This window comes from Helianthus annuus, chromosome 8 (assembly GCF_002127325.2).
Source record: "Helianthus annuus cultivar XRQ/B chromosome 8, HanXRQr2.0-SUNRISE, whole genome shotgun sequence".
Taxonomy (NCBI): Eukaryota; Viridiplantae; Streptophyta; class Magnoliopsida; order Asterales; family Asteraceae; genus Helianthus; species Helianthus annuus.
In genome coordinates this window covers 653,557-725,645 of record NC_035440.2, presented here as the reverse complement: position 1 = coordinate 725,645, position 72,089 = coordinate 653,557, and the positions used below count along the sequence as shown (strand labels likewise).

The window sequence follows — 72,089 nt, the reverse complement described above, 5'->3', positions numbered from 1 at the left end:
AAAATAGTTCTCAAGTGTTGTTTGTGTTCCGCCTCTGTCCGTGAGTATATGAAAATGTCACCAATGAATACTCGGTTCATTAAATCCATGAATACGGCGGGAGCATTTGTTAGGCCGAAAGGCATAACAAGGAACTCGTAATGCCCATAGCGAGTCCTAAACGCAGTTTTAGGAATGCCTTCCTCTTAAACTCTCAGCCGATGATATCCGGATTTTAAATCAATCTTGGAATAAAAGTTGGAACCTTGTAATTAATCGAACAAATCGTCGATCCTCGGTAAGGAATACCGATTCTTTGATAGTTAGTTGGTTTAGTCCTCTATAGTCGGTGCATATTCGAAGGGTTCCATCCTTCTTTTTGACGATCAGCACCAGAGCTCCCCAAGGTGAGAAACTCAGTCTAATGAATCCTATGTCAAGCAGTTCCTAATGATGCGCAGATAACTCCTGCATCTCTAAGGGTGCCGGTAGATATAGAGCTTTCGCCATAGGTGCAGCTCTTGGCACTGGATCGATGAGGAATTCAACTTATCGTTGTGGAGGTAGTCCCGTCAAGTCTTCTGGAAAGACTTTGGGATATTCCCTTACCACAGGTATGTCCTCCACCTTGCGCTCCTCGGCCTTCTTGTCAACCACATGGGCAAGAAAGGCGATGCACCCTTTTCTCAGGCTCTTCCGAGCCTTCATGTAATTAATAACTCATAGTGGCATGTCTTGACTCTCCCTGTGCACTAAAAGATGTTCTCTCATCAGAAAGGGGATGCGAATAATCTTCTCGTGACATATGATTTCGGTTCGATTATTGGCTAACTAGTCTATGTTAAAAACTATGTCGTAACAACCCAATTGAATGCGTAAAATGGTCAATGTAAATTTTCTGTACTCCAAGTTCGAGTGTGCATCCTTAAATGTCTTCTCCCGACTCAACTAATCTACCGTTGGCAATCCTATGGAATGACGGGGGCGTCTAGTTTACTTGACTCTTGGTCAAGTATATTTTGAATTCTAGGGGAATGAAACTAATATCGACACCGGTATCAAACAAAATGGGTGAAATGGGTCGGTTGGTAGGAAACGTATCGATGACCCATAATGACTTCACATGACTCCACTAATTCCCCATTAACTATCTTGATAGAGCCAGACATGTCTAACCTACATGACTCTAATTCGTGTATATGCTTAATATCTAAAGATACTAAGTTAGGCTGACGTTGGTATCCAAAGGATTGAATCATGTTGGTTGTAGAGTAGAGCATACCCCTAGACTTGCTTACTCACTAGCTTGATTCATCCTTAACCATCCATGCTCGCAGTGACCTCCTTGCCACAGTAAAAACCACCTCGTTCATTCTTAAATATAGGTAACTCATTAGTTTCTGGTTTGTGCCAAGTCTCACCACACTGCTACTCTTGTCACTTTTGCAAGTGCCCTCATGATGAATGTTTCACCTATCTCATTCCGAATTTTGACAAGTTATTAGCATACTTCTTAATGTGAGCATTGATTATGGCAGTAATCGCCTTCGCTTTGCTTGTCACGGGATTTCTCTTTCTCTTAACACCCTCCTTGGGCAGTCCCCCATCCCCACCACATCCTTGGTGAGACTAACTGAGAGAGTTACTTGAAAATAAATCTAGGTAGGGTTAGATGATGTGATCATGATTCAGATCTCAGGGCTCAATCCCAAATGTAGCGCTCAGTGCGTTTGGATTCGAGTGTTATCCAATATGCAATCAATCCTTGACAGATTGTAGAGGCGTCGGGGTAACTAACAACATTAGCTCTAATCATGATCGAGTTCTAGAGCTCGGTTCCCAAACTTGGAATTTTTCCACTAGCGAGCAATACTTTTCTCGCTTAAGATTCTTGAGTTCTTCCCACAATAACCTCTTTGTTGTATTACTCCCTATAGTTTGCACTTGGAGATTCCACCAAGTTAACGCCTCATTCAACAGGAGGCTATTCGTTTACCAAAACGTTTACTTAGGAGTACATTTATTAGCAAGGTTAACTGACTTCCTTGTCTTTATCTAGCGGATAGAACTCGCCGCACCTTCCGTATCAATGAGGTCTCGCGGCTTATAATCCGGAAAAGCCTTAGGATTGAAATATGGTGTGATTGCATCTCCAAGTGTGGCATTGCCACTCATTCTCGTCCCATCGGGATTTGAACTACTTGAACTATCGGTACCATCAGTACCAGCACTAGTGTCGACTCGACAACCTCATGTTGTTCCATATGACCTCTAGTTCAACTTTAATAGTAGGGCGCTGATTAACTGACCCTCTTCTAGGCGTAGATTTTCTTGTTAACGCCACGTTGTTTCCGATACATAGTATCTTTGGGTCTAGGATTTTATTTGGACAGATATAGCCTATCGTGCGCCTAAGAATTAAGAATGTGCTTGGTCATGGAAACCTAAAGACCGCATTGTTCATGTATGTTTGAACAATGGTAACATGAATAAACGCAACCCAAAATGCATAGTACCTCTTGCGTGTATTGACCATATGCCTATGTGGGAAAAGAGGTAAAACGGTCGTCTCCATCCATACAACATGTATTCTCTACTTCATGGACCTTGATCGTCCCTAGTATCCTTCGTCGCGCTACCCGTGTAACGAATACATTGATATCCCTTGAGCTCCACAAGTTCCAACAAAATTGTTTTAATTTCCGTAGATGTCGAATAAAATACAATGAGGGGGGTTGTAGCATGGCTCATGCCATATCATCCCTTGGAATAAGACAAATGTCAAACGACGGAGTTTAATGTAATCATTTCTAATAATTAAGATAAGGTGTCATAGACACCAAGGAACCAACCCATGTTCAAGAATTTCGAGAATGTTGAGGAAAATCCTCCATGAGTGGTTAACAAGCTTTGTTTGTTCTCGATGACTAGTATCGAACGACTCGTGTTATAGATCAAATGTTAAGTATGAAAAATACGTGTGGTCTTCCTGCATCATAGAGTGTTATAGTAACCATTCCGGTTAGCGTTCTACTAGATAGAAACTTGAACAACTTAAGAATTTCGAATGGATAGTGATCGCTAGCTTGACCCACAGAGCCCACCAGGATTCCCCATGCACTACAAGTTGTTATTACGTGGGCCCCCGTAATAATAAATTATCTTGCATGGTCACCCTTGCATTCTCTCGTTCAAGCAGACGATCAGTCAGAGAGAGGACACTATTGTCTTTATACCTTCAGCATAAAAGGGACCGTCGTGATAGTCCACATGCTAACACCCGTAGTCATTATTCGTGAAAGGGCACAACGTTAGACGGAATAGAAATATAGAGAATCCGCGACAATAGCAACTGGAGGGGCACCTTTAAGATGAGTACTTCATCTTCCATGTCTGGACGAGAGTGTCATCAATCACGATTAGTATGAGCCTCAGGGGCCTCGTCCCACTAGTAGAGTTGTTGTCTAAGGCTGCCACCTCCTCCTCGTCGCCACTACTGAAGCCAGACTTGTAACCATCCGAGGGAGAACAACCATCTTCCACGGGATCAATGCTTTAGGGTCTCGCTTAGGGACCACGTCCGCCATAAGTTTCGTAATAGACGCGAGGTCATCATTCTCATCGCGTGAGTCAAGTGTAATAGTAGAATTCATAGTCGAGGGTATTTTCGTTCATGGCAAAATATTCCGTACAACACATATGTATAGATATATACAATCACTAAATCTCATGCTATTTTTGTTCTCATGTTTCACATGTACTTCCTAATGTTTCGAGTCTATTCCTTATAGACAAACCATGTATTGATCCATATCCGTTACTTATGATTGAGCTCGCGTGATAGATCCTCATGTTATCGTGACACAATGAAAACCTTTTGTCATTTTGTCATACTTTTGAAATCATTTTTGTAATGTTATCAAATTTGTTTTCATGTGAGAGCCCATAGTGATTGTAGACCAAACTTTAATAAAAGTTTTTCCCCGGTTCACTACAATCGGAGCTCTGATACCAATCTGTCACACCCTGCTAGTTGCGGAAGCGTGTTGTGTGTGACGTAAGAAAGGTAATCATTGCATCCAATCATGTATCACCGGCTCAAGACTTGTTTCCTGAAATACATGTAGTTTTAAAAAGTCAACAAAAGTTGAGCGAGTTCATGCGTTTTGTATGAGTTCCAATAAACTTGTAAACATTTGAGAGATTCCTTTGAAAACAAGTATGTAAAGCGTCTATGAATAGATCAATTAATGTTTTGCAAGGACATTAATATATGTGAAAACATAGGGAGTACCCAACCCAAGTGGGCTATTATTAGTGTCGAATCCCCTCGACTGTGTCGAATCACCTCGACTGTGTCAAATCACCTTGACTGTGTCAAATCCCCTTGACCGTTGTCGAATCACCTCGACTGGGACACAAAAGCACTCTAAGTAGTCATAAATGGACCATGAGTGGGGCTCGGCCGTACCCGTTAGATCTAACCTTTGTCCATGTTTCTTATGAGAGTTATTGGCATTTCAGTTTCAGCCTATGCTCACATGATCTAATAGTTCATTTCATAGCCAAATCATACCATTGAAACATATGTAACATGTATTTCACCCCCGAGAGTTATAAATCTGAAAACAGTTAAGAGAAAAGGGGGACATGAACTCACAAGTTTGCGTTCCGTGTACTATGATATCGAAGTGAGCGTCCGTACGTGTCAATAACCTACATGTGTACTAATCTCGTTAGACACTAGGTCTTTCGAACCTCGTACAAGTTGTTCATCTTGAATTCTTTATTATGTTCTCGTTTGTCATCTTTGGAACAACTTTGTATTTTAGAGCGTTGATAGTTTACTCGCTCGATTGTTATGTGTATTCATGTATTCTATACGTATTGAATTATATGCGAACGGCTTCGAACCTATGTCATTGGGCTTTTCCCACGTTTCATTGTTATTGGGCCTAGCCCTAGTTTTCTAGTTACTGGGCCTAGCCCTAGTTTTTAATGTCATTGGGCCTAGCCCTAGTTTTCTTGTTATTGGGCCTAGCCCTAGTTTTTAATGTCATTGGGCCTAGCCCTAGTTTTATTAATTTGGGTCTAGCCCAAATCTAATCCTAGTGAGTCCATTAAATATACTCTTGCAATTTTTACCAAAAATTCACCAAGCATGTAACTTAATAAGTTCGTTTTTCACATGAAAAATACTTGGTAATTTTTATAGTTTTCGACTTTCCGGATTCTTGTTTTAGACCACTTAGTTATGCGTTCGCTTTAGTGTCTAAAAATATGTTATTTTTTGACTCGACATTGTAGTAATTTGTTTATGATGTCGATGCGCCCAAATTGTCGTCATCAAGCGTTATGTATTTCCATTTCGGCCATTTTATTTAATTGTCCGATTTGATTTTTCTAGCATTTCTTGGACCATGTAGGAACATGTACGTGTATTTATTTTGATCACCCTATAGGTATCTAATACATACACATACATAGCACACATTGTAAACACTTAGCAAGTTTCCGAAAATATATAATTTTTCTTACCAAAAATTATATTTACACATTGTTATATTTTACCCATTTATTTTTGTAAAAATAAGTTTAAGTTCATAAGAACTTCTTGAATATTTAAACTTTAAATATTCCCATCAAAGTTTCCATAATGACGTTTAAGACCACTAATCGCGTTTAACATTGTTAATCACCCTTTAATCCCTCTTTAACCGTGATTTTATTTTTAGAAAAATTCGCCATAGTTTCCCCTAAAACTATGACGTTTTCCCACGTTATAAAAACGCGTTTAAATCACCAATCAATTTCCAAATCACCCTTAATTCATCAAACTTACACTTTTCATTATCTAACCTCAACACTTCATGAGCTTGTATATATATACACTTTTCATTATTTAACCTCAACACTTCATGAGCTTATGTATATAAGCTTTTCCATGTAGCAAACATTAAGACTTTTTAGTATGAACCTTTATGACAATTATTTTGTATAACTCATCTTAAAAAAAACAAGTTTACTAATCTTCTAAAATTAGGTTTTAAGTTCATTTAAACCCTTATTTCTCCAAGTATTCCAAAGATTATATACATGGCTCAAGAACATGATGATCTTTTATAATTTAAACATATTCATGTTTAAATCATATTTTTAAGTTCAACATAACAAGATTATCATGCTTATAAATTACTACAACATATAAGCACTAAGATCATCATAACATCATGTTTCATACAACTAGTCTTAACATAGTCAACATAAATAACAAGGTTACACTAACTAGTTGCACTAATCTACACAAATCAACACATAATATGGTTATATTTAGTGTTTATTAGCTTTGAGGTTAGGGTTTTTGGTGTGATTTTTATTAATCTTTTTGATGATCAACTTGTACTTCTATAATGTATATATAATAATGAACTTAAATAGAGTATTTAGGAGACTTACAACTTTGCACAAGCCAAATAAGAAGATTAGAAGAAGATTAAGCTCCAAGAAAGCTCCTATTGTAGCTACATGCTTGTTAGTTCCTTAGATGATCTTGTTATGGCCTTAAAGTGTTTGGAATATATTTGTTTATGAGTTGAAAATGGTAGATTTAGTGGGGTGCTTGTTGGCTGCCGAAAATGAAAGAGAACAAGGGGGGTTTTGCTTGTTGAATGTTGGGTGAAAAGGTGATGAGAATGAGACTTGTAATATGGTTAAAATAATGGGATATGCAAGACTTTCAACAACAACTACAATCACAACCATACCCTATATCTTCCAAATCTTCAAGCAAAAATCAAGTGGGTGTGGGGCCCCCTTTGTTGAACGTAAATGCCATGGGGGGAGGTTTTTAGTTTTTTTTTTTTAAGTAATGTTAACTAGATAGATTTTTATAAATTTGCTAGATATTTTAGCCATTGGTTTAATTAGGGTAATTATGGTATTAGTGGTAGTTTAAGCTTTCAATAAGTCCAACTAATTTATTATCTTAATCGGTATTAATTTTGGATGGCAAAAATGCCACTAGTTCACTCGTCGGTTCGATACCGGGTGGTATATGGAAGGTATAATATAATACCGGGAACTATGGTTTTAATTCACCATTTTGGGTACTTGCGACGTCAAAATATGGTTAACTAGTTCGCTAGACTAGTGTAAGTTGTATTTTGATACCTTAAATTCTTTCCGTTTAGGCGTCGGCTAGTTAACGACACTTTTGTGTCGTACCGACAAGACTTCGTCGTAAGTTGGTAGTCCACCTCAAGCGAAGCATGAGGTGATTCCGAGTCCCAAAATAGGCTTAACCAGTTCACTAGTTTCTTCGTTTGGTTGTTTTGTGGCGAAAATACCGCTTCCAAGTTTTTTTGGGTCAATAACGTACTAGTTATATGTATAGCGATATGTATAATTTTGGACCCTACAATGACATTCCCTATTTGTTTTAGTGTATATGTCATCAATTACCATCATTCCGAAGTTCCAGAAATGCTTAATTATAGTTTCGAACGAGTTAAAAATGTCATATTTTTAGCGAAACGGACGTTTTAGTATTTTGGGCGTTGTACCGGAAAGTCATAGATTTTTGCTATATATGTTTTCTCATTAGTTTTTTTTTTCTAATGTAAATGGACTCAGTTATGTTATCTGTGTGTCGTTTTTCATTGTTTCGTTCTGTTTTCACGGTTTTGCTGGCATGAATAGTGTGACCGTGAATAGTGCGCGTAACACTTTCTACCAACACTTTTAGGACATTGTTTGATTAGTTTCGCAATACGACGAAAACCAACATATGTTTTAGCATTGTTTTCCTGTCCTAACAGTGTTATCTGTTTTACGACATAGTTACGTAATTAAATTACGCTAAATGCATGAGATTATGTAAATAAAATAGTGATTAGTTTGTACGGAATTATCGGTTATTTGCCAGTTGTCACATTACACGGGTTGAATAAATGTAATTTAATTTAATATATTAAGTAATAAAAAGGTAAATATATTTATAAAAAAAAAACCCGTGTAGTAGGTTGAATAAAACCATATATTACACATGTTGTAAAATATATAATTCAATCGGTTAAGAATAGGAGGAAGCGGAAAAAATAATGATTTGATATTGTGATTTAAAAGGAGAGAGGAGCAAACATATTATTATTTAATATGAGAGTAAGACGTTCTATTACTTTGAAATCTCATATATGACCTTTAACTTCATATATTATATTTACTCTTTTCTAGCTTAATTTAGTTAGCTTAAATATTATATATATATATGAAGAATACTATTGTGTATAAAAAATAGAAAAATAAAAACAAAAAAAGGGTAAAAATAAATTTAAGCTTAAAATGTGTTATATAAAAATATGAAAATAGAAAAATAAAAACAAAAAAAAGGGTAAAAATAAATTTAAGCTTAAAATGTGTTATATAAAAATATGAACATATAAGAAAACTTAAAAGTAAAAAAAAAAGTGTAAAGTGACTATTTATTAGATTGTTTTTAATAAATTGGGTATTTTTGATATTTTAACTATTTGTAAGGACATATATGATATTTTTGGTTTTTGTAAGTGTATATATGATATTTTTCATTTTTTGCTGGGAATATATGAAAATTTTCAAGTTTGTAAGGGTATATATGAAATTAATCCTATTATAATTAATAAAAGGTAATGATAAATTAAAAGATTAAAGATTAACCGATTAAGTGATAATTAAATAAATAAGCATTAGGGATTTTTAATCTACCTTGATAGTTTTGATTGAACATGCATGATAAATTCATAAGTTATCATTAATAACATTGAATTTCATCAATAACATTGAATTTCATGGGATAAACCTCCTAAAATTATAAAATAAAAAACAAAGTCACCAAAATTCACAACAACAAAACTTGGGAAAAGTTGAATTAAAGGAATATTGGATTTTAATAATCTCAACTATTCGCCGTTAGCCGCTAACAGTTTCAATTTCAAAAAAATCACCACTAGCTGTCCCAACTATTAACATATTGGCTTCCAATGGACCCTGACTAACAGAACCCTAATGTTGTTAGTCTCCGATCGCCAGAAAAATGTTTTTAGCTAGAAAAAGGTTCCTAAAGGTTCGATCTAAGGTTACAAAAAGTTTTGGGATGAAAATGTTGAGTTTTCCAGCCAAAAACTTGAGTTTTCAAGACAAAAAGAAGTTTTCCGACGATGAAAGAATTTACGGCGACCTCATAATTGGGGCTTTTAGTAGAAAAATGTTCCTAAAATAAGTAATAAGGTTACAAACAGGTTTGGGACAAAAAAATGAGTTTTTCGGCCAAAAGGAGTTTTTTGGCCAAAAACGTTTTTCTAGCGACCGGAGATTAACGGCGTTAGGGTTCTGTTAGTCAGGGTCCATTGGAGGCCAATATGTTAATAGTTGGGACTGTCAGTGGTTATTTTTTAAGTTAGTACTGGTGGCAGCCAACGACGAATAGTTTTTATTATTGAAATCCAATATTCCCTAAAGAAAGATGCAACTATTTTGATTCTTTTTTTCTCACTTTTACTACTTTGTGTGCGTTACTTATTTAAAAGAAAAGTCTTGGTATCAATACATGCATCTCAACCCAATGGAAAAATGTCCCTATTTTATTTCTTTTATTACATAACCTTGTGTATTGTACGAGTTGAATAAATATAATTTTATATACCAAATAATAAAAAAGTTATATATTTAAAAACTCTATGTATTATATAGGTTGAATAAATGTAATTTTGTATATTAAATACTAAAAAAGTTATATCATTAAAAAAAACCTCGTGTATTGTATATGTTGAATACATCTAATTTTATATACCAAATAATAAAAATGTTATATCTTTAAAAACAATGTGTATTACAGGGATTGAATAAATGTAATTTTGTATAGCAAATAATAATAAAAATATATCTTTAAAAAAGCCTTGTGTATTACACAGGTTGAATAAATGTAATTTTATATATTAAATAATAAAAAAGTTATATCTTTAAGAATCACGTGTATTGTACGGGTTGAATAAATGAAATTTTATTTATCAAAAAAATTTAAAAAAAATACATCTTTAAAAACCCTGTGTCTTGCATGGTTTGAATAAATTTAATTTCATATACTAAATAATAAAAAAAATATATTTAAAAAAAACCCGTGTATTGCACGGGTTGATTAAATTTAATTTTATATACCAAATAATAAAATAGATAAATATAAATAGAAAACAAAACAGTAAAAGATAAAAAGATAAAATTATTACTTGTATTTTCATTTATAATTTTATATTAAAAATCTAAAACATTATTAGATGCAATGAGTTACTTATGCTTATTTTATTATAATTCAATTTTATTAATCCATATTATAAAGTAAAGACATGATAAAGATAAATGGTAAAAAATAGTAAAAGATAAAATTCATAGATTAAAATAATATATTTTTTATTTAAATCTTATTAACAAATTATTATCTATATATATTTGTTTAGGATAGAGTAAATAACGTTTTTGGGCCCTGTGGTTATATCACTTTAACTATATTACCCCAAAATAAGATTTTTTAGCATATCTGCCCCCATGGTCTCTATAACTAACCATTTTGGCCTCTAAGTCTAACCATTTTGGCCCACATGGTCTCTATAACTAACCATTTTGGCCCTCATGATCTCTAGACTTAGGGGCCAAAATGGTTAGTTATAGAGACCATGGGGGCAGATATGTTAAAAATTTTTATTTTGGGCTAATATAGTAAAAGTGATATAACCACAAGAGCCAAAAACGTAATTTACTCTTTAAGATATATTCTTTATTTGAATCTTATTAACAAATATTATCTATATCTATTTGTTTAGGGTAAAAGATAAAAAGATAAAATTTATGGATTAAAATAATATATTTTTTATTTAAATCTTATTAACAAATATTATCTATATCTATTTATTTAGGCGGGAAAAAATTGTGTAGATCATCTCATAGAGCGACATGTGTCCCCCATATAATTTACTTTATTATATGTATAGATAATAAAACAATATATCTTTAAAAACCTGATATCTTTAAAACCACGTGTATTACACGGGTTGAATAAATGTAATATTGTCTACCAAATAATAAATAATACATCTTTAAAAAACCTCATTTATTACACGGGTTGAATAAATGTAATTTTATATACCAAATAATTAACAAAATTACATCTTTAAAAATATGCGCATTATACGGTTTGAATAAATGTAATTTTCTGTACTAAATAATAAAAAATATATATCCTTAAAAAACCCCATGTATTGTACGAATTGAATAAATCTAATTTTATATATCAAATAATAAAAAAGTTATATCTTAAAAAACCTCATGTATTACATGGGTCGAGTAAATGTAATTTTGTATAGTGAAAATAAAAATAGTTAATATATTCATACAAAGTTTGGTTTTTGTGATAAAAATAGATTATTCCGTTGTTGCAAAATTTGTTGACGAAGTCTCAATAAATTTGACTCTTTATTTAAAACTACGTAAATGTATAAATGATAAATAATATTAGTTAATTTTATTTTAAGTTTCGTAAAATCTATTTGATACCAAACTAAACAAAACGTTCAAATATAATTAGTTCAAATAAATAATATTATAAAGAGTAAATACGATTTTGGCCCATGTGGTTATATCAATTTTACCATTTTGCCCCAAAAAAGAATATTTTAATATCTGAGCCCCCAACGTTTTTTCTCTAACCCTTTTGGCCTCTAAAAGTAAATGGATGAGGTTAGTGTTAGGGGCCAAAAGGGTTAGAAAAAAAGACGTTGGGTGCTCAGATGTTAAAAAATTTCTTTTTGGACTAAAAGGGTAAAAGTGATATAACCATAGGGGTCAAAATCGTAATTTACTCTATTATAAATGAGTAGGAGATTAAACTAAATAATTTTCTAACCCTTTTGGCCTCTAAAAGTAAATGGATGAGGTTAGTGTTAGGGGCCAAAAGGGTTAGAAAAAAAGACGTTGGGTGCTCAGATGTTAAAAAATTTCTTTTTGGACTAAAAGGGTAAAAGTGATATAACCATAGGGGTCAAAATCGTAATTTACTCTATTATAAATGAGTAGGAGATTAAACTAAATAATAATTATCCACAAGATATTAAACTAATAATATTTAGTAGGAGGGTTATCTATACTATAAGATATTAAATTAAATAATATTTAGTAGGAGAATTATTTATAATTAATTAGAAAAGATTAAATTAAAATAATAATTATCTATAAGTGGTGGTCTAATATGATGACAAGTGTCCCAAAAGTGGTTTCTTTTATTATATAGTATAGATTCGTTTACTTGGTTAAACTTAAACAAACAAACCTCGCATTTGTTCCATTCATTCACCAACCTACTAGAGATTCCAAGGTTAAAACGAAACTTGTATAATAAGATTTGACTATAAAAGTCAATTCAAATACATAGGTATGGGTAACCACACTGAAATTGTGCAATCTGATAAGAAACCCAAGTTTGACTTCTTGACACTTTTATATATACGCCCACACCCATTCATTTCATCATCTCTCATACTCTAATCAACTTTTTTACGGCAAATTATCTACACACCGATGGAAACAGATAAAACTTTAGCTTCTTCAGATGAATATATTAATCAACCGGTTGAAACAGTTAGCCGTGAATTCAACCACCAACTTCACCTGCAATCTGATGAACCTTCTCCTAATTCAAAGTTATTGCCAGAGGCTCATCAGAATATAACAGAAAACGAAGACGACGATAACGATAACGATGATGATGATGATTTTACATTTATGTTCGTAGGAGGCGATGCTGATTCGCCGATTGACGGTGAGAAAGTGTTGGAAAACGGTGAAACCCGGCCGGTGTTTCCATTATTTGATCAGAATTTGTTATTAGACGGTGACTATGAACTTGAAGAAGTAGATCGTTTGCCGATTCAGCCTCCGGTGGATAAGATTTTCGTTCCGTTGTCAGAAAATGACGAAAGCCAAGACGGGACCACCGGACCTTATTGCGTGTGGTCCAAGGAATCGGTTACCCTTAGTAAGAAGAGCAACTCTACAGGATTCTCCAAGCTATGGAGATTAAAAGACAAAGGCGGTCGGAGCAACAGCTACGGGCGTGATGCGTTCGTGTTTTTCAAAAATTCTGATAAGAAATCGACGACAACAGCAACAACAGGTTCTTCGTCTTCGGCTCCGGCCACAGGTGACGACGGGACATTTAAAGTCAACGTGGCCGGAGGGAAGGCAAAGCTTGTTAAGCAAGGAACAAAGGGTAAAAAGTCAACGGTATCGGCGCATGAGGCCTACTTGAAGAGTAGAGAAGAAGATCGCCGGCGGTCGTACTTACCTTACCGGCCGGAGTTGATGGGGTTTTTCACCAATGTAAACGGTGGTTTAACCAAGAATGTCCACCCCTATTAATTAAATTATCATAAATTACCCCCTTTGTTTGTAATTTGTAAATGGTTATTATTTTTTTTTATCGTTTAGAGTTTTGAAGAAAGTAGAACAAGTAGATAAGTTTTTTTTTTGTTGAATTATTTGGTTTGATTTGTTTTTTCGGGTCTTAGATTGTTTTGATTAGAACCGAAGTTTTATTTAAGGTTTCGGTTATTATTGTAAAAGTTGTATATAACGGAATAAGTGAATTGTCTTTTTATTTATTTTGAGTTTGTATGTGTATGCTTACTTACAAAACAACAGTTAGGGGCTGTTTGGTAGCCTCTTAATGACCATTCAGATGATACCTCTTAATGGTATAAAACCTCTGAAGGAATAAGAGGTAACCTCAAGTCTGAATGGTTAAGAGGTAACCTCTGAATGGTAAATCATTATATGTCACATTCTTCTACCTTCTCATTGGTAAAATTTTTAATGGTTCCATTAACAGGTAGCATCTTAATGACCATTCAGAGGCTACCAAACAGCACCTTATTGTTACGTAGATGTAGTTCAAAATCATACATCCTTTTGCATTTTCTCTCTCTTTTTATATATCGAGAGGAAGCGTGTAGGAGTATTGATATATGTTTGCTGTTGTTTCTTTATTATTATTTTATTTTTTAAATCAAAATGAATCAGCTTGATTACGAATGATTTTATTTTATTCAGCTAGTAATGAATCAAAGCTAATTATAATATTGATTAAGTCTGATTGTAATTTGTTTAGTTGTTTTATTTTTTGGTAGTAGTTTGATTTTAGTTAAATATGTTGCTTAGGTTGATATGGGGCCGGTAAGATTAGATAATTATTATAAAAATGAATAAAAGTAGCATAAAGTTGTTTTCTGTCGGATTTTAATTTCGGAAAAATTAAAGCTATTTTGGCTGTTTTCAAGATCTGCGAATTTTGAAAGTAGTTTAAATCTATAAAATGCCAAAATATCAAAAAACAATATTCACGTGACAAAAATTAATTTCTCACTTTTTCAATATGTGGTTTCTCTGAGACTAAATGGTATGGAGAGGATGGGCTTGGAGGGGATGAGCCGACACGTAGGCGCCACGTAGGCGCCACGTAGGAGTGGCTTGGAGAGGATGGACCTAGAGGGGTGGGGGATGAACCACTTTGTGTATATATATGTATGTATGTATAGGTATATGTGAGAGAAGAAAGGAGGAGAGAGGAGCAGCAAGCCCGGCTGTGGGCTGCCGGGTTAGACGAGCCGAGCCCCAGGGGGGCGGTGTGGGGGTCCGGCGCCGGGCCTAGCCGGGCATCAGCCGGCCCCCATACCTTCTAGTCTGATTGAAAAATTGTGTTCAAGACGAACAAGTAATATTTTTTTTGAACGACCAACATAAATTAATTTACTTGAACTAACAAGACGCCAGGCACCAAAATTCCAAAGAAGGGAAAGGTCATAAAATACACCAAATCAAGCAAAGCCCGTTCTTATATATAGGTATGGTATAACTAGAAGACACCATTGTCACAACCTTTTTTATCTATAGGTAAAAGAATAACGGCATTTTTTTCCTAAATCAACTGATAACAATTTTTTTCCATCGGTGAGTGTGGTGGGTAGTATTGATGAAGTGTGAAAGAGGAAATGGAATTGGGGGGGGGGGGGGGGTTGGAATGATATCGGTTATTTAGTGGGAGTGACGTTCATTGTGTAATGGGTGATCACATTCAATTAACCAACCAGACACTTATTTCATTCTTTGTCCTCCATACCTAACACTAACCCAAAAAGGTAAAATCTTTTACCTTTTTTTCTTTTGGAGTTGTAAACAAGCACAAATTGAATGCACATTCTTTTGGTTTCCTTTTATTTCAGCCCACTTTCTTTTGGACTTAAAAACAAGCCCAAATAGAATCATTCCACTTTCTCTGGTTTCCTTTTTTTTTCAAGCCCAAATATAATAGCTACATTCATTAAGAATTCGTAACATTACAATAACACTCTTTGCACTTTGCACACCATATTTATTCTCACTATTTCACAAAGCAAGCCACACTATATATATTAGAGGTGTGTAAAGAAAGCCATGACGCGGAAATTTATTTCAAACCTCAAGGAATCGGGTATATGACTACCTTTCCAGTAGCCCGGTGGCTCTCAAGGTAAGCATAAGCTTCATTAACTTTGTCAAACGGAAATGGGCTTTTAGGGTCAATTATCACTTTGATCTTTCCACTCTCCAGGTAAGGGTTTAGTTTTGTCAAAATGGATCCGTCAGATGTGAGAAGAAAGCTGAATCCTGGCGGTGAAATTGGCCCCGTTATAGACACTGCAACACCAGTTTCATTAACCGCCTTCAATGCTTTCTCCGGTTGTCCTACAACATTGAATCATCCGTGTACGCAATCAAGAAAAACACATATATCTTTTTTATAGCGTCAAAATTGTTGGATCGGCCTACAACACTTTTTATTCAGTAAATATTTTTCTAAAAATAATTAGTTTGTCAAATATGTTTAAAAATATACATTATTTCAATAATAATTGTAATTTTTTTGAATAAAATTTTCTAAGAATTAATTACTTTTAACATCAGAATTTGAACTAATAAGCAGTTTTTCAAATATGATCCTAAAAGTTATATCATTTTAGTAAAAATATGTTTATTATGGATAAAATGATTTGTGAGGTCTTTTGAATCTAAAGATATTTCCCCGAAATAGTAACATACTTTCAACTCAATATTATCATAAATGTCTACTTTCCTTTTCTACCAGATATAGCAACCTTGAGGTACATTGAGTTGGTTTTATTGGGTTAAAAAAAGATTTTGTGTGATTGTTTAAAGTAATTTGTTATTTTACGGTGATTATTAAAATATTTTACCATGCTATTATCGGTAAAATTGTGAGACTTTTGCTATATTAGGGTGTCCGGAGTGGGCTCGGCAAAGGGTTCGGCAAACCCCATTGCCGTACGGCGAACACCGCCGCCAACCCTTTGCCGAAGCGGTTTGTTTGTCGGTCGGTGATTGCATGTCGATGCGGGGAAGAGTGTATGTGAGAGAGAGAGAGAGAGGGTAGTGTGGGGTGGGGCCCATTCCAATCTCAACCAATCACACCTTTTTTTTTAAATAGTTTACCACTTCAACAAGTGTGTAAACCATTGCCAACATTTTTAAGCATAGTTTACCACTTTGACATAACACACTCTCATTGGTTGATTTTTTAGTTTAGCACTCTCAAGTGTTTAACCACTCCTTACCCCCTTAAGTAATAAACCCACTTCTTATCTAACTTTAAGGCCTTTAGGATAACACATTGAAGATGGGAAAAACCATGAAAATAGACAATATGGCCAACAAATCATCAAAATAGGCATTGACTGTCGGCTACGACTTAGCCAACGTTTTGAAGTCAATGTCTATTTTGATGATATGCATGGTCAAGTTGTCTTATCTTTAATGATTTTTCCATTAACTTTTCATGTGTAGCGATATTCTTACCAATTGCATCATACACAACATCATATTTATCTGGTAGATCTTCAAAGTTTTCTTTGGTGTAGTCGATTGCTACATCGGCTCCTAGACTCTTTAGCAACTCGAGTTTTCCTGTACTAGATGTGGCTGCTACTTTTGAAGCACCGTACACATGTTTTGCAAGCTGTATCAACAACTTATAGCTATGATTACCACCCAACTTATGGTTGTTAACTATATGATCAGTATATCTATATGCGATTATAAGAGATTAACACACCTGAATTATGAATGATCCAACTCCACCAGCACCATTTAAAACAAGGATTGTTTTACCTTCACTAAATTTAGCCCTTTCAAGACCTTCATAAGCGGTCTCAATTGCAAGAGGGAGAGCAGCAGCTTGTATAAAATCCAAGTTCTTCGGTTTCAAAGCTAACAATCTCTCCTCAACCGCTGTGTACTCAGCCAATGTTCCAAACTGTGTAGGCCCATCTAGACCCTTATCGTTAATATCACCGTATACTTCATCTCCTTCCTTCAGTCCTTTTACTTGGCTTCCAACCTTCACAACTACCCCAGCGACGTCAAATCCTGGAATAATCTGTTACAAAAGGTGAAAGGAATTACAAGTGTTGCCACCAGTGTAATGAATAGATCTCATTATAGGTTAAACTAGGTTATAATCCCGTGTATTACACGGGTTGAATAAATAAATTTTATATACCAAATAATAAAACAATATATCTTTAAAAACTTTCTTTATTGCACGGGTTGAATAAATATAATTTTATATATTAAAAAATAAAAAGTTATATCTATAAGAACAATGTTGTACGTGTTGAATAAATGTAATTTTATATACCGAATAAAAAAGATATATCTTTAAAACCACGTGTATTACACGAGTTGAATAAATGTAATATTGTTTACCAAATAATAAAATAATACATCTTTAAAAAACCTCATTTATTATACGGGTTGAATAAATATAATTTTATATACCAAATAATAAAAAAGTACATCTTTAAAAATATGCATATTACACGGTTTGAATAAATGTAATTTTCTGTACTAAATAATAAAAAAAATATATATCCTTAAAAAACTCTTGTATTGTACGAATTAAATAAATTTAATTTTATACATCGAATAATAAAAAGGAGTTAATTACATAGTTAGTCCCTGTGGTTTGCCCAAAATAACATACTTAGGTACTAATAGTTTAAAATCACCTTCTAGGGTATTAACTTTTCATTTTGTAACGTTTGGAGGTATTAACTTCCAGGGTATTAACATAGTTAGTCCCTGTGGTTTGCACAAAATAACATACTTAGGTACTAATAGAATGTGATTTTAAACCTACAAATAACGTTAATAGCTCCAAACGTTACAAAATGAAAAGCTAATACCCTAGAATGTGATTTTAAACTATTAGTACCTAAGTATGTTACTTTGTGCAAACCACATGGACTAACTATGTAATTAACTCTAATAAAAAGTTATATCTTAAAAAAAACTCATGTATTACATGGGTCGAGTAAATGTAATTTTGTATAGTGAAAATAAAAATATTTAATATATTAACACAAAGTTTGGTTTTCGTGATAAAAATATATTTTTCTGTTGTTGCAAATTTGTTAACGAATTCTCAATAAATTTAACCCTTTATTTAAAACTACGTAAATATATAAATGATAAATAATATTAGTTAATTTTATTTTAAGTTTCGTAAAACCTGTTTGATACCAAACTAAGCAACATGTTCAAATATATAGTTAAGATCAAATTATAAGTTTGAATTTGAAGTAAACAGATAAATATAAATTAATAATTAATTCAAATAAATAATAGAGTAAATTACGATTTTGGCCCCCGTCGTTATATCACTTTTACCCTTTTAGCCCAGAAAAGATTTTTTTTAAAAACTAAGCCCCTAACATCATTTTTTTTTACCTTTTTGGCCCCTAACGTCTTTTTTTTTTTCTAACTCTTTTGGCCCTTAACAACTAATGGATAGGGTTAGTGTTAGGGGCCATAAGTGTTAGAAAAGAAGACGTTAGGGACTTAGATGTCAAAAATAACATTTAATGGATGAGGTTAGTAGGTACACCACGATCCAATATGTGGATCGTGGCTACCCTAACGATTTAGGTAACTATGATACATACATACATATATTTAAGTGTGTGTTTATATAGAGTAGTTATCCCAATGGCTTTTGTTTAAAAAAAAGAAAAAGAAATTGATTTTCTATCCTCGTTTTCATTTTTTGTTTAGAACAACCATGATTTAATTATAAAAATAGTATTTTTCTTACTTATGTTTTAAATTATAACATGGTTATATTGTTCGATCATATTTAGTTTTAAACTATTGAATTTATAATTTACTCTAATTAATATTATAAATGAGAAGAAGATTAAACTAAATAATAATTATCATAAGATATTAAACTAAATAATATTTAGTAAAAGGGTTTATAATTAATTAGAAAAGATTAAATTAAAATAATAATTATCTATAAGAGATGTTCTAATATAATGACAAGTGTCCCCAAAGTGGTTTCTTTTATTATATAGTATAGATATGTTGGTATCCCAAGTATTTCAAGTCCCAAGTCTATTAATAAGTTAGTTATGGTAGTTATTTAACCAGCATACGAATGGGTGTCAGGGCCGCGACCGCTCAGGGCCCAAATTGATATAGGGCCCGAATTTTTTTTACTTATATATATTTAACAAAAAAATCTGTATGTTTTATATTCCTTTTCAAATGTTGTAAATAGTTTTTTAGATTATAGTTCATCGATCCATATATCACTAAAACCAATCTGTTGATCTTCAAAGATCCTACAAAATCCAGATGCGCTTCTAGAAATACAATTGTGCTTTGAAATAAAGTAATCAGAAAGAAATTAACTATCCATATATAGTTAATTAAAAATCTGATGAAAGAAATATGTTACCGACCGGCAAAGGAGAATCGATAGCTTTAAAGTAACCAAGCCTCCTTTTGTAATCAACAGGGTTAAGAGCAGCAGCAACCACCTTAACCAACACCTGATCATCTTTGATCTCAGGAACCGCCACATCAGTAGCCAGTTTCAGCACATCAACACTTCCATATTCATCATACTTCCATGCCTTCATCTTTTGTCAAGAAAAGAATTTTCTTTTCTGGGAAAAAAATGTAGTAGCTGTAGTAAATTTTGCCCTTGATTTGTGGGCAAATATATCACAATGATGTGGAGAATATAATAGTGGGCAAATATATCAAGTGGTCGTTAATTAATATCCGTAATCCATTATCACCTCTTTATTTTTATGTAAGTGGTCCCTTACAAAAGTCAATTAATATCCGTAATCCATTATCACCTCTTTATTTTTATGTAGTGGTACCATCCCCATAATTGACATATCTTGTGTAAGCCACTAAGCTGACTTTTTGGCAACGTGGCCCACTTGATAGAGATAAGTGGGAGGTCCCAGGTTCAAACCTGAGCAATGAAGGAATTTATGAATTTATTGGTGTAAAGTAAGAGAATAACATTTACCGTTAAAAAACGGTTTTGAAACATTAAGAATGTAAAAGGCAAAACGTTAGTGTATGATGCGTATATTGGGCTATAGTACTGATGAACTAGTTTTGTAATTCAGTCAAAGTTTAAAGAAAGGTTTGATCGTGAAATCCAAAAGTTACTAGTTCACTCAAAATGTAACAGATTTGATATTTTGTGTATTTTTCTTCTTTTTTTACTAGTTTATAACTAATTATAACTTTATTTTTATCTTTTATAAAGTTAATACATAATGTTTTATATTAAGTTATTGTTACCTTCTTTTCGATATAATTATATAAACTTTAAAAAAAATAACACGTATCAATAAATATTTTTTTTGGTTTAAAAAGATATCTAACTTTTTTTTTAACAACTAATTTTTTTAATTCTCTGTTGTCTGTGGAACTTGAACCCAAGATCTTCCCCTTCTCAACTTGAACCCAAGATATCTAACTATTATAATAAAAGAAACCAACTTTTGTACACGTGTCATTCATTAAACGTATCCTCAAATCTATATTTATCTAAATAAATAAATAATAAATTAATATTAAATGTTACCACACTTTAATAAAATATTATCCTCAAATCTAAATTGTTAATTTAATATATTTTTAAAACAAATACATCTCTTATCTACTTATCTTATATTAAATGCTATCCTAATTTTTTAAAAAAATAACTTTTTTTATTATTTGGTATACAAAATTATGTTTATTCAACTCGTGTAAAACGTAGGGTTTTTAAGTATATAATTTATTTTTATTATTTGGTAGATTTTTCAACTCGACTATACACGGGTTTTTTTAAAGATACTACATTTTTAGTATTTAATATACGAAATTAAATTTATTTAGGATATAATTTTTTTATTATTTGATAGATTTTTCAACCCGACTATACACGGGTTTTTTAAAGATACGACGTTTTTAGTATTTAGTAAACAAAATTACATGTATTTAATCTGTGTAATACACATGGTTTTTAAAGATATAACTCTTTTTTAGATCTATTCAACACGGGTAATATACAGGGTTTTTAAGAATGTAATTTTTTATTATTTGGTAGATTTATTTAACCCGATTATACACAGGTTTTTTAAGATACGACGTTTTTAGTATTTAGTATACAAAATTACATTTGTTTAATCTGTAATACCCTAACACATTTTAACCAAAAGAGACGCAGCGGAAAATACCGACTCAAAAATTCCTTCTTTCTTATCTATATTACATACTTGGAGATTCATTTCTAAAATGTCAAACACATTCTTGAAAAGATTTACAACCTTCATTCTTAATTAACGCATCAAATGTAATATATAAATACAAGTCATGTGACTGCTCTTCCCGTACAATCCTTGCTCTTTGACTCGATCTTCAACCTCTTAGACTTCATAATGATGTTAAGTCCGTGCAACCTGCAATCACCACATACATGCGCATCATTAATATTTGGTGACGTCATTCATAATCTAAACATACATAATTAAATGACCATGCCACATTCTTTCTACTCATGCTAATCCTTTCGATTATCATTCCAAGTACAATCTTGCATCCCAATCATTAATTCTTCATAAGGAAAACAATGGTATACCTGCATTTCATTTCATTCTCAAAGCACTTGATTAGTAACGTTAATACCCAAACGTATTGTAGCCATGCATACATGTATACGAGCCCTATTCTTTCGTGTACAATCAATCCCACTTCGTGCATACACACTCATACGTATATTTATACACACACACGCACACATACATTCATACAAGCTCTTACATACCACTTACATTCCCATATAATTTTTACTAACATATACTAGTCACAAACATCCATATAAATAAGTCTCATACGTACAAACTTACATGCATGTTCATTTCTCTTCATGCTTACCTATGGATTCCGTCACTAACATGTAGGCAAATCTATACACATGCATATCTCCAAGCTTATTTCTTTCCCACACATACTTTGAGTGAATGTTCTTGCTCATGAGTGAACATTCTTGCTGATAAATGAACATTTCAACTATTGAGTGAACATTCTTGCTGACGAGTGAACGTTTCAACTGTTGAGTGAACATTCTTGCTAATGAGTGAATGTTCCAACTGTTGAGTGAACATTCTTGCTGATGAGTGAACGTTCCAACTGTTGAGTGAACATTCTTGCTAATGAGTGAACGTTCCAACTGTTGAATGAACATTCTTGCTAATGAGTGAACGTTCCAACTGTTGAGTGAACATTCTTGTTGACCAGTGAACGTTCTAACTGTTGAGTGAACATTCTTGCTAATGAGTGAACATTCCAATTGTTGAGTGAACATTCTTGCTAATGAGTGAACATTCCAACTGTTGAGTGAACATTCTTGCTAATGAGTGAACGTTCCAACTGTTGAGTGAACATTCTTGCTGACCAGTGAACGTTCCAACTGTTGAGTGAACATTCTTGCTAATGAGTGAACGTTCCAACTGTTGAGTGAACATTTCAACTGTTGAGTGAACACTGGCCGTAGATTACGACAGCTTGCTGTTGCTTCCCCTTGTTTGTTTGGCCATAAGCTACGACTGATCTTCTGTAGCTTATGATGGATTCTTTCACTCTAAACCTTCTTCCTTTTTGATTTTAACAAGACAACCGTTAGATATCCAAACTTCCTTCTTCCACATTTTTCATGCTTCCAAGAAGTAACATGACCATAATTCAAGTCCCCATATCCTTTTACTACTTAACCCCGATCAAACCATCTACCGCATCACCCTATGTTTCTTTCTACATTTTGACCCGTTCGCTTCTACCGTGTAATTCCAAACATAGATGACCACCAACGACTTACCACCTTAACTTCATTTATAAATAAGAAGTGATTCCGGAAATCACTTACCTTATGTGTCCGTGATCCGCCTCCTTGCCTCATCTTGGCCCGTTAGCCTTTCGTGCTTGATTCCATCTCGACATGATCCCTATACTTTCATGTCATCGCAATCACATTCTTGTTAGCATACATGATTGTACATATTAACGATCATATCAAATACATATCACACATTTGACTTTCATTAGTCAATTCTAACAAGCATAAGGCATATTCCCACAATCATAATTCATCATGTCATCACATATAACACATATCGATATAAAACGTACCATTTGACATTCTATAACATTGTACAGTTGACTTTCAGAAGTCAACGGTTTATCATATGAACTTTCTACTTAACCTCATATATTCGTGTTATCATATTAGCCTATACTAATGACATCATATATATTTCAAACTCATAATGTAGTATCTTACAACCACATGATCACTAAATTATATACACCTATACATTCACAAACACGTACTTTCACATGCTAATGCTTTCATTATCTCACATTTGACAACCACATTCAAGGTTTGTCTATTTAACATAATCACAACATCATTATTTACTAGCAAGTTCATATGTTATATACTTAGTGCACATTCATTTCTAAATTACCAATAGGCAATTGGTCCAACACATGTTGTGCACCTCATCATTCAAGGATAGAGTACAAGTTCTAATGCATAATTGTACTCAATCATACCATCAACTACACCTTCTTATGAAATCCTTCTATAATACATCTTCTCATGCCTAATTATCATCAATTATGTCATTATCAAACTCTACACATGTTCATCCACTGTTTAACATATAATTTCACATACTAGCTTATAATAAGCATTTCATCAAACACTTGGTGTGCATACACCATTTAATGCACAATGTATAACTAATTTATGCACGATCTTCTAAGTTCATACATAATTCATCAAATCTTCTTACTAATCAACAAGTACCAATCACACATAGACATCAACATAACAAAATCTCTAGTTCATCCACTCATTCATATTAAACGATAAACCATCAAAACCCCAAGTTCTTGAACATGGGTTCTTCCAATAAAACTGCTAATTGAGATGATTAACTCATAATTGACACTAAATTAGTGCATGCATACACAAATCCAACCATCTAACATCCCAAATTTACCCAATTGGGGTTGATTCGTCAAAACCCACCAAGTACTCTAATCAAGAAGGTTTAAGGGGTGAATTAGATACTTACTTGATGCTTAGGAGGTGATGAACACCCCTAAATTCATAGATTATCCATGCTATTTCAGATTTCTCATCTCCTTCTTCTTCCTTTGGTTCACACAAGAACATACACATACACACACTATGTGTGTGTGTCGACATATACATCTGCCCCAAATGGGTTTCCATTTTCTTTTTATGTATTAATTAAAACACTTTTCAACTTGCCCTCTTTTTGCCCTTGAAGTTTTGTTTGTTATTTGTTACTCACAAAATTTCATTCCATACTATTTAACTAGCATATATAACTAAGTTAACTAACTTAGTTACCCCATATCACATTGTGTAAAATAAAACATGGTTGTAATTTAACATTCGGGTTTTGGGGCGTTACAAGTCTACCCCCCTTAAAAGGGGTTTCGTCCCCGAAACCTTGTTCATCTCCACTAAACCATAAATATCCTTTAGGTTTCGTATCCTTGCATAACGCTAATCCCTAGTAAACATCTTTACTAAAGACCCATTTATTCAATAAATTCAAGATGCATACTATGGAAAGAATGCATTCATGGTTCAATCTAAGGTTTTGTCCCCACCTTCAAAGATTAGGCAAAAATATACTTTCATGCATTTAATGATCATAATGAGTTTTCTTACATCTATGTTACTCATAAATCATGCTTAATACTTCATTCTTACGTTAGTCACACCGGCCCTCATCACGAGCTTACCACAATAGTTCATTATTAATATTCCCCTTTATTTCTTTCATAGCCACACGAGAAGTCGTAATGTGATCACACGTATATCATAACATTCAGCTAAGGCCTTGCTACATCAACATAACTGCTATTTCATACTTACTTTTTTTTGTACGTACCTCGAGAATTGAGCATCATCCTATGTTTGCTATAGTTATATGTACTATGTACACCTTTATGTTATATTCTGCATCACTTCATTCATGTCACACTTGTGCTACCATTAGTTCGTACGTTACGGGGTTATTCAACCCATAACATTCTATCTAACACCCACATCTTAAACCATTTACTAACCTTGTTGTTTTGGCACAATACCACGACCCGCAGAACGGATCGGCCATCTTCATCTTGAGTCCATACCATCCCCGGAGTGATCTCATTCATCCGTGTGGTGAGCTTCCGCTCGTGCACGTCCCTTCCCAGCTCTACTAGCTTTATCATACCAAGAGTTCTACCTCCCTCATCTATAAAATTAATGATTTGCACATTTCATTCAAATTCCGTCAAATATGGCATTGATCAAATCATCTTGTTTACATACTAGTCCGTTCTAGATTCTTTTAAAACATTAGTTCGTTTGACCCATTCATATTGGGTCAATACATGACCGTTCCTTACCATATCATTTTCATTCGTTTGACTCGTTCATAACGAGTCACTACATGACCATTCCTTAGCATATCATTTCCATTCGGTTATTCATTTTTTTCGGTGTTAATTCACCTATATTCTTCCACAAATCATTAACTTACTTGGCATACTACATTATATTTCATTACTTACGTAGTACTCTCACAATTTGAAAATAACTATTTTCCAACTTCTGTTTGGCTTTTCTAGGTCAAACTGCCACTAATTATTTTTTGTTTACCTATTTTGGAGTATGTCTTGTACTTACCTCCAGATCAAATATGCTTACAAAAACAACCTTTCATTGTTCTAGTTTTCTTGAAAAAGAAACTTTCATTCTCGTCTATACTTGAGCCATTCTTCCGGGTCTTAACCGCCATTCATCCTAACTCTCTCATGAGTTAATTTCCAATATGTGTATTTCGTAGCTTTATTCAATAATTCTTTCACACAATGCATATATATATTTATTACGACATCAACTTTCAACGGTTTTGTTCAGTTAGTATATCGAACCTTTCATGTTATTTTACTATTACTTGCTTTCTAACTAACCATATCATCTTCTTTTGACTTTTCAGAAACTCAACCCGTACGTATATTCTTATTCACGTTTTTATCATTTGGCTACAATCAAACCCAGGCGTGTTCATACATGTTTAATCCGTACTCACCTACGGGCTTATTTTTTTTCATCCATACATTTCATTCCCTCCTTTCATTCTTACTTGTTTGATTCGTACTTACTTACGAATTCAAAAATTTTCATTCTTTCCATTCATTCTTACTTGTTTAATCCGTACTTCACTTACGGATTCGAACATTTTCATTCTTACCATTCATTCTTATAAAGTACTTTCATTCTCTTGAAAGTCTTACTATTTCTTTCACCTACATATCCACCTACTACCCAATTCTAGAGGAGATACCTACGATAATTATCATGGTCTCACGAACGCCATATGCTTCTTGCGTACTGGCCAGGCACACAATCCACATACTAATTTCATTCCTTCATATAAGGGGGATAGAATTGTGATATACGAAGCTTTCAAAACCCTAATAAAATAAATGTCATAAGTAGTGCGACATATTATTATGTCGGATATTCAAATATCTAGGACGTTGGTTAACTTCTAGCCCTGAATTAATTAAGGAATAATAATAATAATAATAATAATAATAATAATAATAATAATAATAATAATAATAATAATAATGTGAATGTCTTAAAAATGATGATAGTAAAACATGCTAACAGTTGGTAGAACTCATTTATGGGGTGATTTTAGAGAACCGACAAAAAAAAGGAAATATTATATTATACTAAATTACAAACTAAATAAGGAATGAGTAAAGAAATCGAACTTTTTCAGTAATTATCAGTCAACCCTTTCCCAATTTCCGATCAAATTGACGCGTCCTATTTATTTCTAAGATTACATCGACGCATACTGCGGGATTTCGTATCCCTCCCAAACGGTAGACTATCATTATTAATCGACCTCATTCACATTGTTTCACTCCTTACGCAACCTTTCAAAAGCTACCCCATCCGCTATCTTCAATCCCTCTGTTCATCTTCAAGTGCGCAGACGAAGACACCACCGACCATTTGTTTGAACCGACTGAACTTGTTTGTTTTGCTAAACATGGGATTCGACGTTGTAGAAAACCGCTGAACACCTCTACACATTGATCAGGTCGGTAAGATTCTCTCTAAATTCCGTAGTCTCTCATATAGTAGCTCCATGGTTTGACCCGTGTTGTATTTTTCTAGCCGCCACTGCTCGGTTCTTTTGGTTGTCTACGTTTGTACCGACTGCATACCAATAAATCCGAGCCACCACTGCATACCATCGACTCGTCCTCTAAAGATCTCTGTTGAACCTACTTCACCGTACCGGCTGGCTTTTCCTTCGACATAAGGTATCGACCAACAACCTTTATCCTTTGAACACCTTCATGGCTATGTTTAATGAAATACAAATAAGATCATCAAAACATTAATCTTTGACTAACTAATTAAATTAATAAGTAAGAAGGTGAATAAAATAGTAACAGTAGATACTAACTAAACTTTCACACACTTACATGAACCTAGCTTTTTTTTTTCTCTGTCATTTTCTATGGTACTAAATTTTTGAATCTCTTTTACCGCCGAACACCGGTCCAAATCATACTAGTCTATATTATACAAAATTAAATTTGTTAATGTGCTACTTGCTTACTCTGTTCGTCTTTCGACATCTTAATGAAGAACATGATTAAAGATTGTAATAAAATCAAAGAAATAAACCTATTTTAAGTTAGGCTATGCTACGGTTGATGAATGGTTGATGAGCTAAGTTTTACTTTAATACACATTAGCCTTTCTACATCTACTGTAAACAAAATTCCTTGCCATAATAATTATTAAGTGTAGCAATTTGTTTATTTTATATATATATATATATATATATATATATATATATAGGGTAGGGATATGGTAAAAAGTGTCTAAAATGTAAGAAGGGTAAGAAGTGTTTTAAACCATTGGATATTTGATCTAATGGTTGAGATCAATAGGGTATAAAAATGTAAATTGTGTTTTAATTAGAGGGACCTTATGTAAAATTGAAGGGCAATAGTGTCTTTTTCAATGTTTGAAATATGGTAACCATATCATACACGACCAAAACCTCCTACATTCACTCCTTTTTCCTTAAATATAGGAATTAATGATTCACCTTAATTGTAGGAGGTCTTTGGTTTATTCGTCATACATTATCATAAAGAGAACTGTAATCAGATTCATGGCGTGGTGTTTTAAAACAACTGGATAAAATTGACTATGATTCAAGTCATGGTGTTTTATCTGGAGACATTTTTCATGGCGTGGTGTTTTAAACATCTATGATTCAAGTCATGGTGTTTTATCTGGAGACATTGTTCATGGCGTGGTGTTTTATCAAAACAAAACATTCCCAGATTTTAAAACACCATGACTATGATTTAAGTCATGGTGTTTTATCTGGAGACATTGTTCATGGCGTGGTGTTTTAAACATCTATGATTCAAGTCATAGATAAAACACCATGACTTGAATCATAGTCAATGTCTCCAGTTTTTTAAAACACCACGCCATGAACAATGTATGATTCAAGTCATAGATAAAACACCACGCCATGAACAATGTCTCCAGATAAAACACCATGACTTGAATCATAGTCAATGTCTCCAGTTTTTTATAACACCACGCCATGAACAATGTATGATTAAAAGATGTTGCGATTAAAAGATGATGAAGAATATAAAACAATCAGATGTATAACGTTTCCTAAAATTTCTCCTAATTCAAAATTCGATTCAAACCTTAAAAAACTCATCGGCAGTTTTTTTTTTTTTTTTTTTTTTTTTTTTTGCAGTTATTCTTGGAAATCAATTAAATGATAAAAATGTCAAATTACTAATATACCCTTTTGAATTAATTAGGATAAAGGACACTTGTCATTCCCAAATTATTTCTCACACTTCTCACAAAAGTCCCACTTTTTACAGGATCCTCTACCTATATATATATATATATATAACATGTTCTGCTGTATAATTAAATATATTTTTAACAAAGGCAAATTAATAAGTAAACTGGTTAATATTTGCTATTAATATTTCTACCACTTAAAAGCTCACCATCCTAATCATCATCGTATGTACATACTTAATAAGAAGAATATAAAATAAATGTATGTGCTAATAAACCTACCATACACACTAATTATAGTACTACACAAAGGTTTTCTTTTTTTTTTTCCTTATAGGAGAACCATCAACATAAATAAAGGTAAATAATTCAATAATATATTTATAGGTTCTTGCAAACGATTGGAAAGAATTTAGCATCGTTGGTATAATCATAGAAGATTGCTTAAGGTACGGATTTTGTGGTCTCTCGTTTTTAGCATAATATTGTTTTCTATTCTCATAGTGCACGGATATTCGGTCTGTCACTCGTAGCGTAAAGTGCTTACTCGCTTTATAATATTGTCGTATCCATCGTCACCGTTCTATGATTTATTGTTACACATCTCGTATTGAATTATTGCCTTTAACACGCATGCGATAGGTTACATTTTTTCTTTTTGCTCATTGTCGCATGTTCGCACAAATTTTATTATTTATTATTGATCATTGGCTAGATGTGATATAGCCTTAGTGTATCCTTAGTTTATTTGCCTTGATTTGAGTGAATCGTTTTATTGACCTCAATACCCGAGCATATCCACCTATGGGGACATAGGGCGTCATCATAGGCACAGTTGACGTGCACCATCCGTGGTGGTGCGAAAGGCCCACGGCGTCTCTATATTGTATTGTGTGCTAAGTGATTGCACTTATTGATTATTAAGAGGCGTATGGATCGATCCTAGGAGTGTAAGTGTAAGTGTTAGTGGTAGTGAGATAGGTGTGAGTGCCCACATCCCCTCTACATAATGGTGCATTGGAACTGCAGCTAATGTACAAAGTGTTAGTGTTTATTGTTAGTGGCTCACATGGGTATTTCTAATATACCTTTATGGTATTCATCAGTGATCATTCAGCGTATGGTATTGTTTGTATCGTTAAAGTGTTTAGTGTATTTGCTTCTATCATTTATGTGTTAGTGCTATTGTTTCTCCGTTACTGGACAATTTTTAGCTCAACCGTTTCTTTTTGTTGTTTTCTTTTATTATGTCTTAAACAGGTACTCAGGGAAATCGGGGAAATGTGTGAAGAGTTATAATAAAAAGCTAGAGTTGGAACAAGGAGTTTAATAAAACCTTATATTCAATAAATTTAGACACTTATGTTTTTGTGTTGAGACCGTTATGTCATTTTGGGGTTTTTTTGTTTTTAAACCTATGAAATTTATGTTTTAATTAAGTTATTTATTATCTCTGATTACCGAATTGTGTAACACGACAGCCCTACTCGGGGCGGGGTGTTACAGTTATGGTATCAGAGCTTAGGCTCTATCCTGTAGAAACCATTAACTAAATAATTAAGACACGTGAGGAATGGGTAGACATTGGGTTAGGTATTCCGTTATGTGATTAGTCCTTATTATTTGTTTTATCTAAATTTTTAATGTGTTTTGTTTAGATCCCTCCTCGTCGTGAGACACACAACTCTGGTCGTCGTAATGGTGGTGGACTAAATGAGCCTGATACAAATATCGTAGCTGCTATCACTCTGGCCTTTACTGCTATGTTGCCTGCACTTGTTCAGGCCGTACGTGGTCCTGACCCGAATCCGAACCCTAATCCCAATCCAAATCCAAATCCGAACCCTAATCCAAACCCAAACCCAAATGGTGTAATTGGGGATTGGCTTGATAAGTTTATAAAACAGAAACCGAGATCTTTCACAAAGGCAACCACTCCAATTATAGCAATGGATTGGATTGCTCATACCGAGAAAATATTTCGGGCGTTAGGAGTTGGCGATGAATTTAAATCAAGGTTAGCATCGTATAAACTCGAAGAAGATGCGCAAACTTGGTGGGAAGGTGTATTGGAGGAAAGAGGAGGAGACCCATTTGTGGAGAATTTACCTTGGGCAGATTTTCGTACTATTTTCTATGAGAAATATTTTAACAGCGTGGATAAGAGTTCGTACACACGAGAGTATCACATTATCCGTCAGAGGAATGACGAACCACTTTCTGACTTCACTGATCGATTTTATCGACTAGTTGGATTTCTTGGGTCAGCTGCTGGAACACCAGAGGAACAAGCAGAGAAATATCAATGGGCAGTTTGTGATCGGATACGTAGAGCAATGATCCAGTCAACGTTCCCCACTGTTGCAGAGGCCGCTAAGGCTGCCAAAAAGGTTGATATGGAGAACAAAGAATTTTTGGGTGTTTCCAATAATAGTAGGAAGAGAAGCAGAGACGAGTATCGCACTCCGTTCACTAGTGAGTCGTCTCAAGCACCTACTCGAAATAATCAAAACAATATGGGGAATAGGACATCGGGAAGGAATAATAGACCATGGCAGGGAAGGAGCCAAAATCAGGGTCAGATCAAACCCTACCAGCCACCAACCCAAGCTCAACCCGTAAACCAGAGGGGTAACTCGAACCCTACCTAGCCTCCAGTGTGTAACCATTGCAACAAGCGTCACCCAGGCATCTGTCGTCGACTTACTGGGGCTTGCCTTAAGTGTGGAGATATGGGGCATAAGATTAATGAGTGCCCAAAGGCTGGTAACCGACCAACTGATGCCACTAGGGGAGCTACTGTGCCACCTACTACTGGAGGGCGTGTTTTCTCATTGATTGCAGGGGAAGCTGCTAATGCTCCAGGTACCTTCTCCGATAAATGTTCCTTTTAGTATTATTATTTTGCTTGCTTAGTTGTTTATGGCTTTCATACAATCGTTTGTGTCTTATTGTTTATCGATTCACTAGGTACTGTTTCGGGTAGTATTTATTTGGGTGAGCGTGACTTGTATGTGTTATTTGATACTGGGGCAACCCACTCGATAGTCTCACAACTAATTGCCCGACATCTTAAAATTACGCCTTATCTATTGGATCAAGCTTTAGTCATTTCTACACCAATGGGAAATTGTAACACCTCGAATTTTTGTATCCAATGATGTGTTAACACGTGTCATTTGATTACACGTGGCATTGATATTAAATAAAGGACTAATTTTGACAAGCCTTGAAAGTATGTAAATTCGAGGGTTATAAATGTCAACAAAGGGTAAATATACTCTATAGTAACCCTAAATGATGCTCGTACCTTCAAACGAAAGACTTACCACCTTAACTTCATTTATAAATAAGAAGTGTTCCGGAAATCACTTACCTTTTGTGTCCGTGATCCGCTTCCTTGCCTCATCTTGGCCCGTTAGCCTTTCGTGCTTGATTCCATCTCGACATGATCCCTATACTTTCATGTCATCTCAATCACATTCTTGTTAGAATACATGATTGTACATATTAACGATTATATCAAATACATATCTCACATTTGACTTTCATTAGTCAATTCTAACAAGCATAAGACATATTCCCACAATCATATCTTTTCAAATCATATAATTCATCACGTCATCACATATAACACATATCGATATAACAAGCACCATTTGACATTCTATAACATTGCAAGTGTGACAAAAGCCTAACCTTGCTACTTGTGCACAGTTGACTTTCAGAAGTCAAAGGTTTATCATATGAACTTTCTACTTAACCTCATATATTCGTGTTATCATATTAGCCTATACTAATGACATTATATATATTTCAAACTCATAATGTAGTATCTTACAACCACATGATCACTAAATTATATACACATACACATTCACAAACACGTACTTTCACATGCTAATGCTTTCATTATCTCACATTTGACAACCACATTCAAGGTTAGTCTATTTAACATAATTACAACATCATTATTTACTAGCAACTTCATATGTTATATACTTAGTGCACATTCATTTCTAAATTACCAACAGGCAATTGGTCCAACACATGTTGTGCACCTCATCATTCAAGGATATAGTACAAGTTCTAATGCATAATTGTACTCAATCATACCATCAACTACACCTTCTTATGAAATCCTTCTACAATACATCTTCTCATGCCTAATTATCATCAATTATGTCATTATCAAACTCTACACATGTTCATCCATTGTTTAACATATAATTTCACATACTAGCTTATACTAAGCATTTCATCAAACACTTGGTGTGCGTACACCATTTAATGCACAATGTATAACTAATTTATGCACGATCTTCCAAGTTCATACATAATTCATCAAATCTTCGTACTAATCAACAAGTACCATTCACACATAGACATCAACAGAACAAAATCTCTAGTTCATCCACTCATTCATATTAAACCATAAACCATCAAAACCCCAAGTTCTTGAACATGGGTTCTTCCAATAAAACTGCTAATTGAGATGATTAACTCATAATTGACACTAAATTAGTGCATGCTTACACAAATCCAACCATCTAACATCCCCAATTTACCCAATTGGGGTTGATTCGTCAAAACCCACTAAGTACTCTAATCAAGAAGGTTTAAGGGGTGAATTAGATACTTACTTGATGCTTAGGAGGTGATGAACACCCCTAAATTCATAGATTATCCATGCTATTTCAGATTTCTTCTCTTCTTCTTCTTCCTTTGGTTCACACAATAACACACACACTATGTGTGTGTGTCGACATAGACACCTGCCCCAAATGGGGTTTCCCTTTTCTTTTTATGTATTAATTATTAAAACACTTTTCAACTTTCCCTCTTTTTGCCCTTGAAGTTTTGTTTGTTATTTGTTACTCACAAAATTCCATTACTTACTATTTAACTAGCATATATAACTAAGTTAACTAACTTAGTTACCCCATATCACATTGTGTAAAATAAAACATGCTTGTAATTTAAAATTCGGGTTTTGGGGTGTTACATAATCTGTGTAATAAATATGGTTTTTAAAGATATAACTTTTTTTTATTTGATATATAAAATTACATTTATTTAATCCATACAATATAGAGGTTCATAAAGATATAAATTTTATTATTTAATATATAAAATTATATTTATTCAACTTGTGTAATACACGGGGTTCTAACCTAGTGTTTATATATAAGTTTGTTTGATAAGGGATGGCCAAAACTAAAAATTATCATATATATCTAATTTAGATATTTTAACTACTTCGTAATGTTAATTTTTAATTTTACATTATATTGTGTATATGATATTTAAATAAAACTAGTTTTATTCCCCGCGCGCGTTGCGCCGCGCAGCGGGGATTCCATATTTCATACGAAGAAGTGTTAGTTGTTGGTTCAATGCGAAGAAGAGGGGTTTGTTTAGTCTGATTCAATGTGAAGAAAAGGTGTTTAGTTGTTGGTTCAAACGTTGTTACATTAATGTTGTTTAGATGGACATGAGAGCAATATAACAAAGAGAGAAATATCTATAACCAAATCTTTGTCGAGAAAAATTTGAGTAAGGGCTAGGGACACTTAACAAATGGTTGTGCGTTTTCAATAGCTTCAAGTAGTCAAAACTACATTCTTACATGATATATGTTCATAGAGTGTTCTAATACTTCAAGCACTATATTACTATAATGCTAACTTGCGTATTTTTCTTATCTCATCAATTCTTCATTACAACTTTCATTTAGTTGCTAGAAGAAATTACATTTTCTTCAAGAAAGAACAAATTACCAACATAAATATAACATTCATTCTAATTTCTAAATAAAAAAACAACATAGTTGCATATCAAACACTTCTCTGCTTACAGCCAATCTCTCTAAAGGCTTATTCGTCATCATAGAACCCGTCTTGTCGGAACCCAAATCCAGCACCCTTGTTGAAACAAAAATCAAAATAACGAAAATCAAAACTGGGTTTTTCAACCTTTGGGTTACATACGAATTGAAACCATCAACGGAAAATCAAGTACAAACCTGGTATCGCGACCTGATATCATGATGTATCGGTTGTTCACGTTTAGATCACCGTAATCCGTGTTATTGTATGCAAAACATGAGCTAAATACAAGGAAGTTTAGTTGAAAAAAAATCAACCTGCAAAAAATAAGCATAACTTTAACTTAAACACGACGATATTCCATCAGTTTAAGTTCAAGCTGTACAAATTCTCTAAAGTGGTTATCAATAAACTTCATTTTCTGCTTGAGTTATAGAAAAATCGGGAGATCTGGAGGTTCAACACTGTTATCTCAGATCTTGATCTTGTGGTCTAGTCGATTCACAACACAATGAAAACAGTTGAGGGGTCCTGATGGTCTTTTAACCCAATCCCTGGTGGAGTGTAAAGGATTGGGTTGCCGTCATATTTGACCCACTCTACAAGAAGTGGGTCAGATATGTTGACCGGCACCACTTTGCATTGAAATTTGAAACTGGGAAAAAATATTAGTGTTTCCCGTGTACAATGCAAAGATTTCACCGTTGAGGAGGACGGTGGTCGACCCTGATAAAAAACCTCTCAATATCGTACCATTCGGATGGGCTGACAGCAACAGGAAGCTCAAACCAGTTGATCAAGTCTTTCGCCACGGAGTGACCTCATGACATGTTCCCCCAAACCGGTGCATACGGGTTGTGTGGATAGAATAAATGATACCAACCCATGTGAAACAACGGACCTGATTTGAGGAATTTGTCAAATAAACTAAATTGGATAATTTAATGTGTAGATTAATGCTTAAATACAAATAAAACTTATTTTATCAGATAAACAGTTACAATAGTATAATTGTTAGAAGAGATTATTTAAGTAAGCATTATTTAAACGACACTACTTAAAAACACAATCACAAATTTATTTATTCACTTTAAAAGTGCAAAGTAAAATTGGAATGATGACATACCGTTAGGATCTGAAGCAGAGTCCAGCCAAGAATATTATCAATAGCCATGAAATAAACCAACAAAAAAAAACAATTAATATTGAAAAAAAAACAAAAATAACGAATTCGATTGGGTAATTTTACTATAAATGAAATTTTTCGCCAGAATCTTCGCCTGCCCGTTCACCGAATCTTCGCCAGAAACTCACCGGACGTTACCTACTCATCCAATCAACATTAGTCGTCGGATTAGGTTCAGGGACAGCCGAAAAATGCCAATGTGAGAGCCCCATCCGATCATCATAGCCTTATCGTCTTTGATCTTTGTCATATTCAAAATCCCACTAATTACATTCTCCATTTCAAAATTTTTAATTCAAAGCCTGTGAAATCACCACTAAACTGTGAAGTTCAAATCTAATTCGGAGTAATAATTTTAAATTAAACAAAACCCATATCACAATGGATATTAGAAGACATTCATCAGTTTCCAAAACAAAGTAAAAAATAGAGATATCAGTTGTTTGCAATTATAAGTCAATTCACATGCTTATTTAGGTTACAAAAGCTTAATTTAAGTCACTTTTCACTATCCCTTAATTGGGTAGATTGATGTTTCTCATAATTTCATCACATCTTAATCCACCATCATATTCCTAAATCACACAACCCAAACTTTCAAAATTCCTTATATCCTTTAGACTAAAGGGTATGGAGAGGATGGGCTTGGAGGGGATGAGCCGCCACGTAGGCTCGGCTTGAAGGGGATGAACCTAGGGGGGTGGGGGATGAACCCCTTTATATATATATGTATGTATGTATAGATGTATGTGTGTTAGGAGAGAGGAGAGAGGATGGGCTAACCCGGCTGTGGGTAGCCGCTTGAGCCGGGCCGGACATGAGGGGGGTGGTGTGGGGGACCGGCGCCGGTCCTAGCCGGGCCTCAGCCGCCCCCCGTACCCATTAGTCTTAGGGATAATTTAGAAATACAGTGGTGGATTAAGCTGTGAAGTTATGAGTAACATTTTTCTTTTTAGTGAGTGATCGTGAAAAGCGACTCAAGTCACGCCTTTGCAATCCGAATAAGTTTCTAAATTCACATGTAACATATGCCGGTACTTATTTTTCATCGTTTCTCAAAAATAATAATAATAATAATAATATATATGGTGTACGGGCGTCAAACAAACCAACACGATCTTTTAAAGATGATTCTCATACACTAATAAAACAGTTAAAAAAATAGAAACCAACCTGCCAGTCAGAAGACCACCATTCCATCGATTATCCTCCTGCTGACAGAAAACCACCATTCCATCGATTCTCCTCCTGCTGACTGAGAAGACTACCATTCCATCGATTATTCCCTAGACTGCTGTTGTTCGTAACAATTATGAAACTCAGCAATCATAACACATCAGAATTACCTTGCTGTCTTGTAATTGATCAACATCATTAAGTAATTCCTCTATATGATGTTGATCAATTAGAAGACAACATGAAAACGCTATAAAACTCCTGGTCTTTTGAGTGGCACTAAATGCTATAAAACATGTTGACTTCTCCTTCAAAAATGCGGTTCAAATACCAAGTAGGTAATCGCTACAACTGGTTTTCACCCGATTGACCATACCCGGATCTGAGAATCAAAACTTACATTATATTAAAATGTGTAAACAACATCAGTCGAAGGTTCAAATTAAATCACACTCAAAGTTCCTTCGTTTTTTGACTTCCCTAAACAAAACATTGATTATGCAATTAAGACTTTTGTAAAGCTGAATATGTATTTAAATATGAATGATAATGGAAGCAAACTAATTTTTTTAATTGGTATTATTCTTTCTGTTGTCATTCTCTTTAGGCAGATTTCCAGTAGTGAAGCCAAACGTCGAATTTTCCAAATTTCAAGAAAATAAAGATTCAAGAAACCTTAAACAAAGAGAAACCTGAGAGGTTTGTGCAAACTGGAGACCAAAATTAAAAGATGGGCTTTATCAAATTTTAAAAGAAAATTGATCATGCTTAAAAAGTTAGGGTTCATACATATAATTGTAGGAGAAGAAGAATTAAATTTTCAGACAACAGAACCGTAGGAAAAAAGGTTCGCTAACCTGGGTGAATGCAATAGTGTTTCAAATCAGCAATTAAACAGCCTAGGTAGGAGGCTTTCATGAGGATCGATTGCGAAACCCTTAAAAACCACCATCGTCTGGCGGCCTGTTCTACTGCCGGCATCCATCTCTTCAAAATTGACGCGTGCGGAACTGCAGATGATATGGCAATGGGGGTTTAAATTCACTTTCATGTCGTGGCATGGTGTGGGGATAGGGCTGGGAGAAATTGACGCGTGGCCGTTCAATTCATTGTTAATTCAAGAAGAAAACGCAGAGAAAAAAAAAAAAAAGGCAGGCCATGGATCGAACCTGTGCGGGTGAAGTTTTATAACAAACAGAGAACCACTTTACCAGACGCACAAATATGATATATCTTAAACAATATATGTATATATACACTAACTAAAAGGGGCAAAAAAATCAGCCAATCAAGATGTGACTCGTGACACATGATACTGTTCACAAAGTCTTAAAATTAATAGATTTATAATATCCTCTAATTTAAACAAGTTGAAATCGAGCTTTACAATGACTCGTCCTATAATTAAAATATACTAGTTTCCACCCTTCGAGAAGTAGTCTCAAAAGTAAACATCACATGTGAATTCGACAATGACATTGATAGAAAATGACAAAAAAAAATGGTTTAGTAGGGTAAACTTTGAACATGACTGTTTGTTTATTGGTATAATGTTCATGATTGATAGAAAATGACAAAAAAGTGGTTTAGTAGGTAAACTTTGGCTTTGAGCATGCCTGTTTATTTTATTGGTATCATGTTCATGATTGATAGAAAATGAAAAAAAATGGTTAAGTGGGTAAACTTTGAATATGCCCGTATATTGGTATTATGTTCATGAACACTAATAGGATAAAACGAGTGTTAGACTATGGGGTATGAGGCTTGGGTTGGGAGAAAACGCCTAAACCACCACCCCGGGTGGCTTAGGTTGGGGCGTGGCCCTTGGGGCTTGGGTTTCAAGCCGGGCATGGGGCAGTCTTGACATCCTAGCTGGCTGTCGCCCATTCGCTGACCCCGCCATGTCATAGCGGCATCTTGGACTCACGAGGAAGAATTGGCTCTCGTCACAAGCGTCGTTAACGCTATGAAGGGGCGGCAACCGGGCCAAACAAAATATTGGCCAGAAGCATTCGCAACCTACCGACATAACGTCGATAACGACTGCCATAACCTCAACGCGTGCCAACACAAATGGCGCGAGCTACGGCCCTAGCTCGATCGTTTCAAGGCTTACTACGAAGCCGTTCCGAGCGGCGAGTTAAGCCACGAGGACCGGGTGGCGATGGCAAACATAGAGTTTCGAGGCAAGGAGCGAAGGGCTTTCAACAAGATCGCCCTTTTTGAAATTTATCTAACGCTCTAGGTTTGTTATTTTGTAATTTTTAGAAATTATGTAATATTTAGGATTATGTAATTTTTAAAAGTTTAATGAAGTTGTAGGTTTTTTTTATAAATGTTGTGTGAATTTTATAAATTTTTTGTATTTTTTTATAATAATCTGCCACACGGTGCACCCAACCCACGCCCCGCCATACCCCGCGGACACGTCACTAGGCGGTGGGGGGCTCCCATTCCACATGTCAAGCCCCAACCCAAGCCAAGCCCAACCCAAGCCCCACCATACCCCACGGTCTTATAATTTGTCAAAATAGATGTACTTATTAAGATTTTTTTAATTAGATAATGGTCCTTAGCCTATTCCTCGAATATGCCCGAAAATAGTTCATCTTCCACTTCTTTCTCGAGTACTCTTGCTTTTAGCACGGTTGGCCTAATAGTACAATTGAGCTAGGCTGAGGCCTAGGGCCTACAAAAAATAAGGGCTTTGAATCTACTATAGAAAACTATAAAAATATTCGGATAATAAATATAGTACGATATATTTAACAACATATTTGTGCTCCACAACAAGTCCTCTGCGAAAAATTAGAACGCACATTCCATTTTTGTGATTAGGGTCCAATGTATCAACTTTCTTATTCTTGTAATGCCCAGCTCTCGTACACATGTAGTACTTTATATGTTTTTCTCCTTTGTCGTTTATCTTTTCAGTCCCTTTCCTTACAACAAACCCCGTAGCTGCTGCACACTTAAGATACAAAGAATAACAATCACCAAGGCTTTCGGAAATCATTCCTGACTTTGGTTTTAGATCGTCTCTAACGACGGGAATCTTGAATGTAAAACCAGTTTTCGGGCAAATCCATTCATTCGACGCAACACTCTCTTCTAAAACAACAAAAAAAGCCATTAACAGTAATGAGATGATTCAATAACCTTGACACTGGAAAAATACACGCCATGCATAAAATAAAGCCAGCATGATCATTTATTTAATCGTACATGATTCAGTAACCGTTGACAATGGAAAAATACACGCCATTCATAAACATAAAGCCACCCTAATCAATTAATCATATATGATATATACGTCATTAATCGTTGATAATCACCAAATAATTAGAAATTAAATAATTTTTATATATAAATGGAAACGCCATTTGTTAAATCATAACGATTCAAAAAGAGTTAACGTTTACCGCAATTCCTTAAAGAGTTGTTTGAATTTAAACGCTATTAAACACATAAAAGCGTGATTAGATTAACGAGTTATTTGGAATGAAACGCCATCAAAACATCCTTAACAATCTGTTTTGATTGAAAGGCTATTAAACGTCATTAATCGTTGATAATATACATTCCTTAACCAGTTGTTTTGATTACATAATAAACACCAAGTTTAATATATAAGACTAAAATACAAACATAACCACATGAAAAAAAGCAAAAATGCCATAGCATTTACATGATTAGTTCGAAAATTAAAAACAAAATAAAACGCTATCATTTTAATGTTGTTGGAATTGAAACACCTTTTAACATATCAAAACCTGAATAAGAAAAATAAAGTAAACGCCATTCCTAATTTTAATTTATATCAATACCAAAATAAACATCGTTATAAGATATATAATAATTAAAACGCTATTGCTTTTACATGATTTGCTCCAAGAACAAAACACCAAAAAATGAAAAAACGCCATCAATTTTATATAATATGCTCAAACAAAAATCTAACAAAAGACCCTGTAACTCGAAATGCCATAGATCTCGGAAACTTGAAGAGGATGTAACAGCTAACACGATAATTTTGGAGTTTTGTTTCAAAACGGAAGAAAAAGGCGCTGACAAAAAAGCGAATGTTCAAAAATTAATGTGGAATTTTAAATCATACCCTCTCTTATTATTTAGCGCCATGGACACATGTCGCCTCCAGATCCGTTTTCACCATTTTCACACTTTCCGTGGTTTTCACCAGAACCCGTTTATAATATATATATATATATATATATATATATATATATATATATATATATATATATAGGATTAGGTTCAAGAGTGAACACTAATGTAGCTTGCGAACTGAGTGAACTAATCCTGGCCATACACGTGTGTAGATCAGTGGCCCGGATTTGATGTTGAAATACACTAGTGTATTTTATGATTCGATGATGAGATCCTGGCCATACACGTGTGTAGAACAATGGCCAGGATTTGTTCATTCATTTCGCAAATACACTAGTATTCACTCTAGAACCCCACCCTATATATATATATATATATATATATATATATATATATATATATATATATATATAGAGAGAGAGAGAGAGAGAGAGAGAGAGAGAGAGAGAGAGGGGTTAACATACAAAACGCCTTATCGTACTTCACGTACGCGACAATCACAACCATCAGATCAGGGCAATAATCACGCATGGATCAGTTAATCACGCATGGGAGCAGTTAATCACGCATGGGATCAGTTTTTTGAAGATAATCACGCATGGGAACATTATTACGCACGTTCAGTTGATCAAAAATTGGTGATAATCACGCATGGGATCATAATTACGCACGTTCTATTTGGTCGCGTACGTTAATGTACGTTAAGGCGTTTTGTACATTATACTTTCTCTCTCTCTTTCTATATATATATATAGAGAGAGAGAGGGTTCGATTTTATATAACAATAACTTAGTTAGATTAAATCGAATGTAAAATGCTCTAAATGTGTGCTCTTCCACCATGTTCTTTTACATGTTTTTTATTCTTTTGACAAATATTGTGTACTTGAAGTTATGGAGTTGATGTGTTCATGGCGCTAAATAATTAGATAAGTTTTTTTTTGTTGTTGAATTGTTTGGTTTGATTTGTTTTGATTAGAACCGAAGTTTTATTTATTTTGAAGGTATCGATTATTAGGGTGAGGATCAAATAGGAAGTTTATTTTGGCTAGGAAGTATAGGAAGCAATAGGATTAGGACATGTGGCAAAATTTAAAATAAAGAGGAAGGGTATTTTAGTCAATTTTATCCTTTTCTTCTTCCTTATTCTTTCCAGTAACATCAAAACACACCATTTTCAAAACCCACCATCTTCAACCATTTCTTCACATTCTATCTCAATAATCACTACATTATAGTGCAATTTTCGTCACCAATCAATGATTCAAACACCCGATCAACGTGTTCTTCAGCTTTTTTGAAGAAAACCCAGTTTAATTTCATACAAAATCTCGTTTTTTCGGTGATTTTGAAGATCTCGATCCATTCGATTCGATCTCTGATAAGTGTTTCAATCATTCAAATTTCGTCAATCGTTGAAGAAACCGACTTCGATCCATGTAAGAAATTCTTTAATTCCATTTTTATTATCTGAGTTTTTGATTTAGTCATTGCGTTTTACGATCTTGGCGGGGTCCAAGGGGCAGAGCCCCTGTCTGGGGTTTCGGAATTTTTTTTTTCAATTAAATTGCTTTAATAAAAATGCATCAGAAAAGTTAATTTTCTGTAAATTGCCTCTGGAAAACTGCATTCGTAAACTGCATTGGTTCAGACAATTCACAGCACAGACAAAACTATTGTCCTAGTTCAATGCATTTTAGAGAGAACACTTTATTTGGTGTTTTTAGGCCATTGCATTTTAGAACTAAGACATTTTTATGTGTTTTCTGGCCATTGCGTTTTAGAAAAACACATTTTTGAAGTGTTTTTAGTCATTGCGTTTTAGGTAAAACACATTTTTAGGTGTTTTCAGTCCATTGCGTTTTAGAGAGAACACTTTCTTTTGTTTGTTTAGGCCATTGCATTTTAGAAAGGAGACATTTTTAAGTGTTTTCTAGCCATTGCGTTTTATAAATAAGACATTTCTTTGTGTTTTTGATGCATTGCGTTTTAGGTAAAAACACATTTTTATGTGTTTTCAGTCCCTTGCGTTTTATAAAACAGACATTTTAAGTGTTTTCTGGCCATTGCGTTTTAGAAATAAGACATTTGTTTGTGTTTTTGGAGCATTGCGTTTTAGGTAAAACACATTTTTATGTGTTTTCAGTCCATTGTGTTTTAGAAAGTACACTTTCTTTTGTGTTTTTAGGCTATTGCGTTTTAGAAATAAGACATTTCTTTGTGTTTTCTGCCATTGCGTTTTACAAATAAGACATTTCTTTGTGTTTTTGGTGCATTGCGTTTTAGAAAAATGTCATTTTTAGGTTTTTTTTTTCATTGCGTTTTACGTAACTGGGTTTTTTCCATTGCGTTTTACGCAACTGGGTTTTTAAATTTTTTTTCGAAAATATAGCAATAGTATACTCGTTTTAAAGATAAAAACGCTCGTTTTTTTTGTGCAATTTTTATAAAAAAATAATGTCGTATGAAAGAGTTATTAACGTTTAAAAAATAGGGGTGAGGGTGGGGGAAATTGGAGGAGAGAGAAACTATTGCCTTGGATTGACTAGAATGTCCCTAAATAAAACCACGCGCCTCTTTTCTTCCTTTCAATTTCTCTCATTTAATCTTAGCCATTGATTAACAAAATTGATGGTCAAGATTACTTCCTAGCCTTCTTAGCCAAATAAACTTTCTATTATATCCAAACCCTCGGTTATTATTGTAAAAGTTGTATATAACGGAATAAGTGAATTGTCTTTTTATTTATTTTGAGTTTGTATGTGTATGCTTACTTACAAAACAACAGTTATTGTTACGTAGATGTAGTTCAAAATCATACACCCTTTTGTATTTTCTCTCTCTTTTTATATATCGAGAGGAAGCGTGTAGGAGTATTGATATATGTTTGCTGTTGTTTCTTTATTATTATTACTAGGTTAGAACCTCGTTATTACACGGGTTGAATAAATATAATTTTATATATTAAGTAATAAAATAGTTACATCTTTTAAAAACTTGTGTATTGCACGATTTGAATAAACACATGTTTTACACGAATAATGTAATCCGTTAACACATTTAGTCATCAAGATATGTTTTCTAACAAAATGAATTTGAGGTACTATTTACCTGTTGTAGTATCTCACTTTATTTTTTATTAGGTTAGAGAGTTGTGTATTACATAGTTTATAACAGTTTACTTTGTTTTTTTATTTATTATTAGGTTAGAAACTTACGTATCACCTGATGCTGGATAATCAGCAGAGAAAAAAGAAAAGAAATATTTTATTAAAAAATATTAAATATCAAAGAGATAAGATGGATATTAGGATTTAATATTATTTCATTGGAGTGTAAAACGGGATAATGGGATCTCCTTTATTAGAGCATCCGTAGTGGGCGTCGTCTCCCCCCAAACACGCCCAAAAACGCCACCGCCCCCGCCCCGCCGGCGTGTATGGGCGTTTTCTTTCAAAAAATATCCGGCCACGTGTTTTGAATCACGCTTTGAACAATTTTGTTTGGCCAATAGCATTTAATCTTCATTTTTTAGTCCAATAGCTTTTTTATTGTTTTTTTAATTTTATTTAATTCTTTACACCCTTTAACATAATGCCTACATCCCCACTACACCTATTTTAGGAAAAAAAAAACTTCCAATAATACCTCTTGCTGACTGTATTGCCACATGACGGAAAACGTCCAAGGGTGGGGGCATTATTCACCCTTACCACTGCGTATGGTCTTAGTAGGATTCTAAATATACCACATGTATAAAGAATATATATGTTCTACATGTATTGAATAAATCTTTTCAACGAAACAGTTGATCAAAAATGTTTTTTTTAGTTTAAAATGTGATTGATTATTAGTTATCATCGTCCTTATCATCAACATATAAAAACAACTAAAACTATCAATTAAATAAAATCTTTATCTTTATAAATATTTAAAACGCTGTTATATTTTTTAGATTTTAATAATTAATATATTATTATCAGTTATCTTTGTCTTTATCATTAAAATATCTTTTACGAATTTTAAATTTAATATTATCAACAATTGATTTTTCATAATAAATATTTAGAAAAATAATTAAGACCGTCTCAGAGAGCGCCATGTGTCCCTAACATGGTTTCTTTTATTATATAGTATAGAATAGATTTTTTTAAAATCAAAATGAATCAGCTTGATTACGAATGATTTTATTTTATTCAGCTAGTAATGAATCAAAGCTAATTATAATATTGATTAAGTCTGATTGTAATTTGTTTAGTTGTTTTATTTTTTGGTAGTAGTTTGATTTTAGTTAAATATGTTGCTTAGGTTGATATGGGGCCGGTAAGATTAGATAATTATTATAAAAACTAGGTTATTCCCCGGGTAGGAAAATTTAAATTACAATCAAAAGCAACAATAATATACGGGTTCAATAGTCATCAACACACCCTTAAATCTTTTTATGAATATGTGTGTTGAGAAATGATATGTTTTTTTATTTTTTGAAAAAAAAATACATTTAAACATGAACCTTGAAATAAAAGAAACGTTCCGTTACTTATGTAGATATTAAATTATATTAAACTGAAAAATGTAGCTCCCAATCATGAATTTCTCAACTGATTAGTGTACTCTAAGGTTCTTAATACACGATACTTTTCTAAGCAAAATAAAAATACCTTGGATTCGTGTACAACCAAGAAAAACAATGAGAAATTTTGTTTTTTTAGTTTTGGTAACGATAAGCAAAAAATACAGTAACACAATCAGCTACCTCTAAGTATTTGTTCAACATAATGACGTATGTTGTCGTATAGGCTGTCACTTGGCAATTGTGATTTGTGGTCAACAAATTGTTAACTTGTTACAATTTTGGGTTTGCAAAAGCCTTTTAATCAATGTATCACATATTTGAATGACCCAAATTTTACTTAGGCTTCACTTTAATTCAACATCTAAACTAATTTCTTTAATTTATAGTTCACCATTTCTTTCAATTTGGTACAACTTCCAACACAAACGGGTCAAATAACAACGTACCGATACGACCAAAAAAATAGAAATCTTTTATGACAATATATGAAAATTTCTCAACATAACCACCATGTGGTGGACTTGTAGTCTTTTTGAACCATTGCTACAATTCAACTAACATTTTTGGTGCAATGTAGTAACAAACAACAGTTATAAGCTACCAAGTTTATCAAAAAAACATGAAGAAAGAATGTTTTTTTGTTCGTTTTCTTCGCACTTATAGTCCGATGACCACATTGATGCTTGACCGAAAATCAGATCAAAGTTTTTGTACCTGAAAGGACAAAGTTTAGGCTATCCTCTTCAATCATACTTCAAAATATATGCACCTTTCTTCAAAGAAGCAATTGTTTGAATGGAAACAAAGATTCGTGTTAATTTGAAATCAAAGATTCTTGTTACAAGAACACACCTGAAAGTTTCTCACCATCACAAATCCGGTAATTGCGAATTAGCGGATTAAGCATAATTAATATTATGATCAAATCAAAAGCCGGGCCATAAAGTTGAGATTCAATATCGCCTAAATTATATTTATAAGTCTTTCACAAGGCTAATAAGAAACGATCAGGTTAAAGTTTAAACAAACCAAACTGGTGCATCAATATTTTTGTACTCTTTATATTATAGCATCACATTTTGATAAAAACATATACCTGAAGTGCAGTTTTGTCATTATCTTGATTAACCAATGTCAGTATCTTGAAAAACTTGAGTAATTTGTGTGATCCCTACAAGATTATTTGGACAATAGATGGTAAGAACCTCAATGAGAGCTAGCAAATCTGCAAAAACAGAAAAAAGAAAAAAAAGAAAGCCCACTTTGGTGACCATAGAGGTTTTAAATGCCCTACACCCGCTTCTAGTCTTCTTTCTCTTATAAGGTAGATCATGAAGTGCCGATGTTGACAACCTAGGAAGTTTCTGGAACCAAAATAGGAAATAAATCATACAAGAGTTACAATTATCAGAGACATATAATTATGATCACTCAAACATGTTACTCAAGGATAATTATGATGGGAGCTGTTGGATAAAGTTGAAGAAAGGGATGGTGTTCACTGTTCTAACATGTTGATGAATGAATCTTCCATTAAATTCGTGATATAATGGCGTTTGTAACAAAATCCCCAAAAATGGCCATAATTTGCCATATGCTTATGGACAGGGAATAACTCTCACATCAAGAAGATTGGTCAATGGTCAGCAATCTCTCTCTATACATAAAATCTCACAAAATGGCCAAATATTCATTTCAATAAATCACATACAAAGGTTTTAGTAGAAATATTCATAACTTGATAATCGATTTAACTGTTGAATATTGCATCAAGATGGATTGGCTGGTCTGAGATTTATATAATTTTGCTTATAATCTGTATTTTGAAAAGTTTTTAGCTTGAAATGGTTAACATAAGTCAAACCAGTCTAGTCGACCCAACCAATCCGGCTAGCTTGATCCATGGGCACAACTTAAGTAGGGTGGGAGGGGGCGGCCGACCCCCCGAACTTTTCACTTAGTAGTGGAGAGTATCTAGTTTTTGTATAAATTTTTTTGGTATATACGTTTTTGACCCCGCAATTTTATATAAATTTTTAGGTCCGATGACTTCTGTCCTCTCAGTCGGAAATCTCAAGCTTCGCCACTGATAGAGGGCATAAAAATAAAATAAATAAATCATAGGGTGGTAGGCAAGGTGAAGAGTCCGTTTTATCGTAATAAAAAAACCCAACCAATCACACTCTTCCAATCAACACCCTCCACATCCAATGTCTCCCTCACACACACACACATGCCGGAAAACGACTTATGCCGGAAAAAAAAAACCCATGGTTTTGGAGCCAAAACCAAAAAAGTAGGTTGTCTTAGCTAATGCCACATCATTTTCCAAGCCCTCATGTAATGCCACATAAGCCCTCCCGCCCTCACAAAGTTGCGCCCTTGAGTATATGTCAAAACGCATTTTGTTTCATTATATAATTTTTAAAATTTTCAAATTCATTGTTCCACGTATTAGTAGAAAATTCCTTTAATTTGGAGATCACATTAACATTTTTTATCACAATTTACATCTGCATTTTATGCCATTTTAGATCACATTTGCAGTTGCATTTTGTGTCCATTTTGATCACATTTGCAGTTGTGTTTTAGGCGACTTTTTAATCGTATTTGTAGCCGTGTTTTTTCATTCTTTGCTCACATTTACAGCTGCATTTTCTACCCCTTTTCTACACATTTATAGCTGTGATTCTTAGGTGTGAGATGATCACATTACAGTGGCAGACTACTGTGATTCATCTCATAGTTAATCCTGTACCCTTCTTATCAGTTCATTACAACTTATGGTGTAGATTACCACTACCCATTTTAGTTCATATAGAGGCTTCAAGGTAATGTATCATAGATGAATTCTTATCACTAATAAATTATAACTGATACAAAACAATTTAAGAAGACTAAAACCAAAAATACTTCATGTACAATAGAGACAAACATGAGAATAACTTACCTCTATTGGTGATGTCCTCAATTTTTTGACTACTCAGAGGCAACCGACTGACCACCACCTAAGCCAACAAATGATACAATGTGAGAAAACCAACTAATACATAAAGTAGAGACTTTCTCCCACACTTAATACAGAAACTTTTAATAGAATATGAATGTGTTTTTTGGTCCTAAAGGTTGAGCGAAAACCCTAACCTTGTGCTCTTACAGATGAGATCCAAAGGTTTATGTATCTCTTCTAAACACCCAGATTTAAAAACCATATTTTGTGTTCTTATGTTTCATCTATTTCCTTTTACATCATGAACACACACAGAAAGTCAAAACACATTCAGATTTGCAATAAAAATTTGAACTTTCTGTTTTGAAATTTAAAATACAATCTTCACTAAAATTGCAAACCTAACAAACCAAATTAAAAATTTTGCGCAATACATCAAATTAAATACAAAAATCACAACAGAGATAATAGAAATGATACTCGATTGGGATCTGATAAACTTCAAACGCAAAAAACAGAGATAATAAATCGTACCTCATCCCCAAATCACTTACGAAATCGAAACAAACAATCACTTACGAAGAAGTAATTAAAAAAAATAACAAAAAGATAGGGTTTTATTCATGAACGTTTATCTACAATCCTAAAACACGATCTGCTAATAACCTAGCGGTATTTGAGAAAAATTAAACAAAATTAGAGATACCTGTGACTTGGAATCACTGAACTCTTCGGTGGCGCCGCCGCTGTTAGCAGCGGCCGGTGGTGAAGAATCTCCAGCGGCGAAGGTTTGAACATCTTCTCCGTTACCTTCGTATGCACAATACTGAAGAACGATTATGCTAGGGTTTTGAGCGGATAAAGATTGAAGAACTGGTGTCACGCCAGTACTTGAGGAGTGTGTTTCTGGCCGCCATTGAAGATGATGAAGGGATGACGAAGTGAAGATGGACGCCATGATTAGGAGAGGAACAACTTGTGCGGCCGATCTAGGGTTTCTTCAAATGTAGGTTTTTTAGATGCTTATATACGCGGGTCAAAAAATGGGTAAAAGAGCTCCATTCTGGGCTTCATTGTCAAAAAAAATAACCCGAATTTTTCCCGCCTAAACCCATTCTAAGAAGCTCTAATATTGTGCCACATCAGCAAATTTTAACACATTTATTATATATAATAGATAATAGATGAATAAAGTTACATAAAGTTATTTTCTGTCGGATTTTAATTTCGGAAAAATTAAAGTTATTTTGGTTGTTTTCAAGATCTACGAATTTTGAAAGTAGTTTAAATCTATAAAATGCAAAATATCAAAAAACAATATTCACGTGACAAAAATTAATTTCTCACTTTTTCAATATGTGGTTTCTCTGGTTCTCTGATTGAAAAATCGTCTTCAAGACGAAACAAGTAATATTTTTTTTTTGAACGGCCAACATAAATTAATTTACTTGAACTAACAAGACACCAGGCACCAAAATTCCAAAGAAGGGAAAGATCATAAAATACACCAAATCAAGCAAAGCTCATTTTTATATATAGGTATGGTATAACTAGAAGACACCATTGTCACAACGTTTTTTTATCTATAGGTAAAAGAATAACGGTAGTTTTTTCGGTTAAATCAACTGATAACAATTTTTTTCCATCAAATGCAAAAAAAACTAACAATTAGATGAATGTGAGAAATCTTTTTACTTACCAAACCATCATGTATAACTAAACACTATACACATGAGTACTATACTTGGAATGATATCGGTTGTTTAGTGGGAGTGACCTTCCTTGTGTAATGGATAAACACATTCAATTAACCAAGCAGACATTTATTTCATTCTCTGTCCTCTATACCAAACACTAACTAAGGGGGGTGTTTGGCCTAGCTTTTTTATCTAAGCTTATAGCTTTTTTAGTTTATTTTTATAAATAAGCACTAATGGGTGTTTGGTTTATCTTTTTAAGCTTATGCTTATTAGCTTATATAAGCTAATTTTAAGAAGCTTATGGGAAGATGGTTATTTAGCTTATTTGAATAAGCTTATTTGAAGAAGATGATTTTTTACTCAGTTGCCTTCAAATGATACACACAATGATATTATACCCCTTACCATAATACAAGCTCATGAAAATTTCATGGTTTCAAAGAGCTTATCAACTTGTAGAATATAAGCTAATCCAAACACTTAAAGATAGCTTATGAAATGAAAGAAAATAAGCATAAGCTACTTTGAAATATAAGCATAAGCCACAAAAATAAAAGCTAGGCCAAACACCCCCTAAAAAAGCTAAACTGAGAAATCGTTTACCTTTTTTCTTTTGGAGTTAAAAACAAGCCCAAATAGATTTTGGACTTGACAACAAGCCCAAATAGAATCAATCCACTTTCTCTGATTTCCTTTTTTTTTCAAGCCCAAATATAATAGCTACATTTATTAAGAATTTGTAACATTACAATAACACTCTTTGCACTTTGCACACCATATTTATTCTCACTATTTCACAAAGCAAGCCACACTATATATTAGAGGTGTGTAAAGAAAGCCATAACGCCGAAATTTATTTCAAACCTCAAGGAATCGGGTATATGACTACCTTTCCAGTAGCCCGGTGGCTCTCAAGGTAAGCAAAAGCTTCATTAACTTTGTCAAATGGAAATGGGCTTTTAGGGTCAATAATCACTTTGATCTTTCCACTCTCCAGGTAAGGGTTTAGTTTTGTCAAAACGGATCCGTCAGATGTGAGAACAAAGCTGAATCCTGGCGGTGGAATTGGCCCTGTTATAGACACTGCAACACCAGTTTCATTAACCGCCTTCACTGCTTTCTCCGGTTGTCCTACAACATTTTATCATCCGTGTACACAATCAAGAAACACACATATCTTTTTTATGTCGTCTTTGTAAGCGTTAAAAATGTTGGATCGGCCTACAACACTTTTTGTTCAGTATATATTTTTTCAAAATAATTTATTTGTCAAATATGTTTAAAAATATACATTATTTCATAAAAATCTAATTTTTTGAATAATTTTTAAGAATTAATTGCTTTTGAATAAACTGAAGCAGTTTTTCAAATATGGTCCTAAAAGTTACCCATGACATTATAGCTTAGTGGTATCTTGGTGGTGGGATAAGGCTTATGATCGTTAGGTTATGGGTTCGATTCCCACAAAGGGGGTTTTTCCCAGATTTATTTGGTTTCCTCCTGAATTGGGGGTTTTTCCAGATTTATTGGGTTTCCTTCTGAATTGGTGTATAACATTATTGCCTAGTGGAGATGGATATGATAAGGTGGTTCTACTGATCCAAATTTTCCGTTCAAAAAAAAATTTATGTTTATTATGGATAAAATGTCAACTTTCCTTTTCTAAAGATAATTCCCCAAATTAGTAACATACGTTCAACTCAATATTATCATAAATGTCTACTTTCCTTTTCTACCAGATATAGCAACCAGATATAGCAACCTTGAGGTACATTGAGTTGGTTTATTTTGGTTAAAAAGGATTTTGTGTGATTGTTTAATAAATTAAAGTAATTTTGTTATTTCTGGTGATTTTTAAAATATTTTACCATGCTATTCTCGGTAAAATTGTGTTGTTATTTTAAGTAATAAACCCACTTCTTGTCTAACTTTAAGGCCTTTAGATTAATGCGTTGAAGATGGGGAAAATCACGAAAATAGACATTGACAGGCTATGACTAGGCCAGCGTTTTAAAGTCACTGTCTATTTTGATGATTTGCATGGTCTAAGTTATTTTTCCATTAACTTTTCATATGTAGCGATATTCTTACCAATTGCATCATATACAACATCATATTTATCTGGTAGATCTTCAAAGTTTTCTTTGGTGTAGTCGATTGCTACATCGGCTCCTAGACTCTTTAGCAATTCGAGTTTTCCTGTACTAGATGTGGCAGCAACTTTTGAAGCACCAAACACATGTTTTGCGAGCTGTATCAACAACTTATAGCTATGAATACCACCCAACTTATGGTTGTTAACTATATGGTCAGTATATCTATATGCGATTATAAGAGATTAAATACCTGAATTATGAATGATCCAACTCCACCCGCTCCATTTAAAACAAGGATTGTTTTACCTTCACTAAATTTAGCTCTTTCAAGACCTTCAAAAGCGGTCACAATTGCAAGAGGGAGAGCAGCAGCTTGTATAAAATCCAAGTTCTTCGGTTTCAAAGCTAACAATCTCTCCTCAACCGCTGTGTACTCAGCCAATGTTCCAAACTGTTTAGGCCCATCTAGAGCCTTTTCGCTAATATCACCGTATACTTCATCTCCTTCCTTCAATCCTTTTACTTGGCTTCCAACCTTCACAACTACCCCAGCGACGTCATATCCTGGAGTAGTCTGTTACAAAAGGCGAAAGGAATTACAAGTGTTGCCACCAGTGTAATGAAAATGATCTCATTATAGGTTAAATATGTTGGTATCCCAAATATTTCGTGTCCCAAGTCTATTAATAAGTTAGTTATGGTAGTTATTTAACCAGCATACGAATGGGTGTCACTGTGTCAGGGCCGGCCCTGAGTAAGTGACGGGTGGGCGACCGCTCAGGCCCAAACCGATATATATTTAACAAAAAATCTGTATGTTTTTTTTTTTTTTTTTTTTTTCGGACACGGCTGTGATGGGTGTGTTGGTTTATCACACTTGTTGGATGCCTACAAATATAGTGGTGTGGATGCAAATAAAGAAGACACAAGTAAAAGTTTCTAAGGCTTAAATAGTTACAAACAAACATCCTTTTCAACCATAATCTGACTTCAAAATCTGATGAAAGAAATATGTTACCGGCAAAGGAGAATCGGTAGCTTTAATGTAACCAAGCCTTCGTTTGTAATCAACAGGGTTAAGAGCAGCAGCAACCACCTTAACCAACACCTGATCATCTTTAATTTCAGGAACCGCCACATCAGTAGCCAGTTTCAGTACATCAACACTTCCATATTCATCATACTTCCATGCCTTCATCTTTTGTCAAGAAAAGAATTTTCTTTTCTGGGAAAAAAAAAGTAGTAGCTGTAGTAAATTTTGCCCTTGATTTGTGGGCAAATATATCACAATGATGTGGAGAATATAATAGTGGGCAAATATATCAAGTGGTCCCTTACAAAAGTTAATTAATATCCGTCATCCATTATCACCTCTTTATTTTTATGTAGTGGTGCCATCCCCATAATTGACATATCTTGTGTAAGCCACTAAGCTGACTTTTTGGCAACGTGGCCCACTTGGTAGAGATACATGTTTTTTAAGTGGGAGGTTCCAGGTTCAAACCTAAGCAATGGAAGAATTTATGATTTATTGGTGTAAAGTAAGAGAATAACATTTACCGTTAAAAAACGGTTTTGAAACATTAAGAATGTAAAAGGCAAAAAGTTAGGGTATGATGCGTATATTGGGCGATAGTTGATGAACTAGTTTTGTAATTCAGTCAAAGTTTAAAGAAAGGTTTGATCGTGAAATCCAAAGTTTTACTAGTTCACTCAAACTGTAACAGATGTGATATTTTGTGTATTTTTCTTCTTTTTTTACTAGTTTATAATTAATTATAACTTTATTTTTACCTTTTATAAAGTTAATACATAATGTTTTATATTAAGTTATTGTTACCTTCTTTTCGATATAAACTTTATAAAAAATAACACGTATCAATAAATATTTTTTTGGTTTAAAAAGATATGTTATATAAGTTTGTTTGATAGGGGTGGGCTAAACTAAAACTAAACCAAAACTAAAAATTATCATATATACCTAATTTAGAAAAAAAAAAAAAAAACAAAAAAGAAAAAAGAGAGAGGATGGCTTAAATGTTGATCTTAGAGGATAACCACTTCTCTGACGAGTTTGTTGCGGTGGATGGTGGTGTGGAGTGGGTGGTGGATGTGGTGGTTTGGGGTGGGTCGTGATTGATGATGGTGGTAACTGGTAAGTGGGGAAGATAGAGAGATGGGGTGTGTGTGTGTGGGGGGGGGGGGGTAATACGCTTGCTTACAACAAAGCATAGGGGGTAATATAGTCATTTAACATACTATTTAACAGAACTGTTAAGTTATTTGACAGCAGAGGTAATATTGCAAAGTTTTCCATTAGTCAGGGGATCAGAGAGCAAAATTTTCCTGGTAGCAGGCTAGAGTGCCAATTAGCTCTAACTTCAGTGAGTAAAATTGCAGTTTACTCTTTTTAATTTTATATTGTATTGTATATATGATATTTTTCAAGTTTATACTAATTTAAACAAGTTGAACTCAGCATTACAATGACTCGCCCTATAATTAAATCGACTAGTTTCCACCCTTCGAGAAGTAGTCTCAAAAGTAAACATCAGATGTGGACAATGACATTGATAGAAGATGACAAAAAAGTGGTTTAGTGGGTAAACTTTGAACATGCGTGTTTATTGGTGTCATGCTCACGATTGATAGAAAATGACAAAAAAATGGTTAAGTGAGTAAACTTTGAATATGCCCGTATATTGGTATCATGTTCATGAACACTAATAGGATAAAACGAGTGTTATAATTTGTCAAAATAGATGTACTTATTAAGATTTTTTTAATTAGATAATGGTCCTTAGCCTTTTCGTCGAATATGTCCGCAAATAATTCATCTTCCACTTCTTTCTTGAGTACTCTTGCTTCTAGCACGGCTGGCCCAACAGTATAATTGGGCTAGGCTGAGGCCTAAGGCCTACAAAAAATAAGGGCTTTCAATTTGCTATAAAAAACTATATAAATATTCGGATAATAAATATAGTACGATATATTTAACAACATATCTAAAGGAACTACCTTTGGCCCGTATACATTCTAACAGATAATAAATATGTTCATTCCAGACTATAGTACCCCCCAGATAATCGGACTTGAGTCAATAATACTTAGACTTGCGGCTCTTTGCCAAATATGGTCTTGTTGATTGGAAGCTAGCAAAAAGATAAATACTCTTGACTTATTTTAGTGTAAACTTGGGATGACAAATATGTCTCTTGGGGCGGTTATTACATAAGTAAGTCGCCTATGATTGCGCAAAAGTGTAAGAATACGGTTTAATACATTTACTTGATAATTAATGTAATTGGGGGTTAATGATACCATGTCCGGACAACCCAATGTGTTAATCAAGTATATAATCTCGTAACAATAATGATCCCAAGATATATTTAAAAGATCACCTACGAGTTTTCTATATGTATAAACTCTTTTCGAAAAACTATTTTTCCAAAGAGTCAGTTAATTGTATTTACCAGCTTTGGCTGACGTATTTTCAAAAGATTGAACAGCAGATACCGAACCTTATAATAGGCTGGGAATACGGGTCGGCTAGAATGAAGGCTAAGGAATTTGCACTCCTGATGCTTAAGGCCTATGACGTATAAAGCTCTGTTTATTTGGATCCTGCCTGTAGGCTTGCATCGAACGCTTGTAATACATTTATACTTTCAAGCTTTATTTTAATAATTTTAATCCAATACTTCTGCTGCATATTATTATACTGTGATAACTGTTATCCAACCGTCACGTTGTACCCATCCAGCCCCACCGGAGATCGGGGTGTGACAATTTAACATCCCATATTATTAAACAAATAAGTCATAACAGTCATTACAGATGTCAGTCTCAAAAAACAAATTCCATTCCAACAACTCACATTTTATTTGGTGAGTTTCTAGACTTCCTACTTGTTTGCAGCATAACATCCAATCAACCTGTTACATACGTTAAAATAAAAGTCAATACATAAAGTAAAGGTGAGTACACAAGTTTGCATAGATAATAGTATAAAAGCATTTACGCATAACCAGCATGTAACATGTCACACCCCCAAAATCCACCTGCGGAGTATCACCGCTTGGGAGCGTGACTGACCAGGATCAAGCCACCAATTATATTGAACATGTAATTGATAAATAAAAGTAAATGCCATTCAACCACCAATATGAAAGGTGTTCCAAATATAAGTATGTTATCACTGTTTAGCGGAAGCGTATAAATAAAACCCAACATAATAAAGTATGAAATGTCATAAAGTGTTTAACGAAACATTCACGATCCGTGCCCACAATGACTCGCTCCTCCCTGTGCAAGCCTCATGTACCTATCGACCTGCAAGGCATGTAACAGAGGATCAACAACTAGTTGAGCGAGTTCACAGAAAGTAAATGCGTAACAGTAAGTTCGTTTGTAACATGTGGCTCTACTGGACTGATAGTATGTTCTATTGGTGGGGGCTTCCCATGTTGTATATACACTAGACTATTTGTAACCATAAGTGTTCTTCATAACCCGAGAACAGTAATACGTACAAGCTTTACGTAGGTTTTACGTAAGTATCCTTCACAACCGAGGACAGGGGTACGCGGGGGTTTACGTAGGTTTTACGTAAGTGCCTGACACAACCGAGGCAGGAGTGAGTATAAGTTCACGTAGGTTTTACGTGAGTGTCCTTCGCAACCTGAGGACAGTGATGAGTACAAGTATACGTAGGCTTTACGTATGTGTCCTGCACAACCGAGGACGATGGTAGATAGTCTAGTAACAGTGTAAGTACAAATCTATTCAATCTCATTCCTTCAATCCCATTCCCAAGCCCTGGGAATCCCATGCCTTAGTAAGAGTGTGAACTCACCTTGGTTTGCTCGGTATGTTATTGCTTCTAGAGTTAATTAATGTTTAAGTCCGTTACACACGACCTAGGGTACATTGCACATAAATTCGAGATAAGTGTTTACATTCAATTAGGGTTTACAAGTCTTAATTGTTCAAACAACGGTGATTCCGTGTGATAATTGTGTATAGTATAGTGAGACATAGATTGTTCATACACACTGTGTCATACAGTCAGATACAGTAGCATACAGTTGCAAGTAGCAGGTTATAATGTACAGAAGCATATAGAGGCATTCAGTAGGCTCTAACACTGGTGTGTACAAGTAAGATCGGTTCATACATTACTCTAACGTTCTGATTATATATAACATATGAAATTCAGACCACCATCCCATACAAGGCATCAATGCATGAAAGTTCTGACTATACATAACAACATCATACAAGTTCGGACCCTATGTGCCACTAGAAAAGTCGGACTAAGTCCCCTATACATGAAACTCGGACCAAGGGGGGTTCCTTTATAAAATTCGGACTCCTTGTATCACAACCCATAAAATTCGGACCCCATATGTAAACAAAAAGGTCGGACAAGGCTTGGGCATTAAAACTCGGACCCCTAACCCCCCTTTAAAACTCAGACTCATCCCCTCCCTTTAAAATTCGGACCACACCAACCCTAGACAAAAGTCGGACCCCCCCCACCTGCATTCCAAAACTTCGGACAGGGGTTTCCCTTCACCAAAACTCGGACAGTTACCCCTTGATTAAAATTCGGACCTTGCAACTCTCCTAAAGTTCGGACCTCATATGTTTACAAATCTCTGACCATATGCATTCAATATAAAGTTCGGACTTTAACATCAAACAAGAAACTCAGACATCAAGTAAATAAAACTCAGACTTTTGTGACTTCACAAAACCCTGACTGTTAGCTACGAGTTTCAACATACGTGATTTCCAAATCCAATTCACAGAATCAAAGTAATAGTTACATTCTTACGTTCATACGTTCAGGAAAACCCTAATTTCATACTTTCATAGTGCAGAAATCAAATAAATCATCAATAGTTCCAACATATCATACATCCAAATCATCAGGCAAATGATTACACCACAATCATATTCATTTCTCAATAATCAGAGTAAATCCATAAGCACAGAACTATCATATGAAGAACTAGGGTTTTAGCATGAATCAATCAATCAACGATTAATAACAAACAATCATTAAACAATTACCTTGGATTGATTCTATACAAAGAGAGGAAATCAAGAGTGATGAAGAGCTTGTGCCAATGATGAAGATGATGATTGCAAGAGAGGATTAGAGAATGTGAAAGTACATGTTTTGATTCTTGGGTGATGATTAGTGAAAGGGATTAGGGTTAAGAATGATTAGAATTTCACTATTAGCACTAAGCACCCTTAAGAATTATTTATCACATATTACATGCACAAGATATGCAATTTACAGTTTCATCACCACATTCAAGTATTTGACAAATCATTCATAAACCTTATCAAATCCAAAATGTATACAGTTACAAAGCAAACCAATTGTGCAAGTAAACACTAAACAAGCAGTGAACGTGCAATAAATGCGAAAGTGGAATCTTGGAAACTCGAGTTGTCACATAACACGTAACGGGCGAAGCATGTAACTACCAACAACGATACAACCTAACCACGAGACTGCGTTGTAGAGTATGCGCGACACATATTCCCCGAAGCGAACATGTGAAGTAAAGTAATGTGATCCCTAGCAACCCCTGTCACACAGGTGCTGAGTCCAAAGTATAGTACTATCGTTGCTAGAGGCGGTCTAGTGTAACACTGTATAAGTATAGTAACAAGCATTCCACAAATCACGTATAGCATGCGGGAGCGGTTAGCGTTTATAAAGTGTTTGCATTGTGTGTTGTGTTTTGATAGAGAACGTATGTAACACCCAAAAGTACGTTAAACGAAAATGGGTTCGAGTATACTCACAGTGTGTGTTTATCAAGTAAACACAAGCTGGCTCAGATTGAATGGAGAGTGTCGGGTCAACCTGCGTACGGAAACAGATGTATAAGTCTTCCAAGTGCTGACACGGTCGAAGTCAGAGTGTCGAGTGGGGTAAAAAGTGGGTTAAGCGTCCAACAGTCTATCCGAGCGGATGGGTCTAGTCCATCCAGGCGGATGGGTTTCATCCGGACGGATGGTCATTCGTACGGATAGTCATTCGGACGGATTGCCATTCGGGCGGATAGTGTCACGGCCTTAGCCCCGGTTTGACCCGGTCTAAAGCCGTGGGACAGGAATCCCGTGGTATTTAATTTAGGCGACAACGGAAGTCTTTAATACAGGATCTTTTAATACTAAAAATGCCCGTTTACTTTATTACATAATTTAGGGATAAAACTCTGTAATTTACAATAAAGTGATTTCAGTGGGAAATCTTTATTTTACAAAACATGTTTCTTTATTTATTTATATTGAGCCACTTCCTTAAGCTTGTAGTGCTTCACGACACTTTTCCTGAATCACAACAGATCACCTGAAACATGTTTGAAAAAGGTTTTGTCAGCGGGGAAATACTGAGTGAATTCATTCTTTTTGTTTAAACAATGCTTGGTTATAATTGACAGTATTAAGAGCGATTACAATGTTTATATGTCAACCAATTACCCACAGTATTTGTCACTCAACTCGTTTCTGTGACTATGGTCATATCACTGTTGGGTCCGTTCACCCAAAAGTGACGTATATCACTATTTAGGTCCGTTCACCTAAAAGTGATATGTATCATGATTTAGGTACGCCCACCTAAACTGATAAAAACAGTAGTAATGTGCACAATACCCCACATACCGGCTGTAATTGAAGACTACAAAGACTTAATCCCTGTAATTATAACTTTGGAAAATAATTTGGAGTATTGTAAAACAATTGATAAAAAGAGAATGATCACATTGCAGATTTATGCGGGCGGAGTTTAATCTATTGATTAGCATGTTTAACCTAAATTAAATAACAATGCACACGAACTGGGTTAGTAACTAATACAGCATTTACGACAATTCACGAGATTAAACCCTCACAACAAATGACAAAGTGCAATACTTAAACATCCATCGAATTAACGACGAATGACAAAGTATAAACTCAATTTGAGCGGCACTTAAACATTCGTTGGATAGTTTCAATCGATCGGACGTTGAATCGTAATAGCGATCGAGTTATTACCCTGTTTATCGCGGAAGCGTTTAGTGATTCGTGTGTGTTTATAGTAATTGGACTATATCTCAGCGTATAATTGGAATTTGGACGTCGAACTAACACCAACTTTCAAGTGCCAACCCCCCTATTTATACTGAAATTTCGACTTCCTCGCGTGTCGCGACAGGGACAACTGGTCCTGTCGCGTGGCGCGACGGGTAACGTTTTAGGGTAGGGTAGGTTCGTGTCCAACATAGCCTTAGTGAGTCACAATTCGACGAAATTCGCATCCTACAACAAATTATGAAGATAATCGTCAGCTAGGGTTTACCCCCTCCCCCCCCCCCTGAGTTTTAGGGGCCCTGATCCTGATTCCGATTGTTCTGAAAATTTTAGGGTTTATGCAGAATTACTTGGGTTTCTCAATTAAGGTTTCCTATTGGACAATTAATATAATGAATAATAATTATAGTGAGAGTTGTTACGTCCTCCCCACCTTAATAAAAATCTCGTCCTCGAGATTCACTAGAATAGATGAGGATATTTCCGCTTCATTTCTGATTCCAACTCCCAAGTGTATTCTGGTCCTCTCTTTGAATCCCACTTGACTTCGACTAATACTAGTCGTTTGTGTTTAAGAAACTTAATCTTTCTGTCCTCTATCTGTAGTGGTTTTTCTACAAATTTTTGTTTTTCATTTACCTCTATATCTTGAAGAGGTACTACCAGGGATTCGTCAGATAAACATTTCTTGAGGTTGGATACATGAAACACATCATGTACTCCAGCTAATTCTTCGGGTAGTTGTAAACGATAAGCAACTGGTCCTATTCGTTGAATTACTGGGAAAGGTCCTATGTATCTTGGACTTAGCTTTCCTTTCTTGCCGAACCTACTACTCATTTCCAAGGAGAAATTTTCAAAAGTACTTTATCTCCGACTTGAAACTCTAGCGGCTTGCGGCGATTGTCTGCATAACTTTTCTGACGATCTCGAGCTGTTTTCAGCCTTTCTTTGATTTGCATGATTTTGTCAGTGGTTTCTTGCACAATTTCAGGACCTGATAACTGACTTTCTCCTATTTCTGCCCAACAAACTGGAGTTCTACACTTACGTCCATATAGTGCTTCAAATAGGGCAGCTTCAATGCTTGAATGATAACTATTGTTATAGGAGAATTCAATTAAGGGTAAGTGGTTATCCCAATTACCACCAAAATCTATCACACATGCTCGGGGCATGTCTTCCAGGGTTTGTATCGTCCTTTCACTTTGTCCGTCTGTTTGAGGATGATATGCAGTACTAAAATTTAGTCGGGTTCCCATTGATTCCTGAAAACTAGTCCAGAAATGGGAAGTGAAACGACTATCCCTATCCGATACAATGGAGAGTGGGACTCCATGTAAAGATACTACTTCGTCTACGTACAAATTGGCTAACCTTTCCATGCTAAAGGTTTCTTTCATGGGTAGAAAATGGGCTGATTTGGTTAATCGATCCACAATTACCTAAATTGCATCATTACCTTTTCTGGTTTTGGGTAACTTAGTAACAAAATCCATTGTTATGAGTTCCCATTTCCACACTGGCATCTCTAACGGTTGTAGTAGTCCTGAAGGTTTCTGATGTTCTGCTTTTACTTGTGAACAAGTAAGACACTTAGATACATATTCAGCTATATCCTTTTTCATTCCTATCCACCAAAAATTATTCCTTAAATCTTGGTACATCTTATTGTTACCTGGGTGCATGGTATATCTAGATTTATGGGCTTCCTCTAGAATCTTATTCCTTAAATCTCCCTGCTTAGGTACCCAAATTCTTTTCTGGTGGAATCTCCAAATTCCATCATTTACTTGCTCTAATTCTTTTATTCGTCCTTTCATTCCTTCAGCATCGTCTTCGATTGCTGTTTCTTGAATTTTCTTTAATTGTTCCATTAAATCTAACTGCAGATTTAATCTAAGAGCACGGACTTGCTTTTGCTTTTCATGATACTTACGACTTAAAGCATCTGCGACTACATCTGCTTTTCCTTCGTGATATTGAATATCACAGTCGTAGTCACTTAGGATTTCCATCCATCTTCTTTGCCTCATGTTCAACTCTTTTTGCCCAAATATATACCTTAGATGTCACACCCCCAATTTCCACGTGTCACCGGTGGGCCCGGTGGAGGGTATGGTGACGTAGTTGGCATCATCATAGACAAACAACACAACATAATAATGCACAGCGGAAGCAGAAATAGATTCATTTCAACTTTAAATAAAAATGTAATATTAACTATCACGAGTAGTTGAAACGGATCCACAGGCGGATCAATAAAATAAGATAATTGTTCAACAGTTTTATTGTCGTCCGAGCTTGCGAGACTATTATGGACGCTCTAGGAGACAGCCAGCCTAGTGCGTATAGTACCTGCACTTAACCTTTTGGGAAAATACGTCAGTTTACACTGGTAAATACAAATTAACTGACTCATTTTGAAAATGATTGAAAATTGATTTAAATGCACATGGCATAAATTATTTTTATAACTTGGGATAATTATGCAATATAATCTTGTGAACGAATTACATGTTACTCGTGCGTTCAGTAGCCCGATTCACAGACCGGGTTAAAGATTAATAGACACACCACAATATAGAGTTATACACTGACGGGTGTACGCCTACACCCCGTGCTCTGGTCGTGGCCATCTCGTAAGATAATGCCAAGGATATCCGGGACATGGTCATTAACCCCCCAAAGGCTTAAAGTAAAACAAGACTGTTTAAACGAGCCGATCAAATTATTCGCTTGAACACCCAAGGGTGCAAGATTTGTACGCTCGATCAAGCGGTATTCTATATACCGTAACCCAAGCCCGTATAGGGAAAATAAGTTAAAAGTATTTACCTTAGTAAGTATGAATCACAATTGGAAAGTGAGGGTAGCTTTTACTGGGCCTCCTATTCTGGAACAAAGGTTTATAATAACCTATTAGATTTCTAACGGGTCTTTAATTAAGCCTAAGCTTAGACCGGTTAGTTTAAGGACGATACGGTTCAAGCGCACGATTAAGCGAAGACCGGATAGAATGTGATTTAGACCCGACAAGTTTGAATACTTGTATAATATGGGTATACTAAATACATTCTGGATTTTGAGACAAAAATGATAACGTTTGACCCGTTTCGGTCAATTTATGCAAACTAGTTACATAAACCGAACCGAGCGCTAAAAGAGCGTTACGGGTAGCCAAAAGAGTCATATGCAAGTTCCCTGAGATAATATGCTTTAAATATGATATAATATCAGCAAGTTATGTTCCATTATGCCCCGAATGAATTTAAACTCAATTTATGCCTTATAAGGGCATTTTGGTCATTTAAAAGATTATAAAAGGGTTAAATTGGAAATCTGAGTTACAGGTCTGATTTATACAGTAAATATACTTAATTTGACATATTATAACAGTAGGGTATGACCCATATACAAAACTTATCATTTAAAATCAAACTATGTACCTTAGGGGTATTTTGGTAATTTCACAAGGGCTAAAAATGTCAAAACTGGAAATCTGAGTTCAAAAACTTATACTTACTGTTATTTTATAAAAATATGCTAAATACATCAGTAGGTATAATCCTTATATGTTTAATATGGGTATAACGCATACTATGCGTTAAAAACGCTTAGAAAGACGATTTAGAGCCGTTTCCGGGTTTTCAAAAGAAAGCTGAGATTTTTATATTTCCAGAATGCTCAAAATAATTTATTTAACAAATAAAATCAGTAGAAAAAGGTTTGGGGTCAAAAGGATGCATAAAACTCATTTTACGGCTTAAAAGGTCAAAACCGGTATTAACCGAATCAAACTTAGAGACCCATGATACGATCAGCCAAAAATTAAATAAAAATCTTCAAAAATCCCAAAATATTATATAACATCAGTGGGTAAAAAGTTTTATATCAAAACGTGGCCTTAAATAGGTTATACGCTAAATGCGCCGATTATTTAACATAAAGCTTTAGTTTTACGATATCGGTCATAACTCAAAATCCGGACCTTCAACTGATATCAAATTTTCGGTGCAAGTTTATAAATCAGTAATAAAGGTTTCTATTCTTTCATTTTTCCAAAAATCACGTTTTATAACAAAAAGGGCAAAATAGTCAATTTTAAGCATAATCGGAAACATGCATATGAATCGGTTAAGCATGGACTCAAGATGTAAAATTCCAGAGAGTTATACATAAATAAAAAAAATGGTCCAAAATAAGCTCTAATGCAGATCTCAAACATGCATGCACGGATCCGAATCGAGAGTCAAAGAAAAAGTCGTTTTGTAAGACTTTCGGTTCCAATCCGGGCTTATACTAAAGATTGTCGAGTTGATCATGATAAAACATATTCTTACATTCATTATAAAGTTATTTTTGATGATCAAACTGATTGCATGTCATCTACATTACCATCTATGCTAGATTTTACAAAAACAAGTTCTGTTGACTTTTTAAGAACAACTTTGACTCGACAATTAGCATGCTTAGAGTGGGAATCAGAGAACACCCTTTTGAGGGTTTGTTTCCCACATAAATACCAACTTATAGGTACTTCCAATTTGAGAAATGACTGAGCCATTTTTGTTTAATCGAAAAGTCAAACTATATATACAACGGATTGACTTTTGGCTAATAATCTATGCTAGAACGAATTAGAGAAGGTTATGAATGCTTACAAGAGTCCTAATGAAGCTTAGATAGTACTAGGAAGTAGCCTTGTCGATCAGAATGCTCCTGGAGATGCCTTGTGAAGTTTTGAAAGTTGTAGTGTTCTTGTTTACTATCACAAGTCCTCAAAAGTGATGAATTGATCTGATTATAAGGGTGTTTTAGATGTTTGGAGAGGCTCACAGGTGTCCTACCTTGCATGCAATTCGATTGGAGCATTTGGGAGGTGGTGCAAGCTGTATACAACTCAAAATTCGGACCTGGAAGCCACTGTTCGCGAATTCTGCATCTGGGCGCTGGGTCGCGGCCCGCGTAAGGCTGCCCAGGCGGGCCGCCTGGGCTCTGCAGCTCCAAACATTGTTTAAATGTTGCAGTTTTGGTCCCTACACTTTGGTTACGAGGTTTTGGCCATTAATCTTGACTCGTAAACCCTCAAACTTGGTTTTTAGGAACCTTGGGACTTTTACCAACATGGTAATGTCCTCGGTTAACTTTGCGCTCACCCGAAAAGCCATGAAATTCGACGTTGACGCTTTTAACCCCTCAAGTACGGTTTTGGCCATAACTTTCTCATACAATAACGAAACTTCATGAAATTTTTACCACATAACCTAGTGAGTATATTCTAGCATTACAAAGCTTCGGGGCTGCCAAAAGATCACTCAGAGGTATAAATTCAACATGTTGACACTTTTAGTCCCTGTAGTTTGTAATTCCTCACTTTCGTGCATTTTCCGCTTCGTATGATCCATGATCTATCCGTTTAGGGTTATAAACACCATGTAGGGTTATTATAGAGTCTATTTATCCATTGTTGACACTTTGGACCCTTACGTTCCATAGTTTTCACTGTTTGTCAACTTTAGTCCCTCTAAAGTATGTTTTCGCATATGCAAAGCCTATGACACGTGTCAATGCATTATTGGACGTAAATTTTCGAGGTGTTACATTAGACTTTTATGATCTGTATAAACAGTAAACTTACTTCCATACAGATAATGTCTCCAGATCTTAAGGGCAAATATTACGGCTCCTAACTCTAGATATGAGTTGTATAGTTTTCTTCGTGCTTCTTCAATTGCCTCGAAGCATACGCAATTACTTTATTGCGTTGCATTAACACACATCCTAATCCTAACTTTGAAGCATCACAATATACTTCAAAATCTTCAGTTCCTTCTGGCAAGGCTAAAATTGGAGCATTTGTCAATCTTTGCTTTAAAATCTTAAAAGCTTCTTCTTCTCTAGGTCCCCATTCAAACTTAACTGCTTTACAGGTTAGCTTAGTCAAGGGTACAGCTATTTTAGAAAAATCCTTAATAAATCGTCTGTAGTATCCAGCTAAGCCTAGAAAGCTTCTGATTTCTATAACCATTTGCGGAACCTTCCATTTGGTAATTGCTTCTATTTTAGAAGGATCTACGTGAATACCTTCATGATTTACCATATGTCCTAAAAATTGCACTTCTTGCAGCCAGAATTCACACTTCGAGAATTTGGCGTAAAGCTTTTCCTTTCTTAACAAAGTTAAGAGTGCATGCAGGTGCTCACAACGTTCTTCCTGACGTTTGGAATAAATAAGTATATCGTCAATGAAGACAATTACGAATGTATCCAAGTATGGTTTACAAATCCGATTCATCATGTCCATGAATGCTGCAAGAGCATTTGTTAGTCCGAAGGGCATGACTGTAAACTCATAATGACCATACCTAGTTCTGAAAGCAGTTTTAGGTATGTCTTCCTCTTGTACTTTCAATTGATGATATCCGGAGCGTAAGTCTATCTTAGAAAAATACCTAGCTCCTTGGAGTTGATCAAAAAGATCGTCAATCCTAGGTAATAGGTATCGATTCTTAATTGTAACCTTATTCAGTTCCCTATAATTGATACACATTCTCATCGATCCATCTTTCTTTTTCACAAACAACACTGGTGCTCCCCAAGGAGATGAACTAGGTTGTATAAATCCTTTGCTTAGTAATTCATCTAACTACTTTTTCAATTCTAGCATTTCGGTGGGTGCTAGCCGGTAAGGTGTTTTGGCTATTGATGTAGTTCCAGGAATTAGATGAATCCTAAATTCTACTTCCCTGTCGGGTGGTAATCCAGGTAGTTCTTCTAGGAATACATCGAGATATTCTGAGACTACTGGGATTTTCTAAAGTTCCTTACTCTTAGTGTTAATGATTACAGAAATCATATACACCATTCCTTGTTTTCTTGAATAACTGACCAACTTCATTACTGAAATAAATTTCAGTGGCTTTCGAGGTTTATCTCCTGTAATTAAAATTACCTCTTCTGTGGGGGTACGAATTTCTACGGAATTTTTATCTCCTGTAATTAAAATTACCTCTTCTTCAAATTACAGATGTGGAACACATTATGAATAGCGCTAAGTTCTTCAGGCAAGTTTAACTTATAAGCAACTGACCCGACACGTTCGACAATCTCGAAAGGTCCTATATATCTCGGGCTTAGCTTGCCTTTCTTACCAAATCGCATCACCCCCTTCCAGGGCGATACCTTAAGCAACACTTTATCACCTACCTCGAAGTGAAAATCTTTGCGCTTAGGATCCGCATAACTCTTCTGCCTATCCCTGGCAGCTTTCAAACGATCGCGAATCTGAACGATCTTGTCCGTCGTCTCAAAAACGATTTCTGGTCCTGATAGTTGGACATCTCCAACTTCCGCCCAACAAATAGGCGATCTGCACTTTCTACCGTACAAGGCCTCAAAAGGCGCAGCTTTTATGCTGGAATGGTAGCTATTGTTGTAGGAGAATTCAATTAGTGGTAGGTTCTTATCCCAACTACCACCCAAGTCGATCGCACATGCACGCAGCATGTCTTCCAAAGTTTGAATCGTACGCTCACTCTGACCATCGGTTTGAGGATGATAAGCCGTACTAAAATTCAAACGAGTGCCCAATGATTGTTGGAAACTCTTCCAAAAATGTGACGTATATCTAGTATCTCTATCGGAGATAATAGATACAGGTATACCATGCAATGCTACAATCTTATCAACGTATAATTGAGCTAACATATCGGAGCTATACGTCTCCTTGATGGGTAGAAAATGAGCTGACTTCGTCAGTCTATCTACTATGACCCATATAGTATCATTTCCTTTTCTCGTCTTTGGTAACTTGGTGATGAAATCCATTGCACCATTTCCCATTTCCACTTGGGAATTTCAGGTTGTTGAAGCAAACCTGACGGCTTCTGGTGCTCAGCTTTGACTTGCGCACAAGTCAGACATTTAGCTACATGCTCAGCTACAGACTTCTTCAAACCAATCCACCAGTAGTTTGCCTTTAGATCCTGGTACATCTTATCAGCTCCAGGATGAACGGAATATTTAGAGCTGTGGGCTTCCTGGAGGATAACATCCCGAAGTCCTCCATAAACTGGAACCCATATTCGTCCGTTCAGTCTTAGCATTCCATCTTTGTCGTAGGATAACTGCTCCTCAGTTACTCCTAACTTCTCTTCAGGATAGTTAGCTTCCAACACAGCTTCCTTCTGTGCAGCTAACACCCTTTCGTTCAAATTATTCCTTATTTCAATGCGCTTGGCATTGATTCTGATCGGTTTCACTCTTTCTTTTCTGCTTAAGGCGTCGGCAACTACATTTGCCTTGCCTGGATGGTATCTTATCTCACAGTCGTAATCATTTAAAGTTTCCATCCATCGCCTTTGTCGCATGTTCAATTCCTTCTGATTGAACAAGTGCTGAAGGCTCTTGTGATCCGAATAGATTACACACTTGGTTCCGTATAAGTAATGTCTCCACAGTTTCAATGCAAATACAACGGCACCCAATTCCAAATCGTGGGTGGTGTAGTTCTTCTCGTGCACCTTTAGCTGTCGAGAAGCGTAGGCAATGACCTTGCCTCTCTGCATGAGTACACAGCCCATACCAGTGTGTGATGCATCGCAATACACCACAAATTCTTCTATACCATCGGGCAATGTTAACACTGGTGCATTGCTCAACTTCTTCTTCAGAACGTCAAAGGATTCCTGCTGCTTAGGGCCCCAATCAAACTTAATCTTCTTACGAGTCAACGAAGTTAGGGGCGCAGCAATCCTCGAAAAGTTCTCGATGAATCGCCTATAGTATCCTGCTAATCCTAGGAAACTGCGAATCTCGGTAGGAGTCTTTGGCTCCTGCCAATTCATAACTGCTTCTACCTTAGCGGGATCTACTTGGATACCACGCTCACTTACCACATGTCCAAGGAATTGGACTTCTCGAAGCCAAAATTCGCACTTTGAAAATTTGGCATAGAGTTTCTCACGATGTAGAAGTTTGAGAATACAACGAAGGTGTTTCTCGTGGTCAGCCTGGTTCTTTGAGTAAATAAGGATGTCGTCAATAAAGACGATAACGAATTTATCTAAATAAGGCTTGCAGAGACGATTCATGAGATCCATGAATGCGGCTGGTGCGTTAGTGAGCCCAAAAGGCATCACTAGGAACTCGTAATGTCCATAACGAGTCCTAAACGCTGTCTTGTGTACATCTTCATCCTTGACCTTCAACTGGTGATAGCCTGACCTCAAGTCGATCTTTGAAAAGTAGCTTGCTCCTTGCAACTGATCGAACAAATCGTCGATCCTAGGTAAAGGATACCTATTCTTGATAGTGACCTTGTTAAGTTCACGGTAATCGATGCACAGGCGCATCGATCCATCCTTCTTCTTGACAAACAAAATCGGCGCTCCCCAAGGAGACGAGCTAGGTCTAATGAAACCTTTAGCTAGCAGATCATCTAACTGCGCCCTTAACTCCTTCATCTCCGTTGGTGCCAACCTATATGGTGCTCTTGCTACTGGCGCTGCACCTGGAATGATGTCTATTCGAAACTCCACTTGCCTATCCGGTGGCTAACCGGGGAGTTCTTCAGGAAATACTTCAGGGTATTCTGAGATGACGGGGATGTCTTCGATCTTTGGCTTTGGCTCATCAATAGTAACTTGTGCCATATAAATGACACAACCCTTCTGCAGGCATCTGGATGCTTTGAGCATGGACACTTGCTCCGGCAATCCATGCTGGGTATCTCCCTGGATAGTGAGTGACTCACCAGACGGAGTCTTAACTACCACTTGCTTTCTGTTGCACACAATCTGGGCTTGGTTACGCGATAACCAATCCATGCCTATCACTATATCGAATCCAGCTAGCTTAAAGGGAAGCAAGGATAACGGGAAAGAATGATTCCTAATGGATATAACACACCCATCTAGGACAGTCGAGGCGGTTTCTATGGTTCCATCGGCTAATTCCACCTCATACTTCACACTTAAGGTTTTAACAGGTAGGTTTAACAACTTACAGAACTTATCATCTATAAATGACTTATCTGCTCCTGAATCAAATAATACTCTAGCAAAAACATCATTTACAAGAAAAGTACCTGTAATGACGTTGTCATCTTGAACCGCTTCCTTAGCGTCCATCTTGAACACTCTCGCATTGGTCTTCTTTCCATCATCGGCCTTCTTAGCGTTCTTCGGGCAATTAGGTCGGATGTGCCCTTTCTCATTGCAACCATAACAAGTTGCATCCTTTAGCTTCTTGCATTCCAAGGCTGTATAGTCGGTGGATTTGCAGATTCCACATTGTTTTGCGTGAGACTGGGATTTTGATTCTAAACGACACTTCCCAAAATGGTGTTTCTTGCAGGTCTTGCATCGGGGCTTATCCCCTGATGGTTGCCAATCTCTCTTAGATCCCGACCCTTTCCTGTGGTCGTTGTTCCCTCGGTGTCTTTTCTCCGATCTTCGTGAGGTGTCGTCCTCACGTTTCCTCTTGTTCTCCTCCGAGCTCTTAAGAGCTCTCAACCTGACTACATCCTGGGTGAGTGAGAGAGATAGATCAGCTACTGATCTGAACGTTGTAGGCCTCGATGCCTTAACGCTCGCCTTGATTTCAGGCGCCAAACCTCCAATAAAACGGGCAATCCTTCTTGGCTCTGGAGTTACCAAGTATGGCACTAATCGAGATAGAGTGTTGAAAGTGGTAAGGTATGCCTGGCAGTCGAGATTCTTCATCACTAGGGATACGAAATCTGATTCGATCCTTTCCACCTCATGTTGTGGACAGAAATTTTCTTTGATCAGGGCCACAAACTGATCCCATGATATACTGTAAAGGGTGGCCTTACCGGCAGCTTGCAAAAGAGATTTCCACCATGCCAGTGCGTCCCCTTTGAATGTTTGGGACACTTACTTCACTACGTCCCGATCAGCACACCCGCTGATATCTACAACCGTATCCATCTCATCTAACCAGGTCAT

General features: G+C 35.1%; 4 protein-coding genes and 2 long non-coding RNA genes across 7 annotated transcripts; 1 reads left to right on the top strand and 5 right to left on the bottom strand.

The window, feature by feature from the left end:
- The first annotated feature begins 12,579 nt into the window (after positions 1-12,579).
- On the top strand, positions 12,580-13,419 carry LOC110873921. The gene has a single exon (XM_022122954.1). It carries the CDS (start codon positions 12,580-12,582, stop codon positions 13,417-13,419), a length of 840 nt encoding a protein of 279 aa, XP_021978646.1.
- Positions 13,420-15,242: 1,823 nt separating this feature from the next.
- LOC110871690 (2-methylene-furan-3-one reductase) lies at positions 15,243-20,128 on the bottom strand. Its single transcript, XM_022120406.2, has 4 exons — positions 19,857-20,128; positions 17,165-17,488; positions 16,909-17,068; positions 15,243-15,780 (listed from the first exon to the last, which is right to left on the bottom strand). Exons 1-4 carry the CDS (start codon positions 20,034-20,036, stop codon positions 15,515-15,517), a joined length of 930 nt encoding a protein of 309 aa, XP_021976098.1. The 5' UTR covers positions 20,037-20,128; the 3' UTR covers positions 15,243-15,514.
- Positions 20,129-27,196: 7,068 nt separating this feature from the next.
- On the bottom strand, positions 27,197-34,122 carry LOC110870729. The gene is made up of 3 exons (XR_002553205.2): positions 34,018-34,122; positions 32,751-32,834; positions 27,197-27,880 (listed from the first exon to the last, which is right to left on the bottom strand). It is a non-coding gene; the product is annotated as an uncharacterized LOC110870729 (long non-coding RNA).
- Positions 34,123-35,046: 924 nt separating this feature from the next.
- Positions 35,047-38,739, bottom strand: LOC110871691. 2 transcript variants are annotated; one of them, XR_002553880.2, is made up of 6 exons: positions 38,422-38,739; positions 37,562-37,946; positions 36,329-36,690; positions 35,956-36,103; positions 35,400-35,519; positions 35,047-35,298 (listed from the first exon to the last, which is right to left on the bottom strand). It is a non-coding gene; the product is annotated as an uncharacterized LOC110871691 (long non-coding RNA). The 2 variants fall into 2 exon arrangements; XR_002553879.2 differs by having other exon boundaries at positions 37,562-37,682.
- A 7,977-nt stretch (positions 38,740-46,716) lies between these two features.
- On the bottom strand, positions 46,717-51,403 carry LOC110871692. The gene is made up of 4 exons (XM_022120407.2): positions 49,924-51,403; positions 49,218-49,275; positions 47,530-47,631; positions 46,717-47,438 (listed from the first exon to the last, which is right to left on the bottom strand). Exons 1-3 carry the CDS (start codon positions 50,173-50,175, stop codon positions 47,621-47,623), a joined length of 321 nt encoding a protein of 106 aa, XP_021976099.1. The 5' UTR covers positions 50,176-51,403; the 3' UTR covers positions 46,717-47,438; positions 47,530-47,620.
- Positions 51,404-51,555: 152 nt separating this feature from the next.
- LOC110871693 (2-methylene-furan-3-one reductase) lies at positions 51,556-54,304 on the bottom strand. Its single transcript, XM_022120409.2, has 4 exons — positions 54,032-54,304; positions 53,264-53,587; positions 53,009-53,168; positions 51,556-52,048 (listed from the first exon to the last, which is right to left on the bottom strand). The coding sequence occupies exons 1-4, from the start codon at positions 54,209-54,211 to the stop codon at positions 51,783-51,785; spliced, it is 930 nt and encodes a 309-aa protein (XP_021976101.1). The 5' UTR covers positions 54,212-54,304; the 3' UTR covers positions 51,556-51,782.
- Positions 54,305-72,089: the final 17,785 nt, after the last annotated feature.

What these genes read in the sequence shown, in the direction of transcription:
- LOC110871690 (XM_022120406.2), bottom strand. Translation starts at nt 20,036, where the DNA reads ATGAAGGCATGGAAGTATGATGAATATGGAAGTGTTGATGTGCTGAAA. An exon ending in TTGGATCATTCATAATTCAG is followed by an intron (nt 17,069 to 17,164) that starts GTGTGTTAATCT and finishes TTGTTGATACAG; the next exon opens with CTTGCAAAACATGTGTACGG. An exon ending in TGTTGTGTATGATGCAATTG is followed by an intron (nt 15,781 to 16,908) that starts GTAAGAATATCG and finishes TCAATGTTGTAG; the next exon opens with GACAACCGGAGAAAGCATTG.
- LOC110871693 (XM_022120409.2), bottom strand. Translation starts at nt 54,211, where the DNA reads ATGAAGGCATGGAAGTATGATGAATATGGAAGTGTTGATGTACTGAAA. An exon ending in CTACCGATTCTCCTTTGCCG is followed by an intron (nt 53,588 to 54,031) that starts GTAACATATTTC and finishes CTTTTGTAACAG; the next exon opens with ACTACTCCAGGATATGACGT. An exon ending in TTGGATCATTCATAATTCAG is followed by an intron (nt 53,169 to 53,263) that starts GTATTTAATCTC and finishes TTGTTGATACAG; the next exon opens with CTCGCAAAACATGTGTTTGG.
- LOC110873921 (XM_022122954.1), top strand. Translation starts at nt 12,580, where the DNA reads ATGGAAACAGATAAAACTTTAGCTTCTTCAGATGAATATATTAATCAA.
- LOC110871692 (XM_022120407.2), bottom strand. Translation starts at nt 50,175, where the DNA reads ATGGCGTCCATCTTCACTTCGTCATCCCTTCATCATCTTCAATGGCGG. An exon ending in TCAGTGATTCCAAGTCACAG is followed by an intron (nt 49,276 to 49,923) that starts GTATCTCTAATT and finishes TTGTTGGCTTAG; the next exon opens with GTGGTGGTCAGTCGGTTGCC.